Source organism: Bubalus kerabau, chromosome 21, assembly GCF_029407905.1.
Source record: "Bubalus kerabau isolate K-KA32 ecotype Philippines breed swamp buffalo chromosome 21, PCC_UOA_SB_1v2, whole genome shotgun sequence".
Classification (NCBI taxonomy): domain Eukaryota; kingdom Metazoa; phylum Chordata; class Mammalia; order Artiodactyla; family Bovidae; genus Bubalus; species Bubalus kerabau.
The window spans coordinates 24,884,041-24,955,723 of NC_073644.1; the positions used below are offsets into that span (position 1 = coordinate 24,884,041).

At 41.0% G+C, this 71,683-nt stretch overlaps 2 protein-coding genes, 1 long non-coding RNA gene and 1 pseudogene across 9 annotated transcripts; 2 read left to right on the forward strand and 2 right to left on the reverse strand.

Annotated features, from left to right (window-relative positions):
• The first annotated feature begins 3,481 nt into the window (after positions 1-3,481).
• ZSCAN30 (zinc finger and SCAN domain containing 30) lies at positions 3,482-14,220 on the forward strand. Its single transcript, XM_055559392.1, has 3 exons — positions 3,482-3,991; positions 4,267-4,405; positions 11,026-14,220. Exons 1-3 carry the CDS (start codon positions 3,584-3,586, stop codon positions 11,955-11,957), a joined length of 1,479 nt encoding a protein of 492 aa, XP_055415367.1. The 5' UTR covers positions 3,482-3,583; the 3' UTR covers positions 11,958-14,220.
• A 2,636-nt stretch (positions 14,221-16,856) lies between these two features.
• On the reverse strand, positions 16,857-24,297 carry ZNF397 (zinc finger protein 397). 7 transcript variants are annotated; one of them, XM_055559384.1, is made up of 6 exons: positions 23,920-24,108; positions 23,037-23,081; positions 22,310-22,882; positions 21,977-22,118; positions 20,653-20,718; positions 16,857-19,478 (listed from the first exon to the last, which is right to left on the reverse strand). In XM_055559384.1, the coding sequence occupies exons 3-6, from the start codon at positions 22,799-22,801 to the stop codon at positions 18,430-18,432; spliced, it is 1,749 nt and encodes a 582-aa protein (XP_055415359.1). In that variant the 5' UTR covers positions 22,802-22,882; positions 23,037-23,081; positions 23,920-24,108; the 3' UTR covers positions 16,857-18,429. The 7 variants fall into 7 exon arrangements, with proteins under 7 accessions (XP_055415359.1, XP_055415363.1, XP_055415358.1 ...); XM_055559388.1 differs by lacking the exons at positions 23,037-23,081; positions 23,920-24,108 and adding an exon at positions 24,165-24,297 and having other exon boundaries at positions 22,388-22,882; XM_055559383.1 differs by lacking the exons at positions 23,037-23,081; positions 23,920-24,108 and adding an exon at positions 24,165-24,297.
• A 1,511-nt stretch (positions 24,298-25,808) lies between these two features.
• On the forward strand, positions 25,809-33,286 carry LOC129636238 (uncharacterized). The gene is made up of 3 exons (XR_008706821.1): positions 25,809-26,255; positions 27,606-27,688; positions 33,177-33,286. It is a non-coding gene; the product is annotated as an uncharacterized LOC129636238 (long non-coding RNA).
• A 22,619-nt stretch (positions 33,287-55,905) lies between these two features.
• Positions 55,906-56,879, reverse strand: LOC129635739 (high mobility group protein B3-like; annotated as a pseudogene).
• Positions 56,880-71,683: the final 14,804 nt, after the last annotated feature.

Genomic DNA, 71,683 nt, shown 5'->3' on the forward strand with positions numbered 1-71,683 from the left:
TGCTGTGATTCATGGGGTTGCAAAGAATCTGACACGACTGAGCTACTGAACTGAACTGAACTGAACTGGGGCTGTATATATACTGACAAAATGAGAGAAGTGCTCTGATGGAAAGGAACATGATTCTCTTTCATGACTTCCTGAATGGTCCAGGGTTCTCAAGCCTGCCTACACATCAGAATTGCTTGCAGACTGTTTTACAGATCTAAAACCCCATCCATGAGGTTCTGGCTCAGGCTGGGGTATGGCCCGGGAATCTGTAAAGTGACATGAGTACAAAGACAGACTCACCTGGGCTAAAGTGAGTTTGGAGTTTTAACTCCAAAGCTAAAGGGCTTTGGAGTTTTTTTGTCTTTAATTTTTATTTTATATTGGAGTATAGTTGACATAGGACTTCCCTCATAACTCAGTCGGTAAAGAATCTGCCTGCAATTCAGGAGGCCGTGGGTTTGATTCCTGGGTGGGGAAGATCCTCTGGAGAAGGAAATAGCGACCCACTCTAGTATTCTCACCTGGAGAATCCCATGGATAGAGGAGCCTGGCAAGCTACAGTCCATGGGATCGCAAGAGTCGAACTCGACTTAGCAACTAAACCACCACCTCCATAGTTGATTAGTGGGCTTCCCTGGTGGCTCAGATAATAGAGAATCTGCCTGCAATGCCGGGACTTGTGTTCGATCCCTGGGTCAGGAAGATTCCCCTGTAGAAGGGAATGGCTACCCACTCCAGTATTCTTGCCTGGAAAATCTCATAGACTGAGGAGCCTGGTGGGCTATAGTCCATGGGGTCACAAAGGCTCAGACAGGACTGAGTGACTAAGCACGTATATATAGTTAATTAACAATCTTGTGTTAGTTTCAGGTGTACAGCTAGGTGATTGTTACACGTGTTTGTATTGTATTTCAAATTCTTTTCCCATTTAAGTTGTTATAGAATGTTGAGCAGAGTTCCTTGTGCTTTACAGTAGGTCCTTGTTGATTATCCATTGTTTTTGTTTTTGCTTTTTTGAAACTAGTTGGGGGAACAAGATCGGATCTGCAACTTGAAGAAGTCACTGTGGTTACATTAGAAGCAGACTGCGTTCTCATACAGTGTGATAAGGATAGTTGCTGAAATGAAGATGGTGCTGGTAGTGATGGGGAAAGGTAGATTCTGGAGATAGGAAATAAAATCAATAGGACTCAATTTGAATTAAATATAGGAAGAATGTGTTAGGCATGCTTTCATGTTTCTGGCAATACAGCCAGATGGTTATTCCTGCTTTCTGAGGGGGATCTTCCTGGGAGAAGAGCAGGTTGCGGTGGGAGGAATCATCAGTTGATCATGGATGTGCTGAGTTTGAGGTCCTTTTGAGAAATTCAAGAGGATTTATGATGGGTGTGAGTCACAATGGGCAAAGAGAACTGGAGCTCAGATGGGAGCTCTAGACGAGAAGTGGATGGTAACTGAAGGTCAGGATGAGATTCCCGGGAGAGACTAAGAGCAGTGGTGGCGGGCTTAGGGCTGACCTGTGGAACTCTGATGTAGAGGAGGGTGGGCCTGTGAAGGAGATGGGAAGGAGCAGTGAGAGTGCTTCAGCCACCCAGTGAAAGACAAGTTGGTGAGGGATAATATTTGTGCATTGTCATGGAATTTCTTAAATGTCAATTGTAAGAAGAACTAAAGAAATGTATTTAATATTTTCCAAGTACCACAAAATTAAGAAGAAAAATGTCCCTGAATTTCTCTTTGTTGAGGTCTCTCCTCTCTCACTATTCCTTACCTCTGCCTAGGCAGAGGTACTCTGTCCAGTACTTTTTACCCTGGCTGCACATCAGAAGCATCTATGGCACTTATTGGAGTCCCACCCATGGAGATTCTGATTCAACAAGTCTGTCCTGATGTCTGTGTTCCATGGTTGATTCTAAGCCAATGCGCTCTGAGCCTGGCCTTTCTGAATTACCTGCATTTTCCTCAATGGGCCACATCCTCTTACTTGCCATCCCACTGCTTGCCTGAATGACCTTCTTCTACGGCTTTACCCAGCTCACACATATCAGGCTATGCTGAGATGATTCGCCCAGGCAGACAGTTCTTCCTGGTCTTGGTTATCTTTCCGGGCTACCTTGTCTAATTCTCTTGATCTTTGGGTGTATTGCACCGTGTTTGTCATTTTCCTGTACTAAACTAGGAGTCCTTGAAAACAGACCTTTGTACCCTGAGAATCCTGATCAGTATACTGCCTAGCACAGAGCTCAAGTATTGTTGAGATAATGGATGAAGGAATCCATTCCTCTTTTCTTTGTGTTGTCTCAGAACCTTGTGACTTAAAGTCAAGAATAAACCTTCCTTTTATGTACATCACCATGGCCATTCTCCATGACCTTTCCTTAACAGTTTCACCCTCATTCTTTTTTTTTTTTTTTTTTCCACCCTCATTCTTAATTTAATTTAGTATCAACCTAGATTGTCCTGGGCATTAACCCATTCTGTAATTTTAAAAAGCCAGTGCATCAGAGTTGGGCTACTCCTAGGTTCATGTCTTGACTTTGCTGTATACCAGTTTGCGACCTTGGGCAAATTATTTAGCTTTTGAGAACCTCAGTTTCCTCATCTGTAAAGTGGAGATGATAATGCATGACTGCTAGTGTTATTTACACTTTCTGATAAAATTGTATTTGTAAAGTGCCTTGCCCAAGGTATTATTAAGTGCAGATTCCCTTCTTTGGAGAGTTGTTGTTTAGTCGCTAAGTCGTATCCAACTCTTTGTGACCCCATGGATTGTAGCCTGCCAGGCTCCTCTCTCTGTGGGATTTCCCAGGCAAGAATAAATGGAGTGGGTTGCTATTTTCTTCTCCAGAGGATTTTCCCGACCCAAGGATTGAACCCAAGTCTTCTGCATTGGCAGGCAGATTCTTTACCACTGAGTCACTCAGGAAGCCCCTCTTTGGGGAGAACCCATGACTTAATAGAAAGAGCTAATAAATACTTTGGTTGCTGAGCACAGTTGTGCTGCTTACTGGCTGTGTGTCTTGGGTCCCTTTATGATTCTCAGCAGCCTCATTTGGAAAATGGGCACAATTATGATTGTCCTTACAGAATTCATAGGGAAGTTATATTAAATTTATGTTAAGTATCTCGCAGGTGCTTGGCATCTAGTAGGTGCTCAGTAAAATGGTGCTTGTTATTCTGAGGAGTAATAATACACTAGAGTGCTTTTCCTGCTTTCCATGATTTTTGAGCACTACTTACTGTCTCCCATGTTGTCTCTAACATGGTCACCAAAAGTTGAATTTATTTCAGTGATACTTAAACATTTTCCGTTTCACATCCTGAGAAAAATCCTGAATCATCTATGAATGTATCATTTATACAAAAGCTCCCATCTCGTCAGTTTCTTTACAGCGCTATGCTCTGTGTCACCTTGTCTTCAAACAGCTGAATTTATATTCTAAACACATTTTTTCCCCCTGTGTGACACTAGCATCGTCCACCTCAGGAGCTCCCTGAAGCATCAGAACTCAGAAGAAATCTCGTAGACACAGACCCATCTGCTCACCACTTTGGCTAGGCAGCCTCTGAATTCAGATTGTCTCTGCCCAGAATGGCAGGGAAGTCTGCAGCCTTGGCCTACTGTGCTCCAAAAGGGCAAGAAAGACTCATCGTGGTGAAGGTCGAAGAAGAAAACTGTGTTTGGGGGCAGGACTTTGGCCGTCAGGGAAACGCCTGTAGCCAGGAAGCCTTCCGTCAGCGGTTCAGGCAGTTTGGCTACTCTGACTCCGCGGGGCCCCGGGAGGCGCTGGGCCGGCTCCGTGAGCTTTGCTGTCAGTGGCTGAGGCCCGAGGTGCTCAGCAAGGAGCAGATCCTGGAGCTGCTGGTGCTGGAGCAGTTCCTAGCCATCCTGCCCGAGGAGCTGCAGGCCTTGTTCCGAGAGAACCGACCAGAGAGCGGAGAGGACGCCGTGGAGATGTTGGAGGAGCTGGAGAAGGAGCTCGACGAGCCAAGGCAACAGGTAGGGAGGTGTTTTGTTGGCTTGTTTAACTGTTTGTAGGTTAATGAGAAAGCCATTCTAAGTGACTTGACTGGGCTACCAGAGAACGATAAAAATTTTTGTCTTTTGGCTTATTATTTGTCCACTAGGATCAAGTCACTAGAGCTATTAGCCTTATTGTTCTCTATCTAATCATTTGCTTGAGTTTCTGACTCTGGTTGGCCTGCCCTGTTATTCTAGGGGTTTTCCTCTTGGGTGTCCTCAGAATCATAGTGTTGGTACTTGATTACTCCTAGGACACAGCTCATGGCCAGGGAATGACCTGGAAGGAAATGACATCTGTGGGAGCACTGAAGTCACCGAGTATCCAGCTCCAGCCCTTGGAAAAGCAGGGCAAGAATGAGACTCAGGAGTGCCAGGCTTTCTGTGAGAGAGGTGAGGAGCCACGGTCCATGTGGGGTTGAGGATGGAGGTGAAGGTGTAAATGCGTGGCATGGGGCATTTTCTTAATGACTGCTGCTTGTGACTGTCATTAAATGTTGTGGAAAAGCCCCCTTACCTAGGAATATTCTTCCTTTGGCTCTGCCTAGAATCTGAAATTCCAACATAATTTCTAATTCTGGGTTAAGAGTTAAGGTCTCAGCACTTCCCAGATGGTCCAGTGGTTAAGAATTCGTCTGCCAATGCTGAGGACACGGGTTCCATCCCTGGTCAGGGAAGATCCCACCTGCCTCAACTAAACCAGTCCAGCACAACTACTGAAGCCCATGCTCCACCACACGAGAAGCACCCCAGTAAGAAGCGTGTGCACTGCAAGTAGAGAGTAGCTGCCTCGCCGCAACTAGAGAAAGCCTACATACAACAGCGAAGACCCAGCATAATAAAAAAAATTAAAATTAATTTAAAAAAATTTTAAAAGAAACTTAGAAAAAATTAAGGTCTCTAATAGAATTTTCTAATAATACCCATAATATTCAAAGACCAGTATTCTGTTTTTTAATATTGTGGTCCTACTGTCGAGGCAGTCCCTAAGATGAAGACGAATAATGTATCAGTAAGAGAAATTACATGGTAGCTTGAACAGGGAAAGTTTAGCATTAAGAATTATTAACTATGACAGGGGATTAATTACTAACTAGTTTTTAAAATCCCCATTAAGTATACAGAAATAACACATGTAGGGAGTCTCCGGGATTGAGGTGGATCACCCCAGAAAGGAACCAGTCTGCAAGAGGGTGCCACATCCTCTCCCTCCCCTGGCAGAGCTGAGGTCCAGACCTTGTTGAAGAGGGCACAGCTGTGGCCCGCTGAAATGTTCCCAGAAGTGCTTGCTGGCAGACTTGCTGGGAAACTGCTCTTTGGGGTTTGAGGACAGCCATTCATGGGTCAGGGGAGAGTGTTGTGTTCTAGGGGGCAGAATTCACTAAGAAGCCACCTTTTTGAGTGCCAGGAGCCCCCCATGGGGAGGTGCCATGACACGGAACTTAGTGGAAAGCCATGCTGAGGGATGGTGCCCTGCACCTTGCAGGGAAACAAAGAGAGCACACCAGAACCAGGAAGGGAAGACCTTTCTCCTCCAGTGTCTGTTTGGCCCCTATTGTTAGAGCGCACGTCGTGTCAGCGGCCAGGAGAAGTGTGTCACAGGCAGGGCATCGAAGCGTGGGCTTGAAGCTGACCAGGGGGCTTTATGTTATTGGCAAAGTCATCCCTATGGGCAGCACATACATCAGGCTTATTAACTTGTTTTCATGAACGAGTTTGTTACACCCACCTACCCTTCTGATTTCATCTTTACCAAACAATCTTATTAAGTTCCCATGAAACTTAGCTATAATAAAAAAGTACATTAGTCTAGTCTGGTCTGTGTGACGGTTACATTACTCATTCATTCTTATTGTGGTTTTCCTGCTCAGTTTCATGAGCTTGGCTAATGAGAGTTGACCCCAAGAGGTAAATCTATTCATTGTATGATGATAAAGTTAGGTTTATGAGGCCACAAGGTCAAGGGCTAGCTCTCAGATTTTGGCAGTTCACCAAAGGAACTCATGCATCTGTACGTTGAGACCTCCTGAGAAACTCCCTTCCAGCTCTCCTGACACATCATTTGCCAAGTGAACCATCTTCTGCATCCAGTAGGAGCTACATTCAAGTGGATTTTAACAATCATTTCCTCGAGTCCTCTGCCTTAAAGTAGGTAAATATCTAAATCAGTTAGAGTAGATTATTTCTATTTTAAGGTCTTAAGGAATGAGAGTGTCCTGTAATTTTTTAAGTCATTCTTGGTTTTTTCATTCTGATATTTGTTGTGGGCTGAATTATGTCCCCCTGCCCCCAATTTCTGTGTTGAAGCCTTAGCCTCCAGTACCTCAGAATATGACTGTGTTTGAGATAGAGCCTTTAAAGAAGTAAATAAGTTAACATGGGATTGTTAGGGTGATCTTGAATCCAATATGATGGTGTCCTTATAAGAAGAGGAGATTGGGACATAACACAAATTGAGGGACAACCATATAAGGACACAGTGGAAAGAAAGCCACTGCAAGCCACAGAGAGGTAGACCTGGAGGGGGGAAAAAAAACCTGTCAACACATTGATTTTGGACTTCCAACCTCCAGAACTGTGAGAAAGTAAATTTCTGTTGTTTAAGCCATCCAGTGTATGGTATTGTGTTATGGCAGGCAGACTAGCCAACTAAAACAATCTTAAACTTCTTTTCTGGGTCGATATGAACTACTTCCAACTTTAATTCCATTTTATTTTATTTGTTCAGCAGAGTCCTCATAAAACACAACCTATTCTTGAAGGCAGTGAGTACACCACCCTTTAACTTTGTTTTAACTAAGCATCTCACTGCCTCTGACTCTGTGTTCCATCTCTCTGGTCATTCCCCTGGACATGCTTCAGGTTCTCCACATTCATTTGAACCACAGGGATAAAAAAATAAAATACTCTAATAAAGATCTGATTAGTTTATAAGGTAGATTCACACCCCTCTTACGTGTTGCACTTTGCATCTTTTTATTGTTCACTCTTTCACAGTGGTATTACATTTTTGACTCAATCCAGCCATCCTCATCCTCCGTTTATGCCTGGTTCCCTAAGTATATGGCCTTGAATGGCCTTTACTGGATTCCTGATGAATCTCGTTATGCTGATCTCTTTCTTAGTCATGAGGGTTTCACCTCCACTTCTGAAGGATTAATGTGGATCATTTCACATCTTTTACCTAGGTCCTGAGGTTTAAATCATTGGAGGAATCCACTCTGACAGGATTGTAAGAGCCATCACGTAATTTTTACAACCTTACACCCTCGTTATATAATATATAATATAATTTTCCTGTAGCTTCTTCACTAGCCTAATAGTATGTCTTGCAAGAAGAGAAGTCTGAGTTGAAGATTTGAGTGCAGGTGGTTTGCTGAGAACATGCTCTTCAGGAGAACTCTGGATGGAGTGAGAGAGGTAGGGTTAGGAAGGGGCAAGATCAAGAAACCTAGCTTTGGCTTAATCCATGTGGTGGGGCTTTGCAGGGATCCCCCCTGGAGCATAATTGTACTGCTGAGTTGTCCCTTCTTGAGTTGGGGTGGAGGGTGGTGAGGGTGGAGTAATTTCCTAGGCCGGGTGGCTTTCATCTGCCAGGGAAAGTCTCCAGAGAAGGGAACAGCTGTAGGTCATTAGGAGCCAACAGTTGCAGCAGCTGAGGGAAGGAAGCACCATACTGGTGAAGGTGATTTGGGTGGGCAGTGGAGCATCATCTTTATAGTGTTATCCTGTGCAATTAAGGCTGAGTCCCTAGGTAAGAGGATTTTAGACCATACAGTGTATTGAAAAGGTAGGGAAGTAGTGGGGTGGGATGAAAATGAAAGTGAAATCACTCAGTCGTGTCCAACTCTTTGGGACCCCGTGGACTGTAGCCTACCAGGCTCCTCCCTCCATGGGATTCTCCAGGCAAGAGTACTGGAGTGGGTTGCCATTTCCTTCTCCAGGAGATCTTCCTGACCCAGGGATTGAACCCGGGTCTTCCGCATTCCAGGCAGATGTTTTAACCTCTGAGCCACCAGGGGATGTTATATAGAAGAGCTTTTCTACAGGGAAACCTATGGCTTATTTCTCTTCCAGAGTGCCTCCTATAATCTTTACTCTGCCCTCCAGCCTCTGGACTTTGGGCTTGGTTGTGAATTATCATTCATTCTTGGGAGATATTAATTAGATTATTTGGCTTATTTTTGTACAAATATTTCTAAATACTCAAGTAGTCATTTGTTATTCTACTTTCAGTCTTTCATTTCCATAAATTATTCTAGTTAACTGTTTATCCTAATATTTTTATATAATAAACATATATAGTTGAAAGAATACAAGTCTTGATATTTTCCTGATCTATATATCTAAGGTCAGGATTTTTACTGGTCTCATGATTTGACTTCATGTAATTACAGAATTTGAAGAGGTATTTTCAGTTCAGTTCACTCAGTCGCGTCCGACTCTTTGCAACCCCATGGATTTCAGCAAGCCAGGCCTCCCTGTCCATCACCAACTTCCAGAGTTTACTCAAGCTCATGTCCATTGAGTCAGTGATGCCATCCAACCATCTCATCCTCTGTCACCTTCTCCTTCCGCCTTCAGTCTTTCCCGGGACCAGGGTCTTTTCAAATGAGTCAACTCTTCACATCAGGTGGCCAAAGTATTGGAGTTTCAGCTTCAACATCAGTCCTTCCAATGAATATTCAGGACTGATTTCCTTTAGGATGGACTGGTTGGATCTCCTTGCAGTCCAAGGGACTCTCAAGAGTCTTCTCCAAAACCACAGTTCAAAAGCATCAATTCTTTGGTGCTCAGCTTTCTTTATAGTCCAACTGTCACATCCATACATTACTGCTGGAAAATCCATAGCCTTGACTAGATGGACCTTTGTTGGCAAAGTAATATTTCTGTTTTTTAATATGCTGTCTAGGTTGGTTATAACTTTCCTTCCAAGGAGTAAGAGATATTTTAAATCCTGTAAATTATGTAACTGTTCTAATGTTCACAGCCCTAATTTTGTCCCTACAAAATTTTATTGCCACTTTATATGCTAATAATTTGATCTATTTACTACTTTCGGAAAATTTCTCATTGGGTTGTTACTTCTCTGACTTTAACCAAGTTGGTGCTTATTATTCTTCAGCCTTTTTTATATATTATGCTTTTATTTATAATTTTTCCCTTTTCAAACAAGCACAGGCTTGATTAAGTTTCTGTCTAAGATCCAAGAACAGTGTGAATTTGAGTGTTCCATCCTAATCTAAGAGGCAGTGTCGTCCATCTGTGATTTCTGGTAAGGAGTGAGGGAAAGAGAAGCTGGATAGCCCTCTGCTTTGGTCAGGTAATCATTGTGAGACTTTATTGTTGTGTTTGAAGTATCATAAACTACAAGAATTCAGAAAAGGTATTTATTTTCATATAAAAACATGCTTTTTTACAAAAATAAAACAAAAATGTTAAAAAAATTTTTTTTCCCCTTAGTGCAATTATAGCCATGCTTCCTTCCAATAAGGAAGGCAGATGACATGGAGGGAAAACTGTAAACCTTGATGTGAAGCATCTTTGGTTGAATCCTAACTCTACCAACTGTTTATTCTGTGACCTTACATCGGTGATCTTCGGTGGTGGGTCAGTGATAAAGAACTTGCCTGCCAAGAAGGAGACCTGGGTTCCATCTTTGGGTCAGGAAGATCCCCTGGAGAAGGAAATGGCAACCCGCTCCAATAATCTCATGGACAGAGGAGCCTTGGTGGGCTACAGTCCATGGGGTCACAAAGAGTCAGACAAGACTTAATAACTAAACAACAGCAACAAGAGATATCAATGATATAGCCTCTCTGAGTCTTCATTTCCTGATCTGTAGAATGTGTATAAGTTTAGAGGACTTTGAGGAGGTGGAAAGTAACTTAACAGTTTTTCAGATTTTCTCCATGCAAAATAATTCAAATTACCTTAGCCATCATTTAGTAGCCTCCTGTTTTGAGTTACTAGAAATGTAGAAATGAGAGGGGCATGTTGTGTGAGAGCTGAAGGTTTGGCACCAGGCAGTCATATCTGCCTCTCCTTTCCAACCTTCTTTGACCGTTTATCAATAAAAAAGTGAACATAGAAGACTCCCACCAGACCCTGAATAAGTCAGGAATTCACAAGATTCCTTTTATTATGCTCTGCATATCGTATTCTATTTGCTTGTAATTATTTGATCAACTAAGAACTTACCAGAATCTGCCATTTACCTTTGCACCCCCTGTGTGTGTGCGTGCTAAGTTGATTCAGTCGTGTCTGACTCTTTGGGACTCTAGGGACTGTGGCCCTCAGTCCATGGGATTCTTCAGGCATGAATACTGGAGTGGGTTGCCGTGTCTTCCTCCAGGAGATCTTCCCAACCCAGAGATCGAACACACGTATCCTGCATTGGCTGGTGGGTTCTTTACCACTAGCACCACCTGGGAAGCCCTTGTACTGCCTACCTCTGTTCAGTTCTAAACCTTGAAGTGTTTTCTAATTGTATCTTCTGCTCTCCTGTTTTTCTAGAAGGACTAGATTCAAGACTCAGACATCTTTCTTTAGCCTACTTGTTCCTAGTTGTTCCTCTTTTCCTTTCCCTCATTACCTAAAAACACACCTTCTCCTCTAACCCAGGACTGTCTCCCAGCTTCCTGCTCTGTCACTGCTACCCCTGTTTACCACCATCTCCTTTAGCTAATGTCTTTCACTGTTCACTATCTCTCTTTTCCCAGGCTGACTCTCATTCTAGTCTATATTACTGTCTGGGGACGGGCTCCTCTCACAACCCCAAGTCACTTCTCTCTCTCTTTTTTTTTTTAACCATTTTTATTTTTTATTTAATAAATAAAACTGAAACCAAGTCACTTCTCTTAATTGTAGATTTGGAAGCTAATTTTTAATAGTTTTCCTTCTAATAGGTAAATACCTATTTTACTTGATTTCTTTTCTATTCTAACTATAGTAAGTTTTTTCTTCCAGCATGGGGAGCAAATGACACTTGCATATTCTATTCACATTTTTAGATGGCAAGCTGGTGGCTGACAGAGTATTGACAGCAAAGCAAGAAAGTATTGAATGTGTTGCATCAGCAACCACAATACCTCCAAGACGACTCCCTGGGGAAACTCCTTCAGGACAGATACTTGAAGAAGCTTTAGGAGGTCTGGACAATTTTGAGAAGCTGAAAGGCAGTGCTTCTGGGAACAAACTGAGTCAGTTCCCTTCCCAGGAAAAACATTTTAGACTGGCAAGCTTCACCAAGAAAATCGCCACAGAAAAGCATTTCCTGGAAGGTAATGAAAGTATAGGAAGCCTCAGCCTGAACTCAAACTCTATAACACAACCGAGAATTCTTTCTGGGGGTAAGCTCTATGAGTGCTTGGACTGCGGGAAAGCCTTTTGCCAGAGCTCAAAGCTGATTAGACATCAGAGAATTCATACTGGAGAGAGACCTTATACATGTCAAGATTGTAGCAAAGCCTTTAGTCTGAGATCAGACCTTGTTAGACATTGGAGAATTCATAGTGGTGAAAAACCCTATGGATGTTGTGAATGTGGAAAAGCCTTCAGGGGCAGCTCAGAGCTCATCCGGCATCAGAGAATTCACACTGGAGAGAAGCCTTATGGATGTGGTGAATGTGGGAGAGCTTTCAGCCGGAGCTCAGCCCTTACTCAGCATAAGAAAATTCACACTGGAGACAAAGGCTATGAATGTACTGAATGTGGTAAGGCTTTCAGTAGAAGCTCTATCCTTATTGAACATCAGCGAATTCACACTGGAGAGAAACCTTATGAATGTAATGCATGTGGAAAATCCTTCAATCAAAGCTCAGCCCTCACCCAGCATCAGAGGATCCACACTGGGGAAAAGCCTTATGAATGCAGTGAATGTAGGAAGACCTTTAGGCATAGATCAGGCCTCATGCAGCATCAGAGAACTCACACCAGAGTGTAACTCTTTGGGTAAGAGTTGTACGATTGTGAAATGCTAGGAATTCACTTTGGGGGTGAGACTCCACAGAAGATAAAGGTTTTCTGAGAGCAGAATTCTTGTCCTTCCAGTGCAATGAACTGTTGTAAGAGCAGATCCACAGAAGGATATTTGTTGAAGTGTTGAATGGGTACCTTCACAGTAAATCTGGGGTTAGGGAAGAGATCCTGAGAGAGGTCCTTATAAGATGGTCTAGGAGGTGATGCCTCCAATGGCAAGGATCCCTGCCCAGGCAAGAGCATTTGTATTTGGCAGGTGAAGGCACATGCCAAATTATCCAGTTCTCTGAAATGTTGTATTGTGAGGTTGTGAAACGTTGAATTATGCCCTGGATCAGTTTAGTAGTATCTGGGGAATGATGACTCATTCTCCTCCCACATCAGTTCTCTCCTCAGCCCTGGCCTTCCTGCTGAGGTCTGCTTATTTACTGAGCGCCTGGTATGTGCCATTCATCAGGGGCAGACATGGCCATTGCATCTTGAGTTAAGGGCTAGTAAGTTTTATATATATATATATGTATGTGTGCATGCTCAGTTACTTCAGTTATATCTGACTCTTTGCGACCCCAAATTCCTCTGTCCATGGGATTCTCCAGGCAAGAATACTGGAGTGGGTTGCTATTTCCTCCTCCAGAGGATCTTCCCGACCCAAAGATCTAACCTGCATCTCTTGCAGCTTCTGCATTGCAGGCGGATTCTTTACCACTGAGCCACCACGGAAGCCCTTACATATATATGCATATTCAGAAATATATATACACATATTCATATATGTGAGTATATGTATATGTGTGGTGTGCATGTATGATTCTGTTGAAATGCATGGATGGCAAGGGATACCTAACCTGGTCCATGAGTCACCAAAGGCTTCCTGGATGTGATGAAATCTCAGCTGAGACATAAAAGGTGGGTAGAGGTTAGCTAGAACAAAGCGAGAAGGAAGAGAATGTTACATGCAGAGGTTATCGCATGCTGCATGGCATGAAGAGAGGATCTGGAACCATCCCTTCTTCTGACACTTCTCTCTGGCAACAATTTGTTCTTGTGGCCCCTGGTTCAGAAGCCAGGAGAGGTGTTGGTTCCTCGCTTCCTATTTAGTCACTGAGTTGGGTAGCCAATCCCAATCTCTTGAAGTACTCAGAGAATTAGTGTGATGGGAGACTTGGCTGTGATGCATGAAAAAGACATGTTTGTACATTTAGGAAGGAGTACATATTGGATGCTAGAGGGACAGTGTGGACTAGAGTGCTTGTGTCTCATGACCCTGGGGCCCATAAATCAGAAGCTGACAAGAACACGGGAGTAGGAGTTCTTCCCAGGCTCCACTATGTCTCATTCCCTGCTTGCCCTCCTCTTCATCAGACTCACAGATGCTAAGCTACTTGAGGGCAATGAGTATTTGTTGAATTACCCTCTCAGAGTCCTCAAAACTCAACTTTTCTAATTTTTGTCAGTTTTAATTAACTCACCAGTAATTGTTGAGGGCAGTTAATACCTAAGAGAAAGTCTGAGTCCTCTTCTAGGATACTCCAGTTTCCCTTCCTGATGCTGTCACTTCTGAAGAAGACATGGTGATCAAAGCTGTTGTGGGTAACAGGGGAGGTGGGATTGGGGGACCAGCCTTTGTGTCCAGAGGCCGTAGGATCACTAGTGAGGTCAATCAGATATCTAAAAAGATTTTTCAGATGGATAGAGTTGCCTTTTCCTGTAGGTGACAATCAAATGATTTCATGTTTTTAATACCATTGAATATCTTTTCCTGATTGTGAACTATAAATGTTGATAGTATAGAAAATGAGAAAGTATAAATCACCCAGGATCCCATCATCCATAGAAACACTGTTAACATTTCAGAGTACTTTCTATTCATTTTTTTAACCCATCAACCCTAATATATATAATATACACACATATATATTTTTTCTTGGTAATAATCTTGTCTGGTGAATCATTCTTAGTAACTGATTTTTAACATTTATACTTTTGAATATATACTTCAACTGTTCATTAAAAAAATTTTGGTAGTTGATTTACGATATTGTAAATTTCTGCTGTAAGCAGTGATTCAGTTATATATCTATATATTCTTTAACATACTTGTTTCCATTATGATTTATCTCAGGACATTGAATATAGTTCCTTGTACTATACAGTAGGACCTTGTTGTTATACTTCAGCTATTTAGTGTGAGAATGTAATGCAAGATGTCTTGTAATAAAATTTGAGTTTTAAGTTTTGCTTTGAAATTGATCACTCAGTAATAAGCACAGTAACACAAGTGGAGACATGTTGGGGGAACAGGGGAAGGAGCTGTGGAAGGCTGGGAGCTGGTGATCTCAGCTTTGATTCCATGGCCAAAATGTGTCTGAGATGCTAGCTAGTCCCTGGGGATGCAGTTCATCGGGTGAAGCCACAAAATTGAGGGGCCTTCTGGGGCTGCACTGTGGTTGAAAGAACCTGGGGATCAGAGCAAGTCCCCTCTGAACACACATGCCCTGCATCCACCAGAATCAGGACACTTCCCCACCCGTCTTGAGAGCAAGAGTCTGGGAGAATGCCACAGCTTTCCCCTCTCCTCTCAGCAGGTCCTTAATACAATCACATGTGAAGGAAAACCCCATGACCCTCTAGATCTGCCATCGTTCGTGCCTGCCAAGGAGACAGCCGCGAATGGTAAAGTTACTGAGCAGCGGTGTCTGGTTCCGGCCCATCAGAAAGCAGGGGGTGGGTCTGTCTACTCACCCTCCCTCTTGACTTTGCAGAAATGCTCTCCAGATGAGTTCCTTCTGCACGGAAATGACTGGCAAGTCTCCCTGCTCTGAGGATTCACTTCAAGGGGCAAAAGAAGCAATGCTGTTCACAGGGGAGTTAAGACCAAGGTCAGACGTGTTTAAATTTCTAATTCTCTCATCTAGACAGTGTTAACTAGCCTGTGGACGTGAGGGAGAGGTAGAAAACTGGTATTAAGCACTGTGCCTACATCCCACATCTTTTAAAATCCAAGAATTTGTGCAGGATCCGTTTAGGGTAAACAGTGGACTGCCTCTCCACCCCAAGAAATGAGGGCTCTGAGCAGAAAAGAAAGATGGGTTACTTTTCCTCCAGCAATTCTGGTGAAGGAAAAAACAATTACCTTTGGCATCTACCTTATTTGGTGCCCATTCCCTCCCCTCCCCGCCCCCCCCCAATCTCATAAACATAAGACTGTTGAAGCTTTAACTCTTAAAGAGATCACCTACTTCAGCTCCTTTGGACTGAGGGTCCAGAGTTCTGTGACTTGCTTGTGGTGCAGAATTCATGGAAAAGCACCAATGAGAACAGAAGTCTTCCTGTCAAGGCTACTGTTCTTCACAAAAATTTATAATTTGCAGACTTTTTTGTACACTAGTGAGGTGAATACATCTGCATTGTCATTTACCAGTGAGGAAGTCACAGATAGTTAATGAGTTAACTGACCTCCTAGGACTCAGAAGGGACAAAGATGCTATAGAACGCACGTGCTTTTCTTGGTGTTTTTCAACTATCCTAGGCTTCCATTCCCTTTTAAACCTTTTGTTCCTCTAACTTTAGAAGTTTGAGGTATTTATTATAGGAAACGTTGGAAGACACAAGCACAAGAAAAAAAATTAAATCACCTATAATCTTATTACTCAGATGTAACCAGTATGGCAAATCAACATATATATTTCCAGTATTTTTAATGCATAAATATATTTTTTAAATGAATCATATTGTATGCAGTCTTGTGTTTTTACTTAAGATATGCTTTGTCATTTATTATTAATCAGCATCACTTTTTAAAACACCTTTGTATACATTCACGATGGTTTCTGAAGCATACATTTCCAGGTAGAATTTTAACAAAAGGCAACATTTAAGGCTTTTGGTGTTGATTGCCAGACAGCGTCTATTCACACCTCACCAGCAGCATCAGAGTCCCAATTTCCCTGAATCTTTGTCAAGTTTTATGAGGGGGGAAGAATTGCCACCTCAACTCTTGCTTTAATATACATCTTTAATTCTAGCAAGGCTAACATTTATTGTCCGTTGGCATTTATACTTTTGTGACTTGCCTATTGAAGTACTATTTCTTCTACCGGGACCTTTTCATGGGGAGATGGTACAGAGAAGTGGCTCCATGGACATGTTCTGGATTCCTACTGCCTGGCTTTCCAGTCTGACCTCACCACTCCGTAGCTACATGATCTTGAGTAAGCCATGACCCTAAGCCTTCATTCACCTCATCTCTAAAATATGGGCTGTCTGAGAAATAACACATCTATACAAAGCCTTTGCACGTACCTATTATGTTTCTTACCAATATACATTAAGAACTCTATGGAGAGTATCTGCCTTTTGTAATGTATGTTGTAGCAATTCCTACTTAGCATTTGTTCTACCAGTTTCAGTTTGATTGGGTCTGCCTCTGTGGAAGAGGAACAGGAGTTGAATGGCTTTACCATGCTATTCTGTTACATGTAACTGATCATTTTTTACATTCTCTTTCCAAGCCTGAGCTGTAGCCCTCCCACCATTCTTGTTGGTTAGTACAAGCTCACGCCCCAGTAGGAGCATTACGTCTCTATCTATCCTCATGAAAACCCTTCTCTTTCCTATGTACAGGACACGAGATTCCCAAAGGTTTGTATCTTTGGTTAAGGTGTGTGATGTGCTAAGTCACATCAGTTGTGTCCGACTCTGTGACCCTATGGACTGTAGCCCACCAGGCTCCACTGTCCATGGGATGCTCCAGGCAATTCTGGAGTGGGTTGTCATGCCCTCCTTCAGGGAATCTTCCCTGACCCAGGGATTGAATCTGCATCTGTCTCCTGCACTAGCAGGCAGGTTCTCTACCACTAGTGCCACCTGGGAAGGTGTGTTATACCTCCAACCTATTAGAAGCTTTAAGCAACATGTCTTCCTGTGGCTGACTAAACTCTATACCCTTCTGCATTGCACTGAGAAGCACCTGTCTGAGGAGACATTTCCTGCTGGATCCCTCAAAAGGGCAGTCTCTGGATGGACTATGACTGGTACTGTTACTTCCCTTTAATGTGGTCTTTGACAAACTTCCCAAGGCTGAGATACTTCTGATAAAAAGACGGAACTGAACACATGTGAGGTGCTTGGAGAAGAAAAAGCGACCCAGCAATGGACAAATATTTTTTAGCACCTGAGGCGGGTATGCGCACTGTTGTGGAGGCACAGCCCGAGACAACAGGGCAGCATGGCAGCTTCTGACCCTGAGCCTTGGGAACTAGAAGCTGAGGTCTGACCAAAGAAACAAAGGAGTCCTTACACCTGCAAGGGAGAGAGCTGAAACTCTAGGACTCTGCTAGACTGGGCTCTTTCTGCCCCCCTCCCCTGCCCTCCCCCACATGGAAGGTCTAGCCTCCAAGATAGACAAGGAAACGACCTATTAACCCTTACCCGGGATCACACAAACCAAGACAAAGCTCCTTACCACCCTGCGTTCCAAACACTCCAGGTTTTGTTTATTGACAGACTTTTCCACTGGTTCAGGTTTTAACTACAGGCACTGTAGTAGACAAGACTGCCTACATCCATGTTTCTTTTATAGTCAGGAGGACTATATACTTCTTTTATACTTCAGAAGGAACTCAACAGCCATGTTCTACGTAACACAGCCTTTTCCTTTTCTCAGATGTGCCAGACTTTCTTCCTGGTGGCCTACCTCCCTGGCTAACTCCCACTTATCCTTCAGGTAATTTTTCTCAGAGGCCTTCCCTGACCCAAGGTTGGGTCAGGTACACCTTAACGTCACACAAGCACTGAAGGAACCAGTATCACTGCCTGTTTGCCTTGTCCATGAAACTGCAGAGATGGGCTTACTGTCCACTGTACCCCTTGTGCCTGATTGCAGCCACTCAAAAAATAATTGCTGGGATAACTTAATTTGTATTTTCTCTTCAATGTCTCACTTCTAGCCTGCCCTGGGCTCAATAAGTCACTGATGAAACTGTTCCCCATGTCTTGCTGCCCTGCCACTGGTCTTAACTGGTCAGTAAAACCTTTTGCATTCCTGAGAAAATGTCCCTCATACCCTCCATGCCATCCCCCAAGTCTGACCCATGGATCATTAGATGCATTGACAAGATGCTGTGTCCTCTTTGTGACAGTCTCATGGAAAATGAGATTTAAATGTTATAATCCCATCTTCCGCATCTCCTGAGGATTCCTAACGTTAATAGAAAAGCTGGAAGCAACAATTCTTCTGCCTGCTGTTCTGATTAGTCACAGGAAAAGCTTTCAGGGGACAATGTGCATGAGCACTGGGAAGTGCTGTATAGTCAGATGACTTGAGACCTGGTACTTTATAACCACCTCTGTGGAGTTTTACTCCAAAGTAAATGAAACCCTTCTGACAAAGATAGAAGCCTGACTGAAATATTTACAGTATTCAATGTATTCACAAGTCACTTTACAGTGTGGACTCTCTGATGGCGCGTGAGGACTGATCTGTGCCTGAAGGCCTTGCCGCACTCACTACATATGTAAGCCTCTTCCCCGGAATGGATTCTCTGATGCTGCACAAGGGCTGAGCTCCTTTTGAAGGTTTTGCCGCATTCGTTACACTGATAAGGTTCCTCTCCACTGTGAATTCTTTGATGTCTGATGAGGTTTGAGCTCAGGCTGAAGGCTTTTCCACACTCATTACACTCATAGGGTTTCTCTCCACTATGTATTCTCTGATGGGTTATCAGCTCTGAGCTCTGCCTGAAAGCTTTTCCACACTCGTTACATTCATAAGGTCTTTCTCCTGTATGAATTCGCTGGTGTCTGATAAGCTTTGAGCTTTGGCTAAAGGTTTTCCCACACTCATTACACTCATAGGGTTTCTCACCAGTGTGAATTCTTTGATGGATAATGAGATAGGAACTCTGACTGAATGCTTTGCCACACTCGTTACATTTACAAGCTTTCTCACCAGTGTGGATTTTCCGATGTCTAATGAGGGCTGAGCTCTGGTTGAAGGCCTTCCCACATTCGCTACATTCATAGGCTTTCTCACCGCTATGGATTCTCTGATGAATAATAAGATAGGACCTCAAACTAAAGGCCTTCCCACACTGGTTACATTTGTAGGGCTTTTCTCCAGTATGGATTCTCTGGTGTTGTGTTAGAGAAGAATGCTGTTTGAAGCTGTGCCCGCAGATGTCACACCTGTAAGGTCTCTCTTCTGTAGGAACTTTCTGATACGTTAGAGAGTTTGTGCTTAGAATCAAGTTTCTCTGGGGCTCAGGGTGGTCTCTGTTTGCTAGCGATTTGTGTGTGAAGATTACTGGACTAAAACTGGCCCCCTGGGAAGAGGATCTTCTCAATGTCTCCCCTGGAGCACTCCCTTGCTGCCACTCTAAACTGCTTTTGTGTTCACTGAATCCTCCAAATGAAGGCTCCTGGGAAAGTCTCTGTGATTTCTCTCCTGAAATGTCCTTCTTTGTTGCTGATTCATTATTCTCACAACCTGAAATGGTAATAACAAAAAATAATGTTTTATTTCTCCAGTCACTTTCAATACTCCCTTTATAAGTTAGAGAAAATAGATGCTCCTGCCTACAAAGATATAGCTGTCTGCATGCACCTTTTCTTTAACTGGTCAAGATAGGGTCCCTCCTCCATTCTAATACTAAGGCCTACATCCACAGTTTGAAATTTATCCTTTCCTGCCTCCTCTGAGACTTCAGTAAATCAATTATCCACTATCTCATGCCTACTGTTTTGATCTTTCTCCGCTGACTCCTGTTCATCAGCACTTAAATAAATTCAAGTCTCTTCATCTTTTTAAATCAAGCTCCTTGCCTACACATCTCCCTCATGCAACCTCACTCCCACTCAGAGTAAAGCTTCTTCAAACAGCAGTCTGTACTGGTTCCCATTCTTTAATCTGCTGTCTGCCTTACCTATGCACCCTCCACCTTGCCCTTGTCAAAATCACCAACTTCATAGCTGCTAAATCCAATGGCTACTTTCTGGATCTTCCTCAGCTGGCCTCTCTGTAGCACTGATACTGCGGACTACACCTTTCTTCCAGAGACACTCTCTTCTAAACACATTAGCCTGATTTCTATGGCTGTTCCTTCTCAGATTCAAGGTCAGTCACTTGAACACGAGTTCCTCAGAGTTCTGTTCTGAGCTCTCACATGTCCTCAGTCCACCAACTACCTCCTCATTAGTCACTACTTAGGCTACATATTAATATCTCCCCAGATCACCAATTCTAACCCAGTTCTCTTAAGCTCCAGACTCTCATATCCAATGTGAGTTGGCCACGTTACTATAAATAACTGACAAACACCAAAATGTCCAGAACTAAATTAAATCATCAGATGTGTTTTTTCAGCTGTGATCTTCCCCATCTCTCACCCCATCCTGATTTATTCCCTGTGGCCACTTGGATACAACTGTCTCTAACCAGACTCTGCACTGCCTTTCTCAAATCCATTCTCCTCTCTGCAACTGAGTCTTAAAACACAGATCTGATCATGTCACTCCCTTGTCTAAAACCCTTCAGCTGAACCCCCACTGCACTGTACAAACCAGTTAGGATGACAGACACATTTTCACAACCTGTGTGCCAATTTCCCCTCTAATTTCTCTCTCTTCCCCAGGAATTCTCTCTTCAATTTAAATCGAATTACCTGGAATTTCCAGAATGGGTTGTCTTCTCTCATCTTTAGGACTTTGTGGCCCTTGCTTATGTGACACTGTAATGTGGAAAACATGTATTTGACCTCACCCCCAGTTCCTGGCACAGAGCTTTTAAAACCCCCGCAGTTTCGTCTGTGGTGGAGAGGAGAGGATACTGGAGCTTATGCTAAAGAGTTGACTCTTAGAGGGCAGGGAGGGCTGGTTCCCAAAGATTTTCCAGTTCGGCTGGAGGGTCAGAACTTTCAGTCCCACCCTGAACGCCAGAGAGAGGGGCTGGAGATTGAGTTAATTAATCACCAATGGCCAATGATGTAATTAATCATGCCTAACAAAACCTTCATAACACATTAAATAAAGGGGTTCAGAGAGCTTCAGGGACAGTGGCGCATCCCGAACTCCAGAAAGAGAAGCTCCTGTGCTCAGGCCCCTTCTGGACCTTGCCCTGTGGGCCTCTTCATCTGGGTGGTCATCAGTATCCTTACAATGAACAGGAAACGGTGAAGAAGGTGTTTCCTGAGTTCTAGGAGCCATTACAGCAAATTATGAAACCTCAGGATGCAGTTGTGGAACCTCCAATCTGCAGCCAAACTGGACAGAAGTGTGGGTAATCTGGGGACTCACTACATGTGAGTCTAGTATCTGACGGAGGGCAGGGGAAGGGGCAGTTTCTTGGGACTGAAACCTTAACCTGTGGGGTCTGTACTGGTTCTGGGTAGTTAGTGTCAGAAGAGCTTAACAGGAGGGAAGACTCCACATATCCATTGTCAGAAGTGTTGTGAACAGAGAAATAGTTTTTCCCTTTAGTGTGGAAGCTCCTCCTCCCACTTATTTACCCAGCTTACCTCTACTCATGGTTCATGTCTTAGCTGAGATGTCTCTCCTTCCAGGAAGTACTTAGTGAACCTCTAAAGTTGACTTGGGTGTCTTTATATGTAGTAGGACCCAGTATCTACATTTATTCTATAATTTACTACCTGGCACTGTATTATAATTGCCTTTGTGCTTGCCAACCACCCCATCTAGACCCAAACATTCCTGAAAACAGAGAACCACTGCCCACCACAATACAACATGTATTAGCACCCTATTAAGTTACGTAATGAAGGAATGAATGAATAAAGGACAGGCAAACTGACACAAGGAGGGCTGACCGCAATTCACCAGGACCGATGAATACAAAGCTGCAAAAGTGAGCACCTCCTTTCTAGAATAATAAAGATGAGGTTCACCTGGAGTGTGCTGTAAAATGTAGCTAATTCCCTATCCTTGAGACCAGAGGCCTGATAAGTTTCCAGATGAGTTTCTATTTCTTACCACTCTTGGGGGAAAGGCAAGGTTCCCAGGGTTTCAGCTGTTTCTTTAAAGGCTGGCGTTGAATATGTGTAAACTCCTGGGCTGCTCCAAGACAGGTCAAATCCTTCCAAGGCATTGGTGGTCCCTGTGGACTAGCTGGGACCTGAAATCAGTAAAAGATGGTTAGCTCTGTGAGAAAACCCCTAGGGAAAATGCTTAGTAAAAATCTCTCAGGGGTTAACAAAGACATCTCCCGAGATGAGGGATAGGGACAAAAGAACTATGAAAGACAGAGATGGGTAGGGCCCTAGTAGTCACTTCAGGGTTATGGTTCAGTGGAGATAAAATTCTCACCCCATTCTTATGATGATGCCACATGCTCGAGTCTGTACATTCCTTTTCCCATAACATATCACATCTCCCTGTTCCCACCTGCTGCCCGGGATCATCGAATTCCCTCTCCAGATCCTCCAACAGAGTCACAGCTTCCTCGCCATTCTTTGGACTATGCTGCTGAACCCAGATCTGCAGCTCCTCTGGCAGGATACTCAGGAACTGCTCCAGCACCAGCAGCTCCAGGATCTGCTCCTTCGTGTGCAACTCAGGCCTGAGCCACTGATAGCAAAGCTCCTGGAGTCGGCCCAGCGCTTCCCGGGGCCCCGGTGTCTCCTGATAGCAGAACTTTCTGAACTGCTGGCGAAACAATTCTTGGCAGGATCGGGCACTCCCACTCTGCTTAAGTTTTTGACCCCAAGAACGGCTTTCTTCTACTTTCACCAGTATCAGCTCTTGTTCCTGAGAATTCTGAGGTACCGGGGTTGAAACTGCTCTGGATTCCACAGCCATTCTGGGCTGAAACAGCTTAGCGTGAAGCTCACTAAAACTGGGTCCTGTACTTCAGAGTTTCTTTGGGTAATCTCTTCTTTCCTGAAGGATATAAAAGCACTATTAACTTACAGTGATGAAAAAAAACCTCTAAGAACTTGTAATAATAAAGATCAGTCACTGGAATAACATATGGAGTGGGGTCAGGGTGGAGACCGTAACTAATAAACAAGCGACAAAACTAAAAATCACTCACCTCATTCAATGTCTCTCATTCTGTAGAATTCCTACCACATTTATACTATGAGGAATTATTTTAGAGACAAAAGAAAGCAGCATTAACTTGAATCATATATTGGGAAATGTACTCTTCAATTCTCTTTCAATCCTGTTTGCATCAGGGAGAACAGCCTGTCTTTAACATCATCTGTAAAACTTGCAAAATTCTCTTTAAAATATAGGCTTCAGATTTCCATGGGTAACCGTATCTAGCTAGGATTTGATACGCTTTTTAAAAATTTATTTTAGTTACCTTTTACTTATGGCAAATTATGGTACTTTTCATCTAAGGTAGTAATAAAACATTTCAAAAAATTCATATTAAACATGAGTTGAGTTTAATGAAAACATCGTTGGACATTTGCCATTTGATCAAATTTAGTATCTGATGCACTTCCTCAACAAACACTGAGGCACTTATTATGGGCTCTGTCCTGAGCCAGGTTTTGGGATACAAAGGTTTTTAGTCCTGAATAAGAGTTTACCCAGGAATTAACCAAGAAGTATTTGTTAAATGCTTACCACGTGTTCAAAAACACGTCAGATACTATGAGACACAAAAGCAAAACCGTTAATCTAAACTCTCAAAATGTTTAGAACTCATAGGGGAGTAAACATTTAAAAAAGTGAAATATGGCAACTAATAATTTGTGTTTTAAATTTCATAATGTACATCGATCATGATCTGATTTTTGGATGGGAGAATTTCGATGGAACAGTATGCCCTTGAATAGTTAGGACAGATCAGTACAATTTAACCCTAACCTAACCTATAGTTAACTTTAGAGAACAGACTATTTAGCCTACAAATCTGTAGTTTATTTACCAGCCCCGTCGCACTAGCCTTTCTATTTTTATACCTCGCTTAAATCGCAGTATCTTAAAAGTCACAGTGGAGGAGGAATAATTGCCCTTTCTGCCGGAGAGCAGAGGCTAGATTGCTGGCCTCCCCTGCGTCCCCAGGACACTCGGAGATGCCGCCACGACAAGGTGCCGAGACCCAGGGATGGACAGGCGAAGCAGCGGGAATCCTCCACCCCGCGCCTGCCGCCCGGGCCAAGCGCCCTCCCCACCCTCCCTCCGCCTCGAGTCCCACGTCCCTCACCGCGAAGCCCACGAGCGGCCAGGGCGCGAGCCGCGGACCTGCAGCAGAGAGCCACAAAGACCGGAAGTACCCGCCCGCAGCCTTCCGCTCGCGCGTCCTCCTGAGCCTCCGTCCGCCCCGCCCCGTGCTCACAGACAGCCAATCAACGCGTGGATCTGGTCCTCCCACCGCCTTCCCGTGGTGGCCTCGGGATCCGAGGAACGTCTACGCCTGGTCAAGGATGCTCAAGCGGCGGGGTGGGGGGGGTCCCGGTGGGAAGTCGCCACTGCCCGAGGGCACCGCTCACCGACCCGGTCACCTCCGTACTTGATGTCTTGTTACTCCCGAGTCATCTTACCTCCAGTTTTTCAGAAAATGGTTAGAATTTTCCTGTAATTCCTGTGCATTTCCAGTACTGCCAATAGAAGTGATCGTGTGAATGAACTGAGCTGAACAAAAAGTAACAACCATTTTTGTGCTCTTCCCTGTGCGTATCGTGTGAGCCTTACAACTGCTTTGTGCGGTAGCTGTTTATGCCCACACTCTGCCCTGAGTCAGGGAACTGATGGCCAGAGACGCCGAAGTCGCCTTATTTCCAGGACAGGGGTCCCCGACTTGGCGCCTCTAATAAGGAATTTTTTCCATTTTTCACTGGTTTTTAAGTCTTAGTGTTTAAGTTTTTCTTTGGCCATGCAGTAGATTAACAAACGATGTCTCCTTGTTGATGTTTGGTAGAAACCAGCACAACACTGTAAAGCAATTATCCTTCAATTAAAAATAAATTTTAAAAAAGATACCTAATGTTGATTTCATTTGCATTTCTTTTAAATTAGTGAGCTTGAGTTAATGTATTTTCCTCATGTGTACTGACCATTTAATGTTTCTTCGAAGAAATGGCTTTTCCCATTTTTAAAACTGAGGTGTTGCTATTTTTCTTTTGTATTTGTGAGAGAAGGATATCAACTCATTTGTCACAAATATTTCCCCTTTTATTTGTATTTGTTTTGTAAATGTTAGTACAAGGTGGTACATGGAGAGAAACAACTCTTTTGTGAGCTAAGATGAAACACATATTTGAAGAAAAAATACTCATTAGCTTTCAGAGTAGGCAATGGCACCCCACTCCAGTACTCTTGCCGGAAAATTCCATGGACGGAGGAGCCTGGTAGGCTGCAGTCCATGGGGTTGCTAGGACTGAGCGACTTCACTCTCACTTTTCACTTCATGCATTGGAGAAGGAAATGGCAACCCACTCCAATGTTCTTGCCTGGAGAATCCCAGGGACGGGGGAGCCTGGTGGGCTGCTGTCTATGGGGTCGCACAGAGTTGGACACGACTGAAGCGACTTAGCAGCAGCAGCAGCAGCTTTCAGAGTGGCTCGCTAAATAATTCTTAATCATAGTGCACAGACTAGAACAATTTTACAAAGCAAGAGAACAAATAATACAACTTTATACTTCAGCTGTTGCTGCCTAACAAACCACTCCAATACTTCGTGACTGAAATAGCAGGTGTTTTATTGCTCACAATTCTGTGGTTGGGACTGCAGACGGGGCTTAGCAGAGATGCTTTATGAGGTGTCAGCCCACTTAGCTTAATTGGGACTGGAAGGCCCAGGATGATGTCGCTCGCCTTGTTGTGGTCTTGGTGCTGCTGCCTTTTGGCTGGAGTCAATTGAGTCTCCTCCATAAAGTTTCCTCCTAGTGGCCCGTCATTTGGGAGTTAGCCTAGACTTTCTTACCTGGTTGTAGGGAAGGAGCAAATTAGCCAAGATGGCAGTGATCAGGCTCTCTCGCCCCACGTTTTGTAAATAATAACTTTGCATGTTTATGTAACAGCTGAAATTGTTTGTAGCACTGCATGTGTGCATCATGCCTATATAAGCACCACCTGAAAAGCCCTTGGCATACGTTATGGCTGTGTCCGCTGGGTTAACCATGAACGATTGCAACATGTCTGCTGCTGCCATGCCAGTCAGGAGAGAATAAACCTATCTGCAGTTCCTACGATTCCTCGAATCTTCTTCCAGGTTCCCCGCTCTTGCCTTGTATACTGTGTGTTCAAGGAACAGTGAGACAGGGGTCCTGGTTTCCAACAGTGTGAAGGAAGAAGGTAAGATGGTTGCTCTCTTAAGACCTAGGTCTGGAACTGATATTATATTACTTATGTATTCTGTTGGCAGGACTAGACTCATGGGAAGGCTCTTGAAATAGACTCTGCATTTTAAGAGGAAGAGTAGCTTGAACCTAGGAGAAAATATAGGCAGTTATCATTGCATTGTTATGCATACCTGAGAAGCCTACTATTTAGGAGGACAACTATTGAGAGAGAAGAAATACTCTTAGTTGCAGTGACAGAAAACCTTACTAAATGTCCTTAATGTTTAAGCCTTTTTATAACCTAACATAGATAGGTATGTGGAGGTCAGGTCATCCACAGGGTTGGTTAATTCAATGGCTTGACAACATTGTCAAGGACAAGGTCCCTTTCTTCTTTTTGCTCCTCCATGTTTAAGCATGTTGGCATGCTCTCCAGTCTGGCTTCCCTTATGGCCCTAAAGTGGTCTCTGTTCCAGATTACAGAAGACATCCAGGGGCAGGAAAAGGGGTCACCCTTATATTTTCTCTTTTTAAGACTAAGGAAAACCTTCCCCCCCACCAGCAGATTTTTGCTCATGTCACATTAGTTAAAATTGCTTCACCTGTCTATGCCTATCACTAACAAGGGAGTGAGGCCTCCAAGGTGAGTATATACATGCTAAGTTGCTGAGTTGTGTCTGACTCTTTGTGACCCTATGGACTGTAGCCCACCAGGCTCCTCTGTCCATGGGATTCTCCAGGCAAGAATACTGCGGTGGGTTGCTATGCCCTCCTCCAGGGGATCCTCCTAACCCAGGGATAAAACCCATGTCCTTTATGTCTCTTGCATTGGCAGGCGGGTTCTTAACCACCAGCAACATCTGCAGCTTGAGCCCTCCAAAATAGGCTTAGCCAATTGAGATTCATGTCCTAGAGCTGAGGAAAGGCCAGCCTCTCCTGAGAGATACAGTCTGGGGAAGGTGAGTGAGACTAGGTTTATGTTACAAAACAGAAAAAGGGGACAGATAGATGAGTGATGAATGCAACAAGAACATCTACTTCAGTAGATAATCTTATGATAAGTAATGGGCCTTTATTGGTAAGAAAGTGAGACCCTAGGAAAAAAAATTCAAATCCCTATCATTTCTTACAAGATGGCACAAACATTTAAAATAAAAACCAATGACTTAGTTGCAAGAGATGTAGGCTAAGGATTTATAAGAAATTCCCAGGACTTGTTTTAAATGCCCAGTGGGATGGCAACTGATCATTTTAAGAGCTTTGATTGACAATCTCCACTTACATGGTGTCTTAGTCAATTTTGCTGTAACAAAAATACCATAGACTCAGTGGCTTATAAACAACAAAAATGTACTTCTTACAGTTCTGGAGGTTGGAAAGTTATGGCTGCAGCATCATCAGATTCAGTGTCCTGTGAAGACCCACTTGTTCATAAACTGGTGATTGGTGAGTAAAGCTATTCAATAAAGTCCAACTGCTTGAATTATGTGTCATTTAACAGTGCTATACTTCATGGTCTTCATCAAGTGAGATAAACTTAACTGCAAACCACTCTTCAGTCATAAAGATGGAGAAAATGGCTTCTGATGCTTAAAGGAAAACAGATCATTCATTTAGCAAATAATTATTGAATATTATTATATGTGAAACACTGGTAAGACAAGTGAGAGATTCAAATGAAATAAAAGATAAGCTTCCTCACTTCACTTATAACGGTAACTCTTAGAGTATAAACTCAGTGAGGGCAGGGGTTTTGTTTTTCCATTGTTGTCTCATCAGTAATGACTAGTATAGAAATATGCAAGCGAGAATATTGGTGCTGGTTAAAGTAATTAAACAGGGATTTTTAAATTTGTTTAGGTGGTGTTTGGTTGAGGTGGCTCTAACGCCTTGGTAGCCTATATAGGCAAACTAAAACCTAAGCCAGAGTTTATTTTTGTAAATGCCTCAAGATTAAGAAACAAACTTAACTAATCACAGCCAGCCAACTAGGCTTTCTCAAATGAGGCCATCACTTAAGCTTAAGCATCAATTTCCATGAGTTGCTTCCACATCTGCTCTAAAGCTCCCAGCCATTTTCAGTTTGATGCTGCCTGATTTGCTTCAATGTTTGCACAAAGAAAGGCTTCCCTGAGAGCTCAGTTGGTAAAGAATCTGCCTGCAATGCAGGAGACCCTGAATCGATTCCTGGGTCAGTAAGATCCCCTTGAGAAAGGATAGGCTACCCACTCCAGTATTCTTGGGCTTATCTCGTGGCTCAACTGGTAAAGAATCTGCCTGAAATGCAGGAGAACTGGGTTCAATCGCTGGCTTGGGAAGATCCCTTGGAGAAGGGAAAGGCTACCCACTCCAGTATTCGGGCCTGGAGAATTCTATGGACTGTGTAGTCCATGGGGTTGCAAAGAGTCAGACATGACTGAGCGACTTTCACTTCACTTGCTCAGCGAAACTCTTCAAAATTTTCATGAACCTCACTCAGTTTACCTTTTAACAATACCACAACTAGTGATAGTGATGGAAGGATTCAAGGACACATTCAGAGAGGAACATTTTGAATAATGTACTTGGACTATTGAATCCAAGATTTATTTTAATCAAGTTTTGACAGGCACACAGACAGCAACTGTTGAAAGAAGTTTACTGCTCAGATACCCAGAGGATGGGAGGCGTCACATCCCACAGGGGGCCACATGGGGTCACTTACAGGGAGAAGTAGAGCTGGGACTAAACCTTGTTATAGTGCTGAAAAGCAGCCAGCTAGGTGGGGATGTCTCCTATTGAAGGTGGGAGTGGGAAACAGAACACACAGCCGAAGCTTGTGATTGCGGAATTGGTGATAGATTTCCGAGTGCCTGATGGTGGAGGTGTTTGTTAAAACTTTGGGTTATTAGTGTGGCTCCATGACTCCAAGATGCCAAATCATTAATACAGAATATTCAGAATAATTGTTACACTATTAAATTCTATTACTGTTACTATTATATCACCAACTTAGCATTGCATTGAGTGTTTTTTAGAGACAGATATGGATTAACAGAACAAGACAGTGCTTATTTGTAGCACCCAAGACAGTAAACAAAAGCCTTATTTACTGAGTTGTTTCTCTTTGCCTCAATGTCAGAGCCCTTGAGGTTGCACAATCTTACATTTACCATGCCCAGAACAGAGTTAAAGCCATAGACAGGCTCTTCCTGTTGTTTTATGTTTATTTCCCTTTATGAATTATCCACAAAGACAAATCTCATCCTAGCTCTTAATCCTGCCAGCCACTTCAGAAGGATCTTCCACCAGGATTCTATTCTGCCTTAGGGGTGATTCAACAAAGAGAGATACGTTCTAAGATTAGGAAAGAAAAAGTGCAATGACTTTATAAATGAGTGGATTCAGTTCAGTTCAGTCGCTCAGTTGTGTCTGACTCTTTGTGACTGACATGGACTACAGCACACCAGGCCTCCCTGTCCATCACCCACTCCTGGAGTTTACTCAAACTCATGTCCATTGACTCAGTGATGTCATCCAACCATCTTATCCTCTGTCGTCCCCTTCTCTTCCCACCTTCAATCTTTCCCAGTGTCAGGGTCTTTTCAAATGAGTCAGTTCTTCACATCAGGGGGCCAAAGTATTGGCGTTTCAGCTTCAGTATCAATCTTTCCTGTGAATATTCAGGACTGAATTCCTTTAGGATGGACTGGTTGCATCTCCTTGCAGTCCAAGGGACCCTCAAGAGTCTTCTCCAACACCACAGTTCAAAAGCATCAATTCTTTGGTGCTCAGCTTTCTTTGTAGTCCAACTGTCACATCCATACATGACTACTGGAAAAACCATAGCTTTGACTAGATGGATCTTTGTTGGTAAAGTAAGTCTCTGCTTTTTAATATGCTGTCTAGGTTGGTCATAACTTTTCTTCCAAGGAGCAAGTGTCTTTGAATTTCATGGCTACAGTCACCATCTGCACTGATATTGGATCCCCCAAAAATAGTCTGTCACTGTTTCCACTGTTTCCCCATCTATTTGTCATGAAGTGATGGGACCAGATGCCATGATCTTCGTTTTCTGAATGTTGAGTTTTAAGCCAACTTTTTGACTCTCCTCACTTTCATCAAGAAGCTCTTTAGTTCTTCACTTTCTGCCATAAGGGTGGTGTCATCTGCATATCTGAGGTTATTGATATTTCTCCTGGCAATCTTGATTCCAGCTTGTGCTTCATCCAGTCCAGCATTTCTCATGATGTGACTTCCCTGGTGGCTCAGATGGTAAAGCATCTGTCTATAATGCGGGAGACCTGGGTTTGATCCCTGGGTCAGGAAGATCCCCTGGAGAAGGAAATGGCAATCCACTCCAGTACTATTGCCTGGAAAATCCCATGGACAGAGGAGCCTGGTGGGCTACAGTCCATGGGGTCGCAAAGAGTCGGACATGACTGAGCAACTTCACTTTCCTTTTCTTTTCACCTTGCATATAAGTTAAATAAGCAGGGTGACAATATACAGCCTTGACATACTTCTCTCCTGACTGGGAACCAGTCTGTTGTTCCATGTCCAGTTGCTTCTTGACCTGTGTACAGATTTCTCAGGAGGCAGGTCAGGTGGTCTGGTATTCCCATCTATTTGAAGAATTTTCCACAGTTTGTTGTGACTTTGGAGTCAAAGGCTTTGGCATAGTCAATAAAGCAGAAGTAGATGTTTTTCTGGACTTCTCTTGCTTTTTTGAGGATCCAACGGATGTTGGCAATTTGATCTCTGCCTTTTCTAAATCCAGCTTGAACATCTGGAAGTTCAGGGAGTAACTAAAAGGACAACTCTGCTAAAGAAGCTGAATGAAATGTTTTCTAATGGTTTTGTGGATAGGAAACTTTAGAGTGAAAGGGAAGCTTTTCTTTTTTAAAGCTGTAAGTCTTGGGTGTTAAAAGACATTCATGTCATTTCATTATAACCATTATCTGTGTTAAACTGCATGTGTTTAAAAATCTAATTTGGTTGTCTTGAACTTGTATTATTTGCCTAAATTCTTTTGTTGTTGTAGTAATCATTATTAGAAAGAAATTGAGGGTTTAATTGAATTTTTTTTACAAAACAGTGAACTTATTGAATATTCATTTTTTTTGTGGTAACATCTAATGATAAGTTCATTTCTTTTAATCTTGTTAGGCAGCATGACGGGAAATGACTGATTTATATACTACCTCTGGGGAGGCTTCCCAGGTGGCTCAGTGGTAAAGAATACACCGCTAATGCAGGAGATGCAGAGATGAGGGTTCAATCCCTGGGTCAGGAAGATCTCCTGGAGCAGAAAATGGCAACCCACTCCAGTATTGTTGCCTGGAATATCCCATGGACGGAGGAGCCTGGCAGCTCCAGTTCATGGGGTTGCAAAGAATCTGATACAACTGAGCACAGGGGCACACACACACACACACACACACACATTACCCCCAGGCTTTCTGAACGCCAAAATACACTTTTTTGTTTAAAACATCTTCAGGAGGCCCAATTCAATTTGTGTTTTTGTGCCTGGGATTATATCACTGCAGATAATAACCCTTTCCTTATAAATGGCTATTTCTTTTGGTTATACTAAAAAAGCCAATTGAGTGCCTTTTGGTGGAACTATTTTTATTTTTATAATCTATCAGTTTGAGATTTGTGGCGCAATGATAAAGCACCTGCCTGCCAGGGCAGGGGACGCAGGAGACCTGGGTTTGCTCCCTGGGTTGGGAAGATCCCCTGGAGGAGAGCTTGGCAACTCACTCCAGTATTTTTGCCTGGAGAATCCCATGGATGCAGGAGCCTGGCAGGTTGCAGTCCACGGGACTGCAAAGAGTAGGACACGACTGGAGCAATTTAGCCCATGCACATACAGAGGCTACAAGTTGACTTTCATTACCAGATGTGGAAGTGTTACCCAAAGGAAACCAGCACTTTGAGGAGGTTGGGACAAGTGGGTATATGCAGAATAATGTAATGGTTATGAATTCAGCTTCTGGAGTAAGACTGGGTTCAAATCCCTGCTCTCTCAGTGATTAACTCAGTGACCTTGTACAAGCTTCTTAAATTTTCTATGCCTCCATTTCCTTTTCTGAAAAATGGGTGTACTTAAATTACCTACCTCATAAGGCTGTTGGAATACATGTAGAACAGTGCTCAATAAATGTGTATTGTTGGTATTTGGGGAAGGAGAGATTGACTTGATAAAAGCAGTGTCGAAGTTGGCAGAAGAAACATTTCTGTGGGTCTGGAATTGCCTGTTTTATGTTTTGGTTTTTTTGACCATGAGGCATGAGGGATCTTAGCTCCCTGACCAGGATCAAGCCAGAACCCTCTGCTTTGAAGGCAAAGTCTTAACCATTGGATTGCCAGGGCAGTCCCTAGATATGCCTGCTGGTAATAATTATTTAGGGTCTTTGTTAAAAATACATATTACTAGGCCTTCAATTAGAATACCCTGGGATGATTCAGGGTGCTAAACCTTGTTTGGATTCCCAGGTGGCTCAGTGGTAAAGAATATGCCTGCTAATGCAGCAGATGCAGGAGACATAGGTTCAATTTCAGGGGGAAGATCTCCTGGAGGAGGAAATGGCAACCCACTCCAGTGGGTTGGAAAATCCTGGAAAATCCCACAGACAGGGGAACCTAGCGAGCTGCAGCCCATGGGGTCACAAAAGAGTTGAACGTGACTTAGTGACTGAGCACACATGCATAGGGATGATTCAATGAATTTATATTTTTGACAAATACGACAAATGATTCTCATTATCAAATTAGGTTGGGAAGCTGTGATGTGGCAGATAAGAGTGTAGACTTCAGAGTCAGACAGATGTGGATTCTGATCCGTTAATTAAACTGTGTCTAGATTTCCACCAGGAACTATTTTAGTTTCTTGGTGTATAGCAGAGGCTAAAACCAATGAAAATCTCTCTGATTTTTGTTCTCTTAGATCCTAGAGTCTATTGGGACTTCTACTGTAAAATGTCAACCGGAGGCCTGACTGAGTAACTTGAATGAACAATTTAAACAATAAAAGCTTTTCTGTCCCTTGTCACAAAAGCATTATGAGTTCATTAAAGGAAAAAATAAATCAGAAATTATAAACCGTAGTCCAGTGAACTCATGTTGGAAAGGGAAATCTTGAGCTGTGCAGGGGCCTGATGTTCATATTATGTAAAAGAATTTAGAATGGAAAAAACAAGAATGGTGGCATTGGTGGTTTGGTGGTGGTGAAGATGACCAAGTGGTCTTACCTTTAAATGGGAAATTGAGCCAGTTAAACACAGAAAAGCAATTATGACCAGATTGAGTTTCCTTTGGTTTTGGGCTTCTGTGTGTATTGTCTGGTTGGTTAGTTCCCAAGCCTAATAGGTTGACAAATACCTTCAAAATTGCCCTTTGAAAGGAAAATAATGGCAGCTGAATCTGAGTTTTCTCTTTCCCTAGGACAGTATGATCAAACCCAGGAATATTTTCTTTTTGTTGATGGCTTCTTGTAAGAGGACATATTTATCCTTGAAAATAGTTCTGCTGTTCTCATGTCAGGGGATACCAAAAAGTACTTGTCAGTGGTTTGAACTGGAGCTCGATTTAACACAGCTGGTGGCCTGTTTCCCTTTAGCATCAGGGCAGAAGCAGGGACTCTCTTTTGTTTAGTCTGTTTTTCAGTAAAATTAAAACTAGGGTTATGACTCATGTAAAAATGCTATTTACTTCTGTTTAAAAAAAACACACATATTAAAGGTGAAGTATTGCTTTCTTTGAATCTCTTGAGTGTCTCTGCTTTTATCCCTTGATTTTCACATTTGGCATTTATCCTGCACTGGACGAAGTGGCTTACTTTTCTTTCTACTTTTTGTATTTATGCTTTATGTACAGTACAAAAAACAAACACTGAAAGCAAAAATATGTTTTGGACATTACTATTGGGGCAATGGGGGCATTCTTTCCAGTGACATTTAAGACAGCTAATGCTTACCTCTTCAAGAGCCGAAGTTATCACATTTTTACACATCCCAAAATGAGTTGCACATTACCATAACCATGGAAAGAGGGCATACTGAAGAATTTTAAAGCTGTAATTTACTTTTATATTTAAAATATTAATATTTAAGTACAATTTGGAGGAATTATGGAAGCATGGAGATAAGGATACATTCTTATTTATTAATCCAGTTTTCTCTTACCATTCCAATGAAGTTGAATCTTAGAAGATAGTGATCTTATAATCACCAAATTCAGTGACTTCTCAATCCTTATCCTTCCTGAACTCTAGTATTTTTGTCACTGACAGTCTATCCTTTTTTATTTTTTTTTAGTTTCTAGGACACTATTTTTTCTCTCCTGCTCCAGCCACATTGTGCCTGGCTGGCTCCTCTTCACTGCCTGCTTCCTGCCTCAGGCTTCTGTTGAGCTCCTCTTCATCACTTTCCATGTATATCCCATCTGTCGGGAGGCTGATTTCATTCTTCTTGTACATAAATGATCCCCTGATTTGTATCTTCATTCCTATCTTGTTTACTAAAGGAAAATGGTTTCTCCATTCATGACATCTTCAACACCAAATGTGTGGGTTTCCCACACCAAGCACTTCTCCAGTTCTCTGCGAACATTAGTTATTAACAACTTAATACAATCTAATTCAGTTCTGACCCTAACTACCCAGTTGGCACAGACCCCACAGGTTAAGGTTAAGTCCCACAAGACTGCCCCCAACTTGAGACAAGAATTGTAAGTAGTGGGTTCCCAGCTTATCCACATTTCTGTCTGACTTGGCTATAAATTGGAGGTTTGCACAGCTTCCCCTCAGGTTTAATAATTTGCTCTAAAGGCTCACAGAACTCAGGGAGATACTGGTTTATTATAAAGAATACAAGTGACCAGCCAGATGAAGAGGTCTTTAAAGGAAGTCAGGAAGGGTCTTGAGTGTGGGAGCTGCTGTCCCCATAGAGCTTGGGTTGTGTCACCTGCCAGTAGCTCTCTGAACCCATCGTTTAGGGTGTTTATGGAACTGCTGTTACATCAGTCAGTTCAGTCACTCAGTCTTGTCTGGCTCTCTGCGACCCCATGGACTGCAGCACGCCGGGCTTCCCTGTCCATCACCAATTCCTGGAGCTTGCTCAAACTCTTGTCCATCGAGTCAGTGATGCCATCCTGCCGGTGCCAGCTGGCAAAGTCGATCAGGTCTCGAGATCGTGCACGGTGGGGCTGAGAAAGGAAACTAAAGCAAGAGAAATCTACAACAAAGATGGGGTCGAGAGGTTCAGACACGTCTCCACGAAGGGACGCAGTCTGACACCAACTTTATTCAGCATCTCATATTTATACAGAAGAGTGTGAGAAAGACAAGACAGTTAACATTTTCTTTGTTTGACCTACACATCTTACAAACAGTCACAAGAAATCTTGAGAGCATGGGAATGGCACCCTGTTATTATTTCTTACACCAGATAACATTTCTCTGTGTGTGAGAAGTTTGCACAGAACTCCAGGTGCCTGCAGTAAATAAGCGCCTAATCTCTGGGGTGGCGGGACAGAGAGCTATGTTTGCAAGCAAACCCTCAAGGACTGAGGCAGCTCCCAGAGCTGTGTCCTTCGGACAAAGGACCCTGTTCTCACGGGCAGCTCCCCACACCATCCAACCATTTCATCCTCTGTCATCCCCTTCTCCTCACACCTTAAATCTTTTCCAGCATCAGGGTCTTTTCCAATGAGTCAGTTCTTCACATCAGGTCGCCAAAGTATTGGAGCTTCTGTTAATAGGCACAACTGATTAAGTTATTGACCACTGACAGTTATTAGTAACTTAATCCCTAGTTCCTCTCCTCTCCCTGGAGGTCACTGGGTGAGGCTGAAAATTCCAATCCTCTGATCATGTGGTTGGAATTAGCATAAACTCAGGTATAGTTGAAAGGGCTTATTATGTAACAAAAGGCACTCTTCTCACCCCACCACTTGGGAAATTCCAGGGGATTTAGGCGTTTTCTGCCAGAAACTGGGGATGAAGACCAAACATGTATTTCTTATTATATCACAAAATTGTATATGTGCTGTGCTTAGTCGCTCAGTCATATCCGACTCTTTGCAACCCCAAGGACTGTAGCCCGCTAGGCTCCTCTGTCCATGGGATTCTCCAGACCAGAATACTGGAATGGGTTGCCATGTCCTCCTCCAGGGGATCTTCCCAACCCAGGGATCAAACCCAGGTCTCGTACATTGCAGGCAGATTCTTTATGATCTGAGCCATCAGGGTAGCCCCAATATTGTATCTACCAAGCCCCCCAATTTTTTTTAATATTTATTTATTTGGCTACGTTGGGTCTTACTTGTGGCAAATGGGATCTCTCTTACTTGCATAGTGTGAACTCTTAGTTGTTTCATGTAGGATCTAGTTCCATGACCAGGAATTGAACCTGAGCTCCCCTGCATGGGAAGCACAGAGTCTCAGCCACTGGACCAGCAGGAAAGTCCCAAGCCCCAAATCTTAATTTCCAACCTGTGAGGTGTGAGGACGTCTGTCATGGACAGTTCACCAATGCTTCTACATTCATACAGCCAAAGCAAATTGGAATTCCTTCCTCCATTTTTACTCTTATTAAAATTAATTAATACATTGTGGAATTTTTATAGTAGAATAATTACTTCTTGCATTTTTTACCCTCACATATCATGAGTAAGTAGAAATTTTAGGGTCAGTGGAAGGGATTGGGAAAAGTCGGTCCACAGTAGGTGGTTAGTGCCACAGCAAGCAATTATTATTGCACAGTGGTCTAATTGTTATTCTTTCTTGGACCAGCTGACTCAAACCCTAGAAATTCATGTGTGATGGAAAACATACTGTTAACCCAGTGGTTTTCCCTAAAGGTAGCCCACTTGAGGACTACTTTCCACTGTATACTTTTGAATAAAGCCTCTTCATTCTTTGAGAGATTCCTTTATCCCACAGATGTGCATAAGTTAAAGCCTAACATTACCCGGCTGAAATGTTACATGAACATATACAAGCAAAATAAAAAATAAAAAAATAAAAACTTTGGTCATATTGACTCATCATTTGAAATAGCTCAGATTTGTCATCTTTTCCTTTTTACTGTTTTAATTCAAGCCTTTATTATCTTTCTAGTAATAGCTTCTTAATTGATCTTCTTGACTCACATCTGCCCTCTATTCCCATGCATCTTGCAGGTTGCTGCCAGACTCAACATGAATCTGATGATGTAATCATCCTCTTAATTTCTTTTTAAAATTAAAAGTCCTTATTTTTAGAAACGATCCTTAAAAGGGGATTTTTATTACCCTTTATTTTATTTTAAAAGTTAAATTTCCTTTTTTTTTTTTTTAGCAAGCTAAACTAACATCATCACTATTGTCATCATCACTTTGACAAACATGTAACATGTCTAGGCTGCTTGCACACAATTAGGGTGCAGGAAGATTTAACAGTTGGTCCTGCACTCACTGACTCAGGCAGCTGTGTAGTAGCCCTCGAGTGATGTGTGTGATTGATTGTACTTCTTCCAGTTCTGGGCTACCATACAGTCCACGGTGAGTCCAAACTGAAACTGCACACGGGAAGATAATGTGCCACAGAAATCTCCATGTTTCAGATGAGATTCAGGTTCTAACCTGCCTCACACTTGCCACATTTCTAAGCTTAGTGGCTACCCTCTTATACAGTTTTAAACAGGTCTGAAGTCAATTTTGCAGTTAAACAAGTATAGTCAGTTTAGCTTTGTGTTTAAATAGCAACAGATTTTTTAGTCTCCTAGGAAACTGGGTGGTAACTAGGAACTCAAATAATAACCCTTTAAATAGAGAGCATGTCAGAATCTCTTAAATCTTTAAAAGCAAGGACACTTAATTAACACCTTATGTAGGTAAGCATGATGATGACATGGCAGAATGAAATAGTCTGCTGATGACTGACTCTAACCACACCAAACCAAACAAACCCAAACAAGTAATTGTTTATCCTTATTATCCAACTTGCCCAATATTTTATCATAATTTTATTCTTCTATAAAAGGGTCATATGCTAGTAACATCCTACAGGTATAATAAAATATATGAAAATGTTGAATGTCAAACAGGTCTTATGCTATGGGATAAATTCTTCTGTTTTTACCAAATCATATACTTGTACAAAAAATGAGTAGTACATTAATCAACCTTAAAACCCTCACTAGTTGTTTGCAGTTGTTTGATCATATTATTATTGTTAGTCTCTATGTTAACGATATGGTTATATAAAAAGGGTTAGTATCATAAACTGTAAAAATTTATCACATATTAATCATGTTTATTATTACAGACTGAAAAGTCATCATAAGTGTTTATAAGAGGTGTTCCAGAATACTCAAGCATTTTTCACTTTCTTTTATTTCAATTTCTTTCCCAAGCTCCCTTGTTCCTTTACCTCTTTCCTCTCTGGCTTAGCAAGAACCTTGCTAGTTGATGTTGTGTTACACCTAATGTGAATTAACAAGCAGCTGATAGTTAGCAACAGTGGCGGCACTGGATGTGGCTGTAACATGGTTGAAACCATCCAATGACCTCTGCTGTTTTGGGCATCCAGTTGGCTGGAACTAATAAAGTAGCTAAATCTTTGTTTACTCTGTCTCCCGTAAAGTTCTTCAGTTAATCAGTTCGGTCCCTCAGTTGTGTCTGACTCTTTGCGACCCCATGGACGGCAGCACACCAGGCTTCCCTGTCCATCACCAACTCTTGGAGCTTGCTCTAATTCATGTCTGTCCAGTCAGTGAGGCCATCCAACCATCTCATCCTCTGTCATCCTCTTCTCTTCCCATCTTCAATCTTTCCCAGCATCAGGGTCTTTTCAAATGAGTCAGTTCTTAGCATCAGGTGGCCAAAGTATTGGAGTTTCAGCTTCAGCATCAGTCCTTCCAGTGAATATTCAGGACTGATTTCCTTTACAATGGAATCTCCTTGCAGTCCAAGGGCCTCTCAAGAGTCTTCTCCAACACCACAGTTCAAAGCATCAATTCTTCGGCGCTCAGCTTTCTTTATAGTCCAACTCTCAAATCCATACATGACCACAGGAAAAACCATAGCTTTGACTAGATGGACCTTTGTTGGCAAAGTAATGTCTCTGCTTTTTACTATGCTGTCTAGGTTGGTCATAGCTTTTCTTCCAAGGAGTAAGCATCTTTTAATTTCATGGCTGCAGCCACCGTCTGCAGTGATTTTTGGAGCCCCCCAAAATAAAGTCTATCATTGTTTCTCCATTTTTTTGCCATGAAGTGATGGGACCAGATGCCATGATCTTAATTTTCTGAATATTGAGTTTTAAGCCAACTTTTTCACTCTCCTGTTTCCCTTTCATCAAGAGGCTCTTTAGTTCTTCTTTGCTTTCTGCCGTAACTGCGGTGTCATCTGCATATCTGAGGTTATTGATATTTCTCCCAGCAATTTTGATTCCAGCTTGTGCTTCATCCAGTCCAGCGTTTCTCATGATGTAATCTGCATATAAGTTAAATAAGCAGGGTGACAATATACAGCCTTGATATATTCCTTTCCTGATTTGGAACCAGTCTGTTGCTCCATGTTCAGTTCTAACTGTTGCTTCTTGACCTGCATACAGGTTTCTCAGGAGGCAGGCCAAGTGGTCTAGTATTCCCATCTCTTTAAGAATTTTTCAGTTTGTTGTGATCCACACAGTCAAAGGCTTTGGCATAGTCAATAAAGCAGAAATAGATATTTTCTGGAACTCTCTTGCTTTTTCGAGGATCCAATGGATGTTTGAAGTTTAATCTCTGGTTCCTCTGCCTTTTCTAAAACCAGCCTGAACATCTGGAAGTTCACAGTTCATGTATTGTTGAAGCCTGGCTTGGAGAATTTTAAGCATTACTTTGCTAGTGTGTGAGGTGAGTGCAATTGTGTGGTAGTTTAAATATTCTTTGGCATTGCCTTTCTTTGGGATTGGAATGAAAACTGACCTTTTCCAGTCCTGTGACCACTGCTGAGTTTTCCAGATTTGCTGGCATATTGAGTGCAGCACTTTCACAGCATCATCTTTCAGGACTTGAAAGAGCTCAACTGGAATTCCATCACCTCCACTAGCTTTGTTTGTAGTGATGCTTCCTAAGGCCCACTTGACTTCACATTCCAGGATGTCTGGCTCTAGGTCAGTGATGACACCATCCTGATTATCTGGATCGTGAAGATCTTTTTTGTACAGTTCTTCTGTGTATTCTTGCCATCACTTCTTAATATCTTCTGCTTCTTTTAGGTCCATACCATTTTTGTCCTTTACTGAGCCCATCTTTGCGTGAAATGTTTCCTTGGTATCTCTAATTTTCATGAAAAGATCTCTAGTTTTTCCCATTCTATTATTTTCCTGTATTGCTTTGCATTGATCACTGAGGAAGGCTTTCTTATCTCTCCTTGCTATTCTTTGGAACTCTGCATTCAAATGGATATATCTTTCCTTTTCTCCTTTGCCTTTCGCATCTCTTCTTTTCCTAGCTATTTGTAAAGGTCTTCCGTGGTTCTAAATACTCAGGAGAAATAGGCACGGGATTTTTGAGACACTGTCCTGTTGCATGCTGCCACCTCTCGGCCAGATAAAGTAGGGCAGCTTTTGTAGGATCACAGAGGAGTCTGCTGTGAAATTCCTCATTCCCACTAACTTTACATTTTCAGAACGTAGTAATTTGGATTTTCAACATGTAGAGGATTCATCAAATATTTAAATTATAAAGAAAAATCTTATAACATCCAAAGGAACCAAATAATCTGAAATGCTTTGCATGGAGTTATACAAGGATGCTGTAAAAGAGTAAACTCTATGAGTTATATGAAAAGATAGAGAATTAGCCTTGGAGAATTTTACAGTGAAACTCTTAAGCTTCAATTTGTGTTATGCTTGTTTAGTTTTATAAGTTTTTAATCTCTTTTTAAAAGTCATGGATACATAAACCCAAATAACTTTGACCTAAATGAAAAGGTGGGCTTTGTAACAACATCATTAATACAGTGAATATGTGCTACAACACCTAATTTTTTTATATTTAATGAACAATGTTTATTAATCATCAGCAAACTAAACACTTTACTAGATTCTGTGTAACTACTATAATGAATAGAAGACACAGGGTCCTGCTTCTGGAAATCTGTCTAGAGACTGATGTGGAAACATCAACAGAATTCTAGAACACAGTAAAATGCAGTAAGCATAGAGTATTTTGGGAGCAAGGAGGAGGAACTCTAAACTCCAACTTGGATTATGGGATATAACAGACAAAGCAGATTAATGTAAATATTCTTTTATCAATGTGCTAGTTTGCAGCTGACAAATACAGGCTTAAATTTATGTCTGCATAACAAAAATGGTTTAACCCCCAGTTTTAATATATGATCAGAATTCTATCCAAATTGTATGTTATTCACTGTAAATTTTCCTTCATTTTCTTCTCTCAAGGAAAATATTTAAATTTGGAAAAGTTGTGTACTCTTTCCATAGTTAAGAGTAAGTCATTTAATAACTAACACTTAGCCAGAAATGACTAGAAGCTATGAGAGTGCTGTACGCTTATAATCTCTCTGTTGTTTTAGTCACTCAGGCATGCCCGACTCTTTGCAACCCCGTGGACTGTAGCCCTCCAGGCTCCTCTGTCTGTGGGATTTCCCAGGCAAGAATACTGGTGTAGTTTGCCATTTCCTTCTCCAGGGGATATTCCTGACCTAGAGATCAAACCCACATCTCCTGTAAGTCTTCTGCATTGTAGGCAGATTCTTTACTGCTGAGCTACCAGGAAAGCCCTATAATCTCACTTGCTTTAATATTTAGTGTTTTAGGAATGATCGCTTTTTTGTGATCACTTACCAATACTGTAATCATGCTGCCCTTCCATTTTATAATTTAGGTTACTGTTCTGTAAAAAACCCCTTCTTTAAATTGATTTTTAGCTCTATATGTCTGTAAGCTTTTAGAATGTCATGTCCTTCAGCCTTTTTATCTATGTGGCTGCCTCATGCAGCTTGCAGGATCTTGGTTCTCCAACCAGGGATTGAACCTGGGCCCTCAGCAGTGAAAGCAAGGAGTCCTAACCACAGGACTGCCAGGGAATTCCCTCCCTTCAGCTTTTAAATTTGTTTTGTATAGAATAAAAGGACAAGTTTTGCCAGTCCAAAATGAGTGGACAAGTGAATGACTGAATGAGTGACTAAATGAATGACTAAATAAGTAAATGAATAAATAGATAAATAATCCCACACAGTACATATGATGTATATAGACAAAAAATTGGAATATTTCTCTCAAATTTGAGTTTGCTGCTGTAATGAACTGCAACTCTTTGGTATTTCCCACTCCTTATTTTCTATTGCAAAAGCTGCTTACCCCCTCTGCCAATTGCCTACCTTCATTGTTGTCTTTTTAAAAAAATTTGTCTCTTTAAATAGTGTGACGTTTCTAGAGTTCAGAATTTTATAAAATTCAGTTGTTCATGTCTTTAAAATTTGCTAAATACTTTTATTATTTATTTTTAATATTTTATTTATTTAATATTTTATTATTTATTTTTAATATTATATATTTTTAAATATTTATTTATTTATTTGACTGCGCCAGGTCTTAGTTGCAGCATGTGGGATCGAGTTCCCCGACCAGGGATCAAACCCAGGCCTCCTGCACTGGGAGCAGGGAGCCTTAGCCACTGGACCACCAGGGAAGTCCCTGTTGCCCCTATTTTAAAGTAAATTTAATTTCTTAGACTGAGTGAGAAATGAGTGTGACATCATCTTTTGGCACTTTGATCCAGGGGCTCTTGGTAGTATCTTAAGACTCCCAGTCTCTGATTAGGTGTTTATCAGAATATTCTCAGTCTATATGAGTTTTTAATGGAGGTTAAAATGAATAAAACAATCCTTTCTGAGTCTGCTTAAGAGTTGTTTTTAATCCAATATTTTGAGCAGATTAATTTTTGAGTGATTCAAAACAGTAGCAAAAAGTATAAAATGAAAATTTTTCCTTATCTTCTCAGTTCTAACCTATCTGCCTACCTTCTGGATAGCCAACATAAGTGATTTGTTATATGATCCTGGGAAATATTGAAGGTGAGAGGAGAAGTGGACAACAGAGGTTCAGATGGTTGGATGGCATCACTGACTCAATGGACATGAGTTTGTGCAAACTCTGGGAGATGGTGAAGGACAGGGAAGCCTGGCGTGCTGCAGTCCATGGGGTGGGTTGCAAAGAGTCGGACATGACTGAGTGACTGAGAAACAACAGCAGTGTCTCATTACAGAGTTTCTTCATGCATATAAGCAATATATTTCTTATTTTACCCTTTTTACTCAAAAGGAAACATACTGTATATTCTGTTTTCACTTTGCTTAAAAAAAACTAATACTAGTTTTAATAATAGAGATTTTCCCATATTATTTAACTAAAGAACCTTTTCCTTTTTTCCAACTGCATAATATTCTGTCATGTAAAAATGTACTGAACAACTTAATCAGCTTTCTACTGATGTTCCCAATTTTTTTGCTCTTACAAACTGTGCTATAGGAATAACCAGATATATTTTTAAATATGATTTTTGATCTTACTGTTTTCTGTGAATATTTTCCCTCATTTACTCTTTTTTTTTTTTTTGAGTTTTTTTGATTTTGTTTTTGCCATGCAGAACTTTTTGATTTTATATAGTCAGCTTTGTCAATGTTTCTTCTGTGGCTTCTTTGGCATCATGGTAAGGAAAACCTTCCACACTTTGAGGTTAAAAAGAAGTTTCTGTTTTCTTCTAGTACTCACACTGCTTTATTTTCACATCTAAGTCTTTTATCCATTTAGAATTTTCCTGATATAAAGTGTGAATGTAACCTTTTATTTCCAGATGGCTGTCCAATAGCTACAGCACAATTTATTGAATAGTCCATCTTTCCCTGACCAATTTCAGATAACATCCTGTTCATATACTAAATTTTCATGTGTATTTGATTTATTTCTTGACTCCCTATTCTGTTTCTCTGGATTTGTCTGGCTATATATGTGTCAGGTTTTCTAATTGGCTTTTAATTAATTAAACAATATGTTTTTTCCTTTTGTTCAATGAATAATGTGCTCTGCTGTTGTGTTCAGTCGCTCAGTTGTATCCAATTCTTTGTAGCCCCATGGACTGTAGCCTGCCAGGCTCCTCTGTCCATGGATTTTTCCAGGCAAGAATACTAGAGTGGGTTAGCAGTTCCTTCTCCAGGGGATCTTCCCGATCCAGGGATCGAACCTGCATCCCTTGCATCAGTAGGTGGATTCTTTACCACTAGTGCCACCTGAAATAAGATTTTTTTCTTTTGTTCAATGAATAATATGGACAGTAAACATCTTGTGCTTTGGGTGGTGTATTTCGATTCTCCAGAATAGACCATGAATAAAGTCAGAGGGTAGATCTGCCCATGCTTAGTTGTCCAGTTCTTTTGCTTTCATCCTGCAGGCCAATGTTTTCTTAGATGTGTTGATGCGATGCTTAAAACATTTATTTTATTAGTCATAATGGCTTCTTAATAATAGCTGTATGATTTGGACATGAAATAGATCATGTAAATAATCAAAGATAAAAAGAGGACTTGCTCTTGCCTAGCTCTACAACAAAGGAAAAATCAGAAATATGTGAATAATCACTTAGTACTCATACAGTAATTTTTCTTAAAATGTATTGTTTCAGTTATTTCTTGCCGTAACTTGGTAGATGCTGTTGTTGCATTTTATGGATGAACAAACCCAAGGCACAGATTAGTCAGATGAGCTCAGATTCATACAGGGAGTGGTGGAGCCTGGATTTGAGTTTAGGTAGAGCTTTTTCTTTGTTTTGCTTTTGAGATAACTAGATGCACAGGAAGCTGCAAAATCATACAGAGAGGACCTGTGTACCTTTTACCCAGTTCCCTCCAATGATTACATAAGATGTAACATAACCACTGGGGAAGCTAGATACATATATTATGTTTTACATATATATATTTTTGAAACAAATTGAAGGTTTGTGACAACCTTAAATTGAGCAGGTCTATTGGTGCCATTTTCCCAACAGCATTTGCTCACTTGGTGTCTTTGCATCACATTTTGGTAATTCTTGCAATACTTCAAACTTTTCAGTATTACTGTATTTTTTGTGGTGATCTGTGATCAGTGATCTTGATGTTACTGTGGCAAAAAAATGCTACAACTCGTTGAAGGTTCAGATGATGTTTAGCATTATTAAGCAATAAAGTATTTTTTAAATTGAAGTATAGTTGATTTACAATGTGTTAGTTTCTGCTATACAGCAAAGTGATTCAGTTATACATATATACACATATTCTTTTTCATATTCTTTTCTCTTATGGTTTATTATAGAATGTTGAATATAGTTCCCCATGCTATACTATAGTACCTTGTTGTTTATATATTTTATACATAATAGTTTGTATCTGCTAATCCCAAACTCCTAATTTATGTCCACCCCACCCTCTTTCCCCTTTGGTAGCCATAAGCTTGCTTTCTATGTCTGTGAGTCTGTTTCTGTTTCATAAATAAGTTCATTTGTGTCATATTTTAGATTCTATATATGTGACATCATATGGTATTTGTCTTTGACTTACTTCACTTGGTATGATAATCTCCAGGAATATCCATGTTGCTGCAAATGGCATTATTTCATTCCTTTTTTTTGGCCAAGTAATATTCTATTGTATATATGTACCGTATGCTTGTCCACTCATCTGTTGATGGATATTTAGACTATCTCCATGTCTTGGCTGTTGTGAATAGTGCTCCTATGAATGTTGGGGTGATGCATCTTTTTAAATTATAGTTATCTTTGGATATATGCCCAGGAGTAGATTTGCTGGATCATATCGAAACTTTTATTCTCCATTTTTTAAGGAAGCTCCATACAGGCTATACCAGTTTACATTCCCACCAACAGTGCTGGAGGAGTCCTTTTTTCTATGCCCTCTCCAACATGTGTTATTTGTAAACTTTTTAATGATAGCTATTCTGACTGGTATGAGATGGTACCTTATTGTAGTTTTGATATGCATTTCTCTAATAATTAGCAAAGTTGAGTATTTTTTGTAGAAAACCATCTGTCTTCTTTGGAGAAATGTCTGCTTAGGTTTTCTGCCCATTTTTTGATGGATTTTTTGTTTTTTTATTATTGAGTTGTATGAGCTGTTTGTATATTTTGGAAATTTGGTGTTTTATTATTGAGTTGTATGAGCTGTTTGTATATTTTGAAAAGTGAGCCCTTGTCAGTATCATTGGTTGAAAATATTTTCTCCTAGTTTATAGGTTGTTTTGTGTTTTGTCTATGGTTTCCTTTGTTGTGCAAAAGCTTATAAGTTTGATTAGGTACCATTGTTTATTTTTGCTTTTAGTTCTATTATTTTGAGAGACTGACCTAAAAAAACATTGGTTCGATTTATGTCAAAGAATGTTTTGCCCGTATTCTCATCTAGGAGTTGTACAGTGTCATGTCTCATATTTAAGTCTTTAAGCCATTTTGAGTTTATTTTTGTGAATGCTGTTAGGGTGTGTTCTGAATTCATTGATTTACATGTGGCTGTCCAGCTTTCTCAACATCAGTTGCTGAAGAGACTCTTTTCTTCATTGTATATTCTTGCCTTCTTTGAAGATTAATTGACCATAAATGTGTGGATTTATTTCTGAGCTATTTATTCTACTCCATTGATCCATATTTCTGTTTTTGTAAACAATAAAGTATTTTTAAATTAAGGTATACATTAAAGAATAATGCTATTGCACACTTAATAGACCACAGTATGGCATAAACACACCTTTTATATGTACTGGGAAACTAAAAATTTTGTGACTGTCTTTTTTGCCAGTATTTTATTGCAGTGATCTGATCTGAACCTGCATTATCTCTGAAGTATGCCTGTGAAAGGATTATGTAACCATGGTGGTGGTTTAGTCGCTAAGTCATGTCCAACTCTTATGACCCCATGGACTACAGCCCGCCAGGCTCCTCTGTCCATGGGATTCTCCAGGCAAGAATACCAGCGTGGGTTGCCATTTCCTTCTCCAGAGGATCTTTCCAACCCAGGGATCGAACCCGGGTCTTCTGCATTGCAGGCAGATTCTTTGCCGACTTAGCTATGAGGAAAGCCTCAAAAGCTAAGATTGATCGGAAATTGCAGAAACTACTGGTGGTTTTAGGTAACCGTAATACAGTATTAAAACTAGAAAACTGACAATGGTACAATGTGTGTGTACAGTTCTATAGCATTCTATAACAGGTATAGATTTGTGTAACCAGCACTACAGTTAAGATACAGAACTATTACTTTGCCATAAAGACTTCCCTCATACTGTCCCTTTACAGGGAAGATCCCCTGGAGAAGGAAATGGCAACCCACTCCAGTATTCTTGTCTGGAAAATCCCATGGACAGAGGAGCCTGGCTGGCTACAGTCTGTGGGGTAGCATTCCTTTAGAGTCACACCCACCCCAACCCTAACCCTGGTAACTGCTAGTCTGTTCTTCGTATTTTTAATTTTGTAATTTTGAGAGTGTTATATAAGTGGAAAGATACAGTATGTGGACTTCTGAGGACATTTTTTTCACCCAGCATCATGATCTTGAGTGCCATCCAAATTGTATGCAGTTTTGGTCATCGTTTTTATCCACTCTGCCAATCTCTATTTAAGTGGTGAATTTAGACTTTTCATTAATGTAATTGTTGATATGTTAGAGCTTAAGCATTCCATTTACTTCTCATTTTCTGTTTGTTCTCTGTTTCTCTGTTTTGCTTTCTGTTCTGTTTTGCTTTGGGTTACTAAAACATTCTTTGGAATTCCATTTTAATTTATCTATGGTATTTTGAGTGTATGTGTTGGTATAGCTTTCTGAGTGCTTGCTCTAGGCTTTATATTACATATACGTAACCTATCATGATCTACTCTTACTGGTCTTTGTAGTTTGAAACCTTACCTCCTCCATTATAATGTAATTGTCAACTATTTCCTCTACTTACATTAAGAACCACATCAAATAATAATTTTTTTGCTTTGACCATTAAACGCAACTTAGAAATCTCAAGAGGTGAAGGCACATCTATTGTATTTACCTAAGTTTTTATACTTTTTTGTTCTTCCTTCCTGATGGTCCAAGTTTCCTTCCTTTTTCATTTCCTTTCTGATTTTAAGAACTTTTTTTAGCCATTCTTTAGGGTCGGCCTGCTGGCAAAATTATCTTACTTTTCTTTCATCTGAGAATGTCTGATTTTCCCTTTATCCTTGAAGGATATTTTCATGGATATAGAATTCTTTTCTTTCACTACTTCAAAACTATTTAGCATCTTTTTATGTGTGTGTGTGTGTGTGTGTGTGTGTGTGTATATATATATATATATATATAATGGCCCAGGATTTTAGCGGTACTTAGCAGAAAGAATAGGGAGAGGTACATTTATGCCATCTTGTCCACAACCAGAAACCCATGGGACAGTTTTTAGTATTTAATATTGTTTGTATTTGAATTTCAAAAATTAAGACTCCAGGAGTTACCCAACATGTAGTTGATTTTTTTTAAGTATTCTAGAATTATTGTCAGTGATCCTAAAGTTGTATCTCCTGAAGCCACCAGAAAATGATGTTGAGAACAAAGCTTAAGATATTGGATGCAAACTCTAGATGCATTTCTAGGAAGTGTAAAATAATTTATTTACCAACAGAAAAAGACACTAGAGTACAAATAAAAATGCCAGCAGAATATGTCCAGTGTTCGTCGCTTATTCTCTTTTGGACTGAGTACTTTCTGGGAGCTTAATGAAATAGCCCTTTGTGAAAGGAAAGCACTCCTTTCCAAAATTACACGTGCAGGGTTTTAGTGAGACACACAGTCATTAGTGTTGATTGCAGTTATGTAACTCATATTACCCAGGGTATTTAGCTTGCTTTGTTAGTGTCTAATCTAGTGCCAGACTCCCCAACGTCCCTGAACTTGGCAAGGCCACAGTAAGATGAAATGCATTGCTGTTTCTTAAAAAAAAAATGCAGTCCAAGCTGTTCTCTAAGTTTTAAGCTTAGATTTAATCAAGTACAGCCAAAATTATTCCACCCAGGAGCTATTATCACATTCTTCCTTTTGAAAGCATCTGAAACCACGGAATTGTTGGCAGTCGCAGCCAATCCTTTAGAAACAAAAAATTCTTATAGCCTCCCAATTCGTAACTCCCAACTTCCTTTTCCTGTTTAACGTCTTTATGGAGTTATTTAGGAAAAAATAAAAAGATTTAAGTTTTAATTTGTAAACCTTCAATTTAATGCAAAGTAACTTTCTGCTAAGGAAAAGGATACTGAATCCGCAAGATACAGTAATTGGAAAACTGGCTTATAAAGGATTAATACAGATTTCTCTCTCTATCCCTCTGTCTCTTTAGTTAGAAAAAGAAAACATAAGAATGAAACCCCAAGACATAATGGTCGAATAAAGAGAATAAAGAATAAAGAGGTCGCTGCCTCTTTAAGAGCTGACTTTAAGAGCTATCAATTTTTATATATTTAAATGTTTTTTGAGTTGAAAACTAAGCCATAACCCCCCTCCCCCATCCATGTCTCTTTCTTCAGTTTTTTAGAAATATATATTTCCATGAAAAAGGAAACACTTAAAGATGTATATGTTCTAAAATAAAAAAAATGTATATGTTCTACTTAAACCTTGTCGGAACTATAGGTGGTGGTGTTTGAGATCTTTTTCTGTTTTATAGCCACCTGCAGCCTAGTAAATAGATACTTTTTACTTAGTTGGACAGTTCCTATTAGGGAAGACGTTTCAGAGCTGATCATGAGTGGTGCAGGATGTGCTTATTCCAAACAAAGTTGAGAAATACATAGAAACGTGCTTTTGGCTCCATCTTACATCAGTACCCTTTCTCTTCCCTGAGTTCACCATTTCTACCTGTCCTGAGGCCTGGGTCTACTTTCACATGGTAGTCAACAGAGTTTTGCTAACATTGGCTTAAGGTATATATACAAAATGATTTAAGTAGGGTATGAGTCCTCCCAATCTTTTTTGCTTCTTAAACAGAGTCTTTGGAAGATAAAAAGATGCTTTTCCTCTTTGACTCTGCCTGCCTGAGGCTGATGGAAAGAGTTAGTTAGCATGCCATGTTGAAGGAGTGTGGACTCCTGGTTTGTGCTTGTTTGATATACACGTTAGACATTTTATGAATTATGGAAGCAATCCTGGGAGGAGAAGGACTATGACCTGAACAAATCACTGGAGTGCAGCCATCCAGGGCTCTCAAGGGAAACGCTTAAGCTAAAGGCCTTCCCTAGTGGGGCCATCAATCCAAATCAAGCAGTAAATTGCAGGTGGCCATCTGCTTGCTTAATCATGGGCTTCTTTTTTCCTTTGGGTGGGTTATCATTGTCTGGTCTGACCACTTTTACTAATTAGCTGAAGCTTGATCATTAGGTGAACCACAGGTTCCTTTTATCCTGAATGGAATATGGGCTTAATTATTCTTCCATTTGGTTTAACCATTTGAGGGAAAATGTTAAAAAACTGTTGTTACTCTAAAGTTTACAAAGACCGGTTATTTAGAATCTGGGTTGATAGTTCACTTTTGCTGAGTCCATTTGAATACTCCCAAATGAATTGCTTTATTCCTTTTCTCAGCTTGGCAGTAAAATGGTTGTGTTTACATTTTTTTTTTAGAGCTAGATAGTATTCTTTGATGTTTATTAAGTTTATTAAATAATGCATGTGTATCACAATGGATCTAGTTATATGGTATAAAGGCAAAATTTAGATAACTGGTGAAGAGTTTGATTTTCACCCTTTTACTATATTTATACAAATATGAGTATAAGATGAACTCAGAATTTAAATGTAACAGATGAAGCTCTAGGGGAATGTTTCTAGAATGTGTTGGGATGGAATATGGGAGTGAAGAAGGGGAGCTTCGAAGGCAAGGTGGAAAACCTGGAAGCTTAAAGTCAGATTTGAGCTACATTAAAAGTTGAAATTTCTGAAGACGGTAACCAGTTTGGGAAACTGTTTATAGTTTTCAAAACAATTGAAGGTTAACTTCACTAAGCATAGAGTTTTCAAGGTCTATCCATATTGTAGTATATGTTATGCCATTTAGGAAAGGAATTCTAGGGTCATGGGGACCTGGAATTATTCTAGAATGAGGATGCCTTGTGTGAAGGTAAGTGGAGAGGAGGACCAGAGTCGGGGCTCAGGGCATGATACGGTGCATCAGGAAGGGCATTGTATTACTTATTGAAGCAAGTAACGAGAAATGTTGAGCTGCATAACAATAGAGGGAAGGTTGAATGTCTCCCCTTAATAAGAAGCTGTAAGCCACTGAAAAGTTTAATCTTGGACGCTATATAGCAACATGGAAAATATTTATTGTGTATAAAATCCAATGTGATGTGTTCAGACTGTAAAATTGAATGGACGCTATGACTTTAACTACATGAAACATCAAGAATATCCATTCTAGGAATTTATCCCATGAATATACTTTCATATCTACATGAAGTTGATACCAAAATGTTTGTTGTGGCAGTTTGTAGTAACAAAAAAAAAATGCAAACAAGTGACTTGGTATTTTATAGGGACTAGGTAAATAAATTATGCTACATCCATACACTGAAGTAACATGCAGTCATTAAAAGAATGAGACAGCTTTAAATACCAATATGAATGCATCTCCAAGAAATATTTTAGGTAAAAAAAAAAGCAAGGTGTCAGGGTTATGTGTGATGATTTTTCTTCATTTTTCCTAACATTCTTTAGTGCTTTTGTAACTTAAAAAGGAAGACTGAGGAAAATGAATGCCTAAGCAGCACTGCGGGGAGGTTTCATAATCCCTAACCACCTCTTCTTATGTTATTGAATTCTGGCACTCCTTAAATTTCACCACACTTGTTCATATCACAAGAGTTCATTGTCCCTGTTATGTTCAGAGGCCGAGTGCTATGATTTGGCTTCTATGAATACAGTCATTTAAACATTGACCATGTCTGTACATTATCAAATGATGAAAAATATGGTTTCTGAACCTCATTATTGGATTGCATGATATAGCTAGACTCAAGAGAGAAGACTGAATTGTAGTGAAATCTCTGGCTTTGGCTAAGATTTCCCAAATGATTCATTTCTGTTAATGATTTCTGGCACAGTCTTATAAAAAAAAATAAGGCACCTGGATGCTTTTTTTGGCTTTTCTAACTGAGCCTTAGCTTACAGTGTTTTACCTATTGATATTATTCTCCCTTTTATACCAACCTTTCTGACTCTTGATGACTATTTGGTCCTAATAGAAAAATTAAGGCAGATGATTCCTAAAACAAAAGGATCTGGGATTATTCTGAAAATCCTGGGATATTGAGGTGATAAAATCAATTGAATCTTCTGAGTTTCTTCATTCTCTGTGTTCTGCAAGATTCAGCAGACTCATAAATCCATTGGTCTGCTTGGCTATGTAGGGCATTTCAAGGGCTCAGCTTGTACCATTTCTTATTAGTAGCACCTATGGAAGTACCAAATTATTAGTCCATGTTAGATATCCAGTTTGAATTTCTCCTAGTTCTTGCATTTCAGTGTTTTTTATTTTTTCCAAATTCTTGATAATAATTACATAAATTACTTTTTATGCACAGATGAAAAGGAAATGATCTTAGATTGATTAAATTTTATTCCAGGCCCAGACAAATTGTTTATGATTATAGCTTCCTTAATTGGCACATAAACTAACTTTCAACTGTGGCTTATCTCTTAAAAGATATGATTCATTAAAATTGGAGAAATTCCCTTGATTTATGCATCCAGGTTTCATGTGCTTTTTGCCGATGCTTCATTCAAATTAGCAAGTAATCAAATTGCTAACTTATGCTTACTAATTAGAACGGTGTTCTAATTAGTTTGGGATGGCAGCTCCTTCATATGAATCCAGATAATAAACTGGAAAAAGGGTGTTATATTTTTGAATTGAAATGTTGTCTCAGACCAGAATTCTGTTGCCTTTTTTACCTTCTATTTTTTGAATTTGAAATCTTTCTATTCTAGAAACAGTACATTCTGTATATTTATTTTGCAAACTTTGTCATTTTTCCCTTCCAGGAGGCTGTCTGATTGATAATGGAGAGAGTAAGACAATTTTATAAGCAGAGTTCCTGACTGGTTTGAAAATTATGCCTTTTCCCTTGTAAAATTTGGCAGGCAGCAGAGTATGGTGAGAAAACAACAGGGGTTTGAAGTTAGGCCAAGGTTGGAATGCTAATATACTAATTACTAGTTACTTACACACAAGTTACTGGATGTGTACATTGGCAAATTAAAGCTTCCTAACACACAATTGCTTCAAATATAGAGTAGGCTTATAATCTTTGTCATGCTAGGAAATTATGAGATATAATAAGAGAATACATGAAACTCTGGCATCTGCGATTTTCAAGTTGGCCTTCATTCAATAAATACAAACTACATTCTCAATATCTCTTAAAAATAAATCTTCTTGATGACTTCTTATTAATTTATTTCTTACTGCTCCACTGCTGCATGCAAGATCTTATTTCCCTACCCGGGGATCAAACCCATGCCCCCTGCAGTGGAAGTGGAGAGATTCTAAACACTGAACTGCCAGGGAATTCCACTTGATGACTTCTTAATAAAAGGCTACATCACAGAATAATTGATATTTTATCATCTAAAACCCTCTCTTATTCTGTATTTCTGCATATCTATTATATAATAATGATGATTAATGGTTATTTATGTAACCCTGAGTCTAGAGGATCCTCCCAAATTATTAAAATAGGGACTTCACATGATTTCCTCTTTAAGCATTTTCACTATATTCCAATTCCTTAAAAATAAGTAATCCAGTTGATTGGGTTTCCTTTTGGTTTCAGGCAAAAATTCCATGGTTTAATACTGCATATTTCAACAATAATAAATACATATTTGAAAACTATCTGTTGATTAGAATATAAACTTCCATAATTGTGCTGCTGCTGCTACTGCTGCTAAGTCACTTCAGTCGTGTCTGACTCTGTGCGACCCTATAGACAGCAGCCCACCAGGCTCCCCTGTCCCTGGGATTCTCCAGGCAAGAACACTGGAGTGGGTTGCCATTTCCTTCTCCAGTGTGTGAAAGTGAAAAGTGAAAGTGAAGTCGCTTAGTCGTGTCCAACTCTTCGCTAACCAGTGTATTGAAAAATACTAAGAATAATATAGTAATACCACCCATTATCCAGTACTTACTATATGCCAAAGTCTTGCATGTTTCTTTTTTTTTTTTTTTAATGTAATATTGTTTGCTTTTGAACTGTGGTGTTGGAGAAGACTCTTGAGAGTCCCTTGGACTGCAAGGAGATCCAACCAGTCCATCCTAAAGGAGATCAGTCCTGGGTGTTCATTGGAAGGACTGATGCTGAAGCTGAAACTCCAATACTTTGGCCACCTCATGTGAAGAGTTGACTCGTTGGAAAAGACCCTAATGCTGGGAGGAATTGGGGGCAGGAGGAGAAGGGGACAACAGAGGATGAGATGGCTGGATGGTATCACTGACTCGATGGACATGAGTTTGAGTAAACTCTGGGAGTTGGTGATGGACAGGGAGGCCTGGCATGCTGTGATTCATGCGGTTGCAAAGAGTCAGACACAACTCAGTGACTGAACTGAATTGATTGTTTATTTAACTTCAAAAACATTTCAGCATTCTAAACATACCAAAAAAATAAAAGTAAACAGAACGTTGCAGATCGTGTTTAGTGCAGAAGGTTCTTGAACTTTGACTGGTGCAGTGGCTCTTGGCTTTGCTGACAAGGAAGAGTTCTATGGTTTTTTTTTTTTTTTTTTAAATTTTATTTTATTTTTAAACTTAACATAACTGTATTAGATTTGCCAAATATCAAAATGAATCCGCCACAGGTATACATGTGTTCCCCATCCTGAACCCTCCTCCCTCCTCCCTCCCCATTCCATCCCTCTGGGTCGTCCCAGGTTTGTTTTTTAAAAAACAAAACAGTTTAAAACTACCGCACTTCAACTAAAAAGGATCCAGTACACTTCTCATGCCAGCTGACCCCATCCCCCCTTTGCCACAGCTAAGAATGGCAGTGGGATGCTATGTTGCTATATACAAACAACAGACAACCCGAAGCTGAATGGATGCCCACCGCCGTGTCCACAGGCCCAGCCCCGCAGCACATGCCCCGAGCTATGGCCCCTCCAGAAGGCATCGCCCCCACAGCCTCCACGCCAAGCAAGGAGCATCAAGAGTGTGTCTCGGTTGCTTTGTTCTTTTTACAAACTATAGATATGTACAGTTGAGAACTTGGGACTTCTAGCCAATGACCATAGAATTAACACACCACCTTACAGATTTAAAAAATGCCAGAAACATCTTTAAAAGCCTTGTCACACCAACAGCAAAGTGCACAGAGTGAGGAGAACACAAGACCCTTTTCGTTTTAAAAATGTTTGGAAATATGTACAGCTTTGATACAGTTTCCGGGTGATACAGTTTTCCATGGCCACTTCCTGTAAACCACTGACAATTGCTGGAGTGCTTTGAGAGACTGCCATATGATCATGATCCAATTGGGTAATTAAACCTAATGAGGGCAACAGACACATCTCGGGTGAGAGGTGTGTCAGTCAGGGCACTCCCTACCCTAAGGTATTCACAAGGAGACAGGTCAACAGTTTTTTAATTCATCCTCCTCCTCCCCTCCTCTTCCTCCTCCTCCTCTTTGTCTTCCTCTTCCACCTTTTTCCCGGCAACTTTAGCAGGACCCTTGGCGCCATCAAACTTCCCTCTTGACTTATGGTCTGCAACATCCTTCTCATACTTCTTCAGCTTTGCTGCCTTATTGATGTATGGCTGCTTCTCACTGTCGCTTAAATTATTCCACATCTCGCCCAGCTTCTTTGCCACATCTCTGATAGAGATGCCAGGGTGTGTAGACTTGATCTTGGGGTGGAATTCAGAGCAGAATAGGAGAAATCCAGACGGTAGTCTCTTGGGGCCCTTCGGGTCCTTCTTCTTGCCTCCCCTAGCTGGTCCGTAATCCTTCATTTCCTGATCACAGTGCATTTTATACGCCTTTGCCATTTCATCGAATTTAGACTTCTCTTTCCTGGACATGGTCTTCCACCTCTCAGAGCATTTCTTGGAAAATTCAGCAGAATTGACAGGGACTTCTGGGTTTTTCTTCTTATGTTCCTCTCTGCACATCTGCACAAAAAAGGCATAAGCACACATCTTGCCCTTTGGTTTCTTGGGATCACTTATAGCCATCTTGACTGTATTGTTTGCCAGTCTGGGCAGTGCCGTGCAGGGCAGGACACATGGCTCGGTACTCCACAGCCTCGCGCTAGCTGCCTCCATGAGAGCCCAAAGTTTTGCATGTTTCTTAATCTGATCTCAGCATCTAATCTTGGCATTAACTTGGACCACAAGAGATGTGTAGTATTGGACAATTTCACAGATCAAGAAAGTCGGAGAGGTTAAACAAATTGTTTAAGGTCACACAGGAAGTGAGTGGCAGAACAGACTTGAACCTACAGCTGTCTTACTGAGCCACTTTATTCCAAAGCTTGGGCTCTTAACCTCCATGGAACTCCAGACTGCCTTTTATAACTGGCTTCTCCTCTGTCTTTTTCTTATGCCTTGTGGTCAAGCCCCATTCTCTGAATGATTATGCATAGGAAAATGAATTGTGAAGAAATGAATTATTATGTGAAAGACCCTGATGCTGGGAAAGATTGAAGGCAGGAAGAGAAGGGGATGACAGAGGATGAGATGATTGGATGGCATCACCAACACAATGGACATGAGTTGAGTAAACTCTGGGAGCTGGCGATGGACAGGGAGGCCTGGTGTGCTGCTGTCCATGGGGCCACAGAGTCGGACATGACTGAGCGACTGAGCTGATTATGTGTTCTCATATGCAAGTCAAAAGGACTATTTCAGCAGGAGGGAAAATGTACTGGCAAGGAGCAACGCCATGCCACATCTCTGAGCTGATGGGTACAAAGGCCACACCATCTTTAACATTACTGTTGAAGACAAAGGTACTCAACAGTGTGGAAAGTCCACTGTGAGTCATTTCCCTTTGTTAAGGCCAGAATGTAGTAATGGAAAGGGTACTTTTCACACTCAGTAGAAAATAAAATCAAAGAATGGGAAGGCTTGCTGGTAATAACTGAAGAGAGATGACCTGGCCACGTGAGCCTGTGATGGAGAAGGAGTCTAATCTCTCAGTGGAGACACATTTAAAGTTGACAGCCATCTAGACTGTTGTACGTGTGGTATGTGCTTTTTTTCCTGGGCAAAGGGTCCGGCAGCACTGTCAAATTCTCTATGGTATTCATAATCAAAATACTGCTAAGAGTTAGCTCATCTAAATTTAGCCTTACAAAAGTAATTTTTAAAAAGATATAAAGATGGAATTGAACATACTTTCTGGGGATGTAATTATGTATGATTTTACATTCACCACTCCAGATAAAGAGCTAAATTAGGCAATATTGCCTAACGTTTAAGAGCAGTAAGTTTTGGAAATCAGTGAGTGGGTTTGAATCATTATCACTGTCCTAGCCATTTTTAACTTCTTAGGCTCAACTTCCTCATCTGTAAAGTGGGAATAGTAATATATGTATTTATTTATTTATTTTTTAATATATGTATTTAAAAGTGATATATATATGTGTGTATTTGTGTGTGTATATATATATATCAGTGAGTTGTTATGGGTATTACATGAGGAAATTTGGATTATCTATGCAAAGAAAAGTATAAATTATCTAAATAGAGCAAACAGGTTCTATATAGGTTCATAGATATTCAGTAAATGATTATAGTCAGAGCCCCACAGCTTTTATTTTAAAACTTAAAACAATTTAGTGAATCTAGGAGAAGGCAATGGCAACCCACTCCTGTACTCTTGCCTGGAAAATCCCATGGATGGAGGAGCCTGGTAGGCTGCAGTCTATGGGGTTGCGAAGAGTCGGACACGACTGAGTGACTTCACTTTCACTTTTCATTTTCATGCATTGGAGAAGGAAATGACAACCCACTCCAGTGTTCTTGCCTGGAGAATCCCAGGGACGGCGGAGCCTGGTGGGCTGCTGTCTATGGGGTCGCACAGAGTCGGACACGACTGAAGCGATTTAGCAGCAGCAGCAGCAGCAGCCAATGTCCAAAAGACAGAAAACAGAACAATAAGAGTAACTTAGTTTAAGTCAAGGGAAGTGAGTTTTCAGCAAAACTGAGACAGGAGGTGTGAGAGAAGGCAGCCAGGTTGTTGTGCTTGAAGCAAATCTCCAGGTTACCATGGGAAGGCTGGGTGGAGGATTTAGGAGTCATCTGATTGAGCAGTTGCTGGAAATATGTGATGCAGCTTTGCAGTTACTTCAGATGCAAGAGTGGGTCGCACAGCACAGTAACCATGTTCAGCTGCTTCAGGGTTTAATTATGTAGACAACTTCTCGAGGAGATATCCCAACTGCTTGCAAAGCCTTGCCTCATTTATTATAGTCATGAAGACACACGAATCCTCATGTTGAAAAATATATTAGTTTATAATTGGGAGGTGGGGTGGGCGATGGAAATGAAGGCCTTGGTAGCTGAAAATGCTCCAGAGGTTCCATTGCTCTTGCAACAGTTTTAAGACAGGCAGGCGCAATCCTGAAAGCAGGAATGAGGCTCCTTCGCAGGTCAGTTTTCCTCAGCCTGCTTTTATTTTTTTAATATAAATTTATTTATTTTATTATTTTTTAACTTTACAATATTGTATTGGTTTTGCCATATATCAACATGAATCCGCCACAGGTATACACATGTTCCCTATCCTGAACCCTCCTCCCTCCTCCCTCAGCCTGCTTTTAAAAAGAGATGTTAGTTTAAAAGAAAAGTGCCTGCACAATAAAATTTAAAATTTCCCAACAGAAATTGAAATAAAAGAAAATATTTTTAATGACAATTAGCAATCTACAAAACTTGAAGATGTAACTAAGATTTTGCTACCCCTGTGACTCAGTGGTAAAAAACCCACCTGCAAAGCAGGAGAGCCGCAGGAGCCGTGGGTTCTATCCCTGGGTGGGGAAGATCCCCTGGAGAAGGAAATGGCAACTGACTCCAGAATTCTTGCCTGGAGAATCCCTTGGACAGAGGAGCCTGGTGGGCTGCAGTCCATGGGGTTGCAAAAGAGTCTGATACGACTTAGCAATTAAGCAATTAATATTTTAAATTAGTTATTTCCTTGATATAGTAATTTATATTAAACTTCCTAGCATGGAGCTTGGTATATAGTAGGCTTCACATGTTTTTCTTCTCCTCTGTCTTTTCATATCTTTCCTGTTCAATGAAAACTTCAAAGCTGTTAAGGACCCCAGTCACAATGCCACAATGGTGTTTTATGTAATAAAATATATATTTTTTAAACTCACAAATATATCCTGCCTAAGATTTGTGTGTCCTCTTCAGAGCTAAACATTCTTTGTTTTTCCAGGGTATGAAATCTTTTAACAAATAGAAATAGGATTTTTTTCCTCTGCAGTAAAGGCCATAGAAAAGTTTATGGACTTGTCCTTCGCTTTTATGAATGGGATGTGAAAATACCCACTTCCCTTTCCCAATAGCCATTTCAGAGAAAACCTCTTTTCTCATTCTACAATACTTACGTTCTAAATCCTTACACAAAGCTATTAATTTATATTTGCTGATTTGACTGAATGTATAATCTCAGTCTTAAAGCATTTCAAGTTCTTTTTGGCAACCACAGGAAGTTTCCATGTTCTGAAAGGGAATGTTCAGTTTACTTTCTTATTTAATTATGTGGTTTTAACTCTATCAAAAGAGGTAAGTTTTGATTGAAAGGAAATCTAGAAAATATGATGGGAGGATGAGGGAGAAGCAAATCCTGAAGACTTTTTGGCAAGCAGCAAGTTAAACTTGCCCTCCCGTCCTTGGTGGTATCAGAACCCCAACAGCCAGGATGTGTTTACTTCATTCAGATTTAAAGAGGTAAATTCCAAACCTCATAGTAGTATCCTATTTCTTATAGTGACAAACATCATCATTTTTCATCCAGTGAACCTGTAATTTTGTGTTCTAAGAGAACTTTGGGGTAAATTTTTATTTCTGTAGTCATTAATTTTATATGAAATATGATAATTTTCTAGTGTTTTCTCTTGTTTTTTTAAACAGCAAATTTTGGTAGCACAGTATTGTCACAAATTATCCCTTAGGGGACACAGTAACTTCTAGGCTTATAGCAAATTGGGAAAAGATGCTGGATAAATATCCAGAAAACTTCATGAGGTGTCTGAGAACATCCAATGCCGGCATGGAGTCGGGACCCTCAGCGTCTCCCTGTGGTTCCCTTGTTAGAAGTCTCACATAGGACTAGAATGAACTAGGATCCACTTGGATGAAGACTAGCAAAAATAATCTGCTCTGGGTGCCAGTCAGACTTGCGGAGCTTCGGGAGTCCCTGGAAGGGTGGATGGATTTTTTTTTAAAGAGTTCTTAGGACAGTTAAAACCTCACAGGAGTGGGTGGCAAGCTGTGGTTTCTGTGGTCAGACTGCCTGGGTTCAAGTTCTAGTTGTCTGGTTGTACAACCCTGGGAAAGTTGCTCAACATCTCTGGGCCTTAGTTTCCTCATCTATAAAGTGTGTGTGTGTGTGTGCGCGCTCAGTTGTGCCTGACTCTTTGTGACCCCACGGACTGTAACCCTTCAGGCTGCTCTGTCCATGGAAGTTTCTGGGCCAAGAATACTGGAGTGGGTTGCCATTTCCTACTCCAGGGGATCTTCCTGACCCAGGGATTGAACCTGCATCTCTCATGTCTTCTGCATTGGCAGGCAGATTCTTTATCACTGTGCCACCTGGCAAGCCTATCTATAAAATGGGAAGGTAATAAAAGCAGAGTTGTTTCCAGGATTAAATAAAATACTTTTTAGAAAGTTGAATAGGACCTGGGACATAGTAATGGTGCGTGTTTAGAAAAGAAAATACCAGAGAAGGGGAAGATCAATGTAGTCTAGAGCAAGAGGTGGTAAATTATGACCCATAGGCCAAATCTGCCCTGTCTACCTTTTTTGATCAATAAAGTTTTATTGGAACACTGCTATAGCTGTTTGTTTATGTGTTGTCTATGGTGGTTTTCATGATACACCTGCAGAGCCTAGTAGTTGTGACAGAGACTTAATGGCCTGCAAAATCTAAAATATTTACTATTTGTCCCTTCACAGAGATAGTTTGCAGGCTCTGAACTACGGTCTTCATTCTTCCACATTAGTGCATTTCCCTTATTCAATAGTAAATACTTTCGCCACAGATCCAGCAAAAGTGCTTCCAGCCCCTCTTCCCCTCTCCAAATGCGTGAGAGTCTGTAGGTCATGAAACTCCCACGAAGCAGCACATTATACCAAGCCGCCAGGCCGCCCATGTCACAGAATGAATTGTGACTGGCTCTTTTGTGGTGGTACTGTGGACCATTGAGACTAATATGACAATTACCTTCTGAGTATTTATGTGAGATAATTTAATTTTAGAGCTCATAAACAAGATCAGAGTTATGTGGTTTAACAAAAGGTCTCCTTATGTGTACGTACTCTTGCCAAAAACATGATGAAATCCTGAAACATGGCAAACTTAATGTGCACTTTTAGATTTACATGTGGCAAACAGAATTGAGTAGTGTATCTGTTCATAAATATTCCTGCTGCTATTGGGAGGCACTTGGGAAACATGGATAGTTCTAGTCAATATGAACATGATTTCTTCCCTCCCTGGGGGGCCCCCTCCCCATAAATACACTCATACCAAAACCCTGCAGGCAATTTTTCTGTTTAAAATTTTTATGTTCCATAGCAAGTATACTCGTCTTTTTTCAGCATCTTGCCTATTCATTTGTACCTGATCTTACTTATGCTGTCTGCTCATTCTGATAGGAAATCCTGTCTTCTTTTTGTTGTTGTTGTTAATTAATTAATTTTTGGTTGCACTAGGTCTTCGTTGCTGTGCGCGGGCTTTTCTGTAGTGTTGGCAGCGGGGGCTCCTCTCTGTTGCGGCGCACGGGCTTCTCACTGGAGTGGCTTCTCTTGTGGAGCATGGGCTCTAGGGAGCACAGGCTTTGGTTGTTGCTGTGTATGGGCCTGGTAGTTGCCGCTCATGAGTTTAGTTGCACTAGGGCATGTGGAATCTTCTTGGACCAGGGATCGAACCTGTGTCCCCTGGAGTGGCAGGTGGATTCCCAACCACTGGACCACCAGGAAGTCCTGAACTCGAGGCTGCCCTGGTGCTGTGTCTTCCAGAGGCTCCCGAAGCACAGTAATATACAAGAAAATTTGTTTGTACTGGTACTGGGTTAAAAATTAGATTTGGTTTATTTACCAAGATTTTCAGGTAACTTTCAAATTAAAAACAACCTTTTTTTCCTTTCAATCCAATTTGAAAACACCAGGCTCAGTCATGCCTCTTTGTCAATGGGAGAAGTACTGGTAGAGGAAAATATGTTTAAATTAATTCAAAGTTATTTAGAGATGCACTGGTGATTAGGAGCTAGGTTCATTTTTTTTTTAAGGGGCTGGGTTTATTACCTTTGCTGATATACAGCAAATTCCACCAGTGATCAGTTTCATTCAGCAAGTACTTGTTTAGAACAGATTCTATGCAAAGCTTGTGTGGCCATACTTCTTTTTAAAGATATTTTATTATTTATTTATTTTTGGCTGCAGCGGGTCTTAGTTATGGCATGCTGGATCCTTCCTTGTGGCGAGGGGCTTCTCTCTAGTTGCGGCATGGGTTCCAGAGCTCACAGACTCAGTAGCTACAGTATGTGGGCTTGGTTGTCCTGTGGCATGTGGAATCATGCCAGACCAGGGATTGAACCCGCGTTCTCCACATTGGAATGTGGACTCTTAACCACTGGATCACCACGGAAGTCCCATACTTCTCTAAATCTGTTATACTGGAACCAGTGTTTCAATTACCTGACTATGGGTTTGAATAAAGACATTTTAACAGCATTGATTTATATATATATATATATATATATATATATATATATATATATATATAAAAGCACTTAATTAAAAGATGCTTACTCCTTGGAAGACAAGTTATGACCAACCTAGATAGCATATTGAAAAGCAGAGACATTACTTTACCAAAAAAAATCCATCTGGTCAAGGCTATAGTTTTTCCAGTGGTCATGTATGGATGTGAGGGTTGGACTGTGAAGAAAGCTGAGCACTGAAGAATTGATGCTTTTGAACTGTGGTGTTGGAGAAGACTCTTGAGAGTCCCTTGGACTGCAAGGAGATCCAACCAGTCCATTCTGAAGGAGATCAGCCCTGGGATTTCTTTGGAAGCAATGATGCTAAAGCTGAAACTCCAGTACTTTGGCTACCTCATGAGAAGAGTTGACTTATTGGAAAAGACTCTGATGCTGGGAGGGATTGGGGGTAGGAGGAGAAGGGGACGACAGAGGATGAGATGGCTGGATGGCATCACTGACTCGATGGACGTAAGTCTGAGTGAACTCTGGGAGTTGGTGATGGACAAGGAGGCCTGGCGTGCTGTGATTCACGGGGTTACAAAGAGTCGGACATGACTGAGCAACTGAACTGAACTGAACTGAAGCACTTAATCACTGTAAATGTAATAGCATGTATGAAAAAAGGGTAATAGTCATCTTATTAAAAATGCATACTGTATAAAACCTCACTGATAATTAAAAGAACCAGACCAAAATAAGATTTTTTTTTTTTTTTTTTTTTTTTTACTGACAGTTTGGCAAAGATGAAAATGTCTAATCATATCCTGTGTGTTGGGTGTGAGGGGAAATGACTATTCACACACACTGTTGGTGGGAGTTTAAATTTGACAGATCTTTATGGAGGGCAGTTTGGCAACAGGTACAAAAATTTATTTTTTTGACTCAGCAGTTCTGCTTCTAGGAGTTTATTCTACAGATATACCTACATGTTCAAAAATATGGACAATGATATTCACTCCAGCATTGTTATAATAGTAAAAAAAAAAGCTGAAAGCAACAAAGTTTATGGTGTGTCTCTTCTGGACTGAATTATGATTCCCTCAAATTCCTATGTTGAAGTTCTAACCCCTAGTATCTTAGAATGTGACTCTATTTGGAAAAAGGGCCTTTAAAGAATGGATTAAGTTGAAATGAGATTATAAGTTGTTGTTCAGTCGCTAAGTCGTGTCTGACTCTTTATGACCCCATGAACTACAGCACGCCAGGCTTCCCTGTCCTTCACTATCTCCTGGAGTTTGTTCAAATTCGTGTCCACTGAGTCATTGATGCTATCTAACCATCTCATCATCTGCCACCCCCTTCTCATTTTGCCTTCAGTCTTTCCCAGCTTCAGGGTCTTTTCTGATGAGTTGGCTCTTCACATCTAGTGACCAGAGTATTGGACCTTCAGCATCAGCATCAGGCCTTCCAATGAATATTCAGGGTTGATTTTCTTTAGGAATGACTGGTTTGATCTTGCAGTCCAAAAAACTCTCAAGAATCTTCTCCAGCATCAGTTTGAAAGCATCAGTTCTTCGATGCACAGCCTTCTTTATGGTCTAACTTTCACATCTGTACATGACTATTGGAAGAACCATAGCTTTGAGTAGATGGACCTTTGTCAGCAGAGTGATGTCTTTGCTTTTTAATATTTGGTCTATGTTTGTCATAACTTTCCTTCCTTGGAGCAAGTGCCTTTTAATTTTGTGGCTGAAGTCACCATCCACAGTAATTTTGGAGCCCAAGAAAGTAAAATATTTCAGTTTCCTCTTTTTCCCCATCTATTTGCCATGAAGTGATGGAATCAGATGCCATGATCTTAGTTTTTTTTAATATTGAGTTTTAAGCCAGCTTTTTCACTTTCCTCTTTCACCTTCATCAGGAGGCTCTTTAGTTCCTCTTTACTTTCTGCCACTGGAGTGGTATATCAGCTGCATATCTGAGTTTGTTGATACTTTTCCCAGAAATCTTGATCCCAGCTTGTAATTCATCCATCATTTCACATGATGTACTCTGCATATATTATTGTTATAGTAATAAGTTAAATAAGCAGGGTGACAATATATAGACTTGTTGTACTTTCTCAGTTTGGAACCAGTCTGTTGTTCCATGTCCGGTTCTAACCATTGCTTTTCGACCCACATATAGGTTTCTCAGGAGACAAGTAAGGTGGTCTGGTATTCCCATCTCTTTAAGAATTTCCACAGTTTGTTGTGATCCACACAGTCAGTGGCTTTAGCATAGTTAATGAAGCAGAAGTAGGTGTTTTTCTGGAATTCCCTTGCTTTCTCTATGATCCAATGAATGTTGGCAATTTGGTCTCTCGTTCCTCTGCCTTTTCTAAATCCAGCTTGTGCATTTAGAAGTTCACGTACTGCTGAAGCCTAGCTTGAAGGATTTTGAGCCTAACCTTACTGGTATGTGAAATGAATGCAATTGTACAGTAGTTTGAATATTCTTTGACATCATCCTTCTTTGGGATTGGAAAGAAAACTGACCTTTTCCAGTCCTGTGACCACTGCTGAGTTTTCCAATTTTGCTGACATATTGCATGCAGTCCCTTAACAGATCATACGGGTGGGGGAGCCCTAATTCATGACTGATGCCCTTGGAAGACGAGACAGACCAGGGGCACGCACAGAGAGGAAGGGCCGTGTGAGGACACAGTGAGAAGGCAGCCGTCTGCAAGGTAAGAAGAGAGGCCTCAGAAGGAGCCAGACTTGCAGGCACCTTGATCTTGGACGTCTAGCCTCCAGAACTGTGGGGAAATAAATTTCTGTTGTTTTAAGCCACCCAGTCAGTGTTATTTTTTTATGGCAATCCTTGCAAATGAATGCAGCATCCATCTAATGAAGTACTATGCAGTTCCAACATAAAGCATATTGCCCTCCCATTTATTGGATTCAAACTTTTTTTTAAAAAAGATACACTATGGTATGCTTGTCTGGAGAAGAGAATGGCTACCCACTCCAGTATTCTCTGAGAATTCCATGGACAGAGGAGCCTGGGTGGCTACAGTCCACGTGATTGCAAAGAGTCAGATATGACTGAGTAACTAACACACACACACATTATATGCTTATATATCCATAAGCATTTTGTAGTTGTTTTGGGGGAAAGGCCTCCTAGTGGGGCTTGGTGAGAGAGGCTTTTAGCTTTCATTATATACCATTTTCAACTGTTTGAATATTTTTATAAGAGCTTATAGGTTTCATAATAAAGCATCTAGTTAAAATAAAAGCAAAACAGCATTCTGCCTAGAATATGAATATTATCTGACAAATGAGGGATGGAGTACAGACCTTCCACCAATGTACATAGTTCAGAATAGTGTTTGTTTTATTGTTGTTTTTTTCCCACTGAAGTTTGGCATCAAGGAATTTATCCTAAGGGAGTGACCAGAGATAGGTAAAATGATAGGTGTCCTAAGGTGCCCACTGTGGTTTTGTTTATGAGAATGAAATATTGGGAATTTAAACAGCAAGGTGTGGTATAAGACCTAGGGTTAGGGTTCAAGAATATGTGCTGCCTTGACATCTGAAACTGGATGTGGGGAGGGGCTTGATGGCTTAATTGCAGGTCCCCTCCCCCACAAATTCTGTTCCCTGGGATAAGGTACACTGGCCCAAGCCCTTCCTTATCACAGGGCCAGGCACAGTGCTGCTTATCCCTGAACAGTGGGCTTCTTCAGTTCCTTGCCAGTGTGCAGAATTATTCAGACAAGTCAGTGACACCCCCCTGCAGAAGCCAGGGGTCACCTCACCCTCTTGTTTCTATGGAGCTTGTGTCCCACAGACCCTGCTTATTCACTCTGTTTCTGGGGGTAGCCCCCAGGCAGTTGTGCATGGTGTGCACGTGTTCCCTGAGGCTGTGAGTGTATGGGGCTGTAAAATTGCTGTCCATCTCATCTGTCCAGTGTCAGGTGTCATGTATCCCACCATCCCTGTCACCTTAAGGCAGGAATCCTTCCCTCATCAGTGGAGCGAAGGGAAACAAATAAAACACAGAGGACTGATAAAACAAAGGACACGACACCCCAAAGCCAAAAGGCTATACAGTCATTACAAATCTTGTAAAATACCTGAAAGTAAAAGTTGCTCAGTCGTGTCTGACTCTTTGTGATCTCATGGACTATACAGTCCATGGACTTCTCCAGGCCAGAATACTGGAGTGGGCAGCCTTTCCCTTCTCCAGGGGATCTTCCCAACCCAGGGATCGAACCCAGGTCTCCCACACTGCAGGCAGATTTTTTAACATCTGAGCCACCAGGGAAGCCCAAGAATACTGGAACCCAGTATTCAGTATTCCATGAGCTATCAGGGAAGCCCTACTTAATAATATGTAAAATTGCTTATAGTATATTTGGGAACCCCAATTTGATTCCTATCAGGAATCTATCACAATGATCCTATCACAAAATGATATTGCTCACATTTTTTTTTTTAATAATTAGAGGAGAACCAGTATTCTTGCCTGGCAAATCCCATGGATGGAGGAGCCTGGTGGGCTGCAGTCCGTGGGGTCTCTAGGAGTCGGACACAACTGAGTGACATCCCTTTCACTTTTCACTTTCATACATTGGAGAAGGAAATGGCAACCCACTCCAGTGTTCTTGCCTTGAGAATCCCAGGGACAGGGGAGCCTGGTGGGCTGCCGTCTATGGGGTTGCACAGGGTCGGACACGACTGAAAGAACTTAGCAGCTTAGCAGCAGGATTTCTAAGACTCTCAGCAGAGCACATAGAAGCCTTTCACAAAAAAGATTTTTATTTCCTCTTAAGCCAGGGCAACAGATTTATTGTCAAAATGATCTGATGTTTTAGATATATAAAAAGTTAAGTTTTTTCTTGTGACGAGAACCTGTAAGATCTATTCTCTTAGCAATTTTCAAATATGCAATGTGGTGTTAACTATAGTTGTCATGCTGCACATTACAAGTCACCCCAGGACTTGTTTATTTTATAACTGGAAATTTATATCTCTTGACCCCCCTTAACTCTTTTTGTTTTTTAATTTTTCTTACACAAATACATAATGTTTCAGAGTGTGACAATGTCTACTGTCTGGTAATAAATTCGGCAAGTCCATCAGATGCAAAATGTCCCTATAGTTAAGAAAAGGATGATCACTTTAACACATTAACTACCGCAGTTCTTGGAATAGTTTCTGAAAAACTGTGTGTGAACTTTTTTTGTGGAGCCTGTTGTGCAAGTGACTTTATTTTTGTTTAAAAATGTGATTTTTAAACTTGTCTTTAGAAAAGGTGTCTGTGCATCTCACAATAAAACTTGAAGTGAGTAGAATATGTACATTTCATGTAATGGGAAAACATTACCTTCTTGACAGTGAGTAGAGCTTCAGTCATCACAGAGGGAAGGTATGTGAGAGAATTTTTTAGAACAACGTGTCTTCATAATTATGATTTCTTGGATTGTGGTTACTTTTATCATAACAACCATATATTGAACCATGTGAGATGAGCCAGTGAAAAATCAGGTTTCTGAGCCTCCAACTGAGCTGTCCTCCATTCAGAGACTGGCAACTCAAGTTCTTGTTACATAACCCCAAGCTTCCATAGTAGCAGCATCCCATGATCTCTCCCTGTTCCCTCATAGCATCAGGAGTTTACTATAACATGTTGCACCGGGGGACCTGGGGGTAATATGTGTCCAAGACTTCCCTGCTTTATGCTAATGCTATGCTAAGTCACTTCAGTCGTGTCTGACTCTGTGCGACCCCATAGACGGCAGCCCACCAGGCTCCTCCGTCCCTGGGATTCTCCAGGCAAGAACACTGGAGTGGGTTGCCATTTCCTTCTCCAATGCATGAAAGTGAAAAGTAAAAGTGAAGTCGCTCAGTTGTGTCCTACTCTTAGCGACCCCATGGACTGCAGCCTAACGGGCTCCTCTGTCCATGGGATTTTCCAAGCAAGAGTACTGGAGTGGGGTGCCATTGCCTTTAGGAAGGTCAATTGAGAAGAAAGTCTTTTCATTTTTTAATTTGAGAGAGTACTAGTTGTCCCACTGCCTTTGTTAGAACTGCTGAGGGATATACTGTCCTTTCCTTTTTCACTTTAGACAGTTAATGGCAGAGTGATATAAGGAAGAAAGTAAAGGTGAAAAATGGAAGTGTATGTCAATATTGCATATTTATTCTTCTAAAAATTCAAAATGCTTTTCATAATATGTAATAATTTCATATAATATCAGGTTTAAAGTGAAATCCCAAAGAAAGGCAATGCCAAAGAATGCTCAAACTACCGCACAATTGCACTCGTCTCACATGCTAGTAAAGTAATGCTCAAAATTCTCCAAGCCAGGCTTCAGCAATATGTGAACCGTGAACTTCCTGATGTTCAAGCTGGTTTTAGAAAAGGCAGAGGAACCAGAGATCAAATTGCCAACATCCGCTGGATCATGGAAAAAGCAAGAGAGTTCCAGAAAAACATCTATTTCTGCTTTATTGACTATGCCAAAGCCTTTGACTGTGTGGATCACAATAAACTGTGGAAAATTCTGAAAGAGATGGGAATACCAGACCACCTGATCTGCCTCTTGAGAAATTTGTATGCAGGTCAGGAAGCAACAGTTAGAACTGGACATGGAACAACAGACTGGTTCCAAATAGGAAAAGGAGTACGTCAAGGCTGTGTATTGTCACCCTGTTTATTTCACTTATATGCAGAGTACATCATGAGAAATGCTGGACTGGAAGAAACACAAGCTGAAATCAAGATTGCTGGGAGAAATATCAATAACCTCAGATATGCAGATGACACCACCCTTCTGGCAGAAAGTGAAGAGGAACTCAAAAGCCTCTTGATGAAAGTGAAAGTGGAGAGTGAAAAAGTTGACTTAAAGCTCAACATTCAGAAAACGAAGATCATGGCATCTGGTCCCATCACTTCATGGGAAATAGATGGGGAAACAGTGGAAACAGTGTCAGACTTTATTTTTTGGGGGGCTCCAAAATCACTGCAGATGGTGACTGCAGCCATAAAATTAAGAGAGGCTTACTCCTTGGAAGGAAAGTTATGACCAACCTAGATAGCATAGTCAAAAGCAGAGACATTACTTTGCCAACAAAGGTTCGTCTAGTCAAGGCTATGGTTTTCCCAGTGGTCAAGTATAGATGTGAGAGTTGGACTGTGAAGAAGGCTGAGTGCCAAAGAACTGACGCTTTTGAACTGTGGTGTTGGAGAAGACTGTTGAAAGTCCCTTGGACTGCAAGGAGATCCAACCAGTCCATTCTGAAGGAGATCAGCCCTGGGCTTTCTTTGGAAGGAATGATGCTAAAGCTGAAACTCCAGTACTTTGGCCACCTCATGCGAAGAGTTGACTCATTGGAAAAGACTCTGATGCTGGGAGGGATTGGGGGCAAGAGGAGAAGGGGACGACAGAGGATGAGATGGTTGGATGGCATCACTGACTCGATGGACGTGAGTCTGAGTGAACTCCAGGAGTTGATGATGGACAGGGAGGCCTGGCGTGCTGCGACTCATGGGGTCGCAAAGAGTCGGACGCGACTGAGCGACTGAACTGAACTCACTCCACACACACACACACACAAATACATATAGCTCATGTGCCCAAAGGAAAACCAGTCATTGTCTTTAGAAATGGTGGTGGTTTGATTAACTAAAAACCCAAGTACATCTCAGGTCTCAAGTACATACAGTGGCAAAACTGAAATTCTGTGGAAAATCAACTCCAGGAAAGCATGGGAGATAGTTCCTAACGTCACCAAAGGGTGTTTTTGGTTTTTTTTTTTTTTTGTAATGGAAATCTATAGTAATGATTAATACAGTCTCCAAATCACAAATTGCTTTTGTTCCAAAAGTTCACTTGAAAGGCAGTTGTCATCGCTCAGAACTCATTTTTCCATATAAGCAATATCATCCTGTTAGTTCCGTTCCCGGGCTGATTCCTGAAAGCTTATGCAACACGTGTGCAGTTAAACACTGCAGCTCTAGACTTCCAGATTATCAGTCCCTGAAGGGTCTTCAGAGATCGTCAAGTTGAATAAAAACATGAACTCATACAAAGGGTGGGAGGAGAAAAGTGACTTGTTTGGGTTTATCCAACAGTCAGGACTGGATCCACATCTGACTTCCAAGCTGTGACCTTCCAGTATCCTATAATTTATAAAATTAGGCCACTACTTACCTCCATATAGCTCTAAACAGGTTACTTCTGAATAAATATATATCACTAGAGCACTTAGAAAGTGCTCTCCCTCACAGACTCACAAAATCTTCACCACAGTCCTGTGAAGATGGTAAAGCAGATCATCTTCCCATTTTAAGGGTAAAGACATGGAAGCTCAAAGAGGTGAAATAAATTGTCTTTTGACACACAATTAGCAAGTGGAGGACTTGGCACTCAAAGTTTTCTGAGTCTGAGGCCAGTGTCTGCTCCTCCACTGATGT

Coding starts and splice junctions, on each gene's coding strand:
- ZSCAN30 (XM_055559392.1), top strand. CDS start 3,584: ATGGCAGGGAAGTCTGCAGCCTTGGCCTACTGTGCTCCAAAAGGGCAA. Junction 3,992..4,266: donor TCGACGAGCCAAGGCAACAG/GTAGGGAGGTGT, acceptor GATTACTCCTAG/GACACAGCTCATGGCCAGGG. Junction 4,406..11,025: donor CCAGGCTTTCTGTGAGAGAG/GTGAGGAGCCAC, acceptor TCACATTTTTAG/ATGGCAAGCTGGTGGCTGAC.
- ZNF397 (XM_055559383.1), bottom strand. CDS start 22,801: ATGGCTGTGGAATCCAGAGCAGTTTCAACCCCGGTACCTCAGAATTCT. Junction 22,119..22,309: donor GGCATCATCATAAGAATGGG/GTGAGAATTTTA, acceptor TACTGATTTCAG/GTCCCAGCTAGTCCACAGGG. Junction 20,719..21,976: donor TTGCCTTTCCCCCAAGAGTG/GTAAGAAATAGA, acceptor TCCACATTACAG/TGTCACATAAGCAAGGGCCA.